Here is a 72,089-nt window from a genome sequence, read left to right on the forward strand (position 1 = left end):
AAACACATTGAAGTTGATAGACATTTTGTTAAGGAAAAACTAGACAATGGTCTCATTTGCACTCCCCTTATGTGCCTTCAGAGTCCCAACTAGCAGATGTGTTCAAAAAGGGAATTGGCAACCGTAAGTTTCAGACACTAATTTCCAAGTTGGAAATGGATAATATTCATTTACCAGTTTGAGAGGGAGTGTTGGAAAATAGGCTGATAGATTTATTCAAGTATCTTTGGAAAGTTGAAAGCTGTGAATTAAGAAGATTAGAGAGTTTCCTAATGTATAGATAGATGTACAGATTTAACAGTTTTATTCATTAATTTAGGGATTCTCTCCATTATAGGAATTCCTTAATTTAGGTTTTCCTTTTGTAGATTAGCCAACTTACTGTAAATATATTGAACTGTACAAGATCAATGAAATCAATCAATTTTCTTTTCTCTCCAATTTTGACAGATTGGAAGTTGGAGAACCCTATGGACAGAGTTCACAGAAAATTGGATGGCCTATCAAGGAAGTTTGATGAATTTTTGATAATGTTTTCTAAGAAGTATAAGGTCAATATACCATCCACTGCAGAATTGATTCCAGTTGCTGCTGAAATCCTCCCTAAGACCTTCAATTCGCAAGAAGTTACTGAATTACCTACCCTGGATTAGGAAGTTTCAATTGAAAAATTAGTCATTTGTGAGAAAATTGGTGCTGGAGTACAAGAAACTTTGGAACAATTTGAATTGGAAAAAACATGAGGAAAAGTAATTGTGACACCAATGGAGGAGACATTTGTTAAAGAAGAATTGTTGGTGTACGTTAGCAAGCAAGAGCCAACATATGCATTTAAAGCACTATTGGATTCTAGAAATGTTGAATCCAGTTGGACCTGGGAGTAGGAAAAGGCTTAGGAGGAATTGAGGACACAATTGAAGCAAGATGAACAGAAGAAACGCAATGCGTCTCTGAAGAGGGTGGAAGAGTTTTTTGTTGTTTTGTTTGTTCATATTCTAGTTGGTGAGTTGCAGTATCAAATCACATCTTGGCTTGCAGAAGAGTTTTGAGTTCCTTCTTGTTACTGGAAATGAGATAACGGGAGATATATTGGCAGTTGACCTGGTCTTAGCAGAGATTAAAGAAATTACTGAATCTTACAGCTTTGACATGGAGATCATCGAGATCTACATGTTATATTTACAAGAAAAACAAAAGAAAAGGAACATAAGAGAATAGAGGAAAAAGCTGAAGATGAGAAGGAAAGAAAGGAAAAAGAGAAGAAGGATCAATTAGATAGTGAAAGCAGAGATTGGATGAAGAATTGGACCAGTTGCTGAAGTTTTTGGGGACAAGAACCCTCTCAAGGAGGGGGGAAATTGTCCAGACCTCAAGAATCCCAAGGATATAATCGTAATTATATATTATATGTATTAGTTTGTTGTAGTTCAGTGACTATACCTTTCAGTTGTATTGATAGAATAGCTTATAAATAGGTTAAAGGAGGTAGAGAATGTTCGTAGTTGAATGATAATTGAATTTCAGTCTTCTCTCTCATCAATTCTCTTTGTCTTTCCTCTCTCTCGATTCTTTCTCCCTAATCTCTCTGTACTCTGTTTGAATTCTCCCTCATTTCTTTTGGTTTTTCCCTCACTTTTTGTTCCATCTCCCTCAGTTTCTTTTAGATTTCCTCCTAAAACCCTAGGTAAACTCTAGGTTCCTAACAACTGTGTTTTCCAATTTTCCATTTGAAATTTTTTTATATTTGAACAAGTTTTCTAGTTTTCCATTTTATGTGGAGTAATTCCCCAAAAAATTGGGGCAGTTCTCCACTACTAAACAACCCCCTAAAGTTCTGAATAGTTAGATTTTCACTCCTTGTGATTCTCCATTTGAATTAATTCTTTGGCAGTGGTTTGAATTAGTTTGGGCTCTATTTTGATGTATTTGACTACGTTTGGAATGATACACACCTATTAATTATAATTTTTAGTTGGGAAAATTGAATGCATGAACTTAGTCCATACACTACAGGTTTCTAAAGGCTAAACCCATATTTGTCCCTCTGTACTTCCACGTTTTTTTATGTGGTTATTCAAACTTTTCGTTATTTCGATTACACCCTTGAACCATACATTTTTTAGTCAATTGCACACCTCACCAATGCATGCAATACGCAAGCGCCGAAATGCCCAAATTTTCCCTCACGTGCATGCAAAAAATAGCTGGCGACAAGGTAGGGGAGGTGGTTGGTGACAAGTACAAAGGAATGGAGGAGAAAGTCTGTTCAACATCGTTGATCGTCGTCAGCCCCTCGTAGTCATCGTTGATTGCATCAATCACTGTTTTCAATAATCGCGATTGTTCCTATGCCTTCTCCAATCATTGCAATTGATTGTCGATCTTCTCCTGTTGACTAGACCTCTTGATTTGTCTTCTCCAATCATGGTCTTCCCAGTCGGTGGTGCCTCTAACCATTAGTCTTCTTCTTTAGTTGTAGCAACCGACTGTCTATTCAATTAGTTCGTCTTCCCCAATTGACGACTCCTTCGCCTTTTCACCTTTCACCACCGTTGAGACGACCTCTACACCTTCCACCATAGCCTTCGGCTTGCACCTTCTCCTCCATCCTTTGTACTCGTCGTCGGTCACCTCCCCTGCCTCGTTGTTGACTACTTCTTGTCCTCCCACACTACCCACCCAACCTCGTTGGGCCACTATATGTACCAATCCCTCACCCTCTACAAACCCCCTTCGTCCCAATGCATTTTCTTCTCCATCCCTTGCATTCCAATTGTTGTCGGCCACTAAAGGAAGAAGCCATGGCAGAGATGGTGGTCGACAATGAGAGTAATTTGGGCAATTCAGCGAGCGTGTGTTGTATGCTCTTGGTGAGGTGTCTAATTGACTTGAAAATTTATGGTTCAGGGATGTAATTGAAACAACAAAATCACCAAAAAAAAATGTGAAAGTACAGGGGCAAAAATATGAGTTTAGCCGGTTTCTAAATATTTGAATGTTGTAATAACATACCTGTTGGTTGACTTGGAGTATTTGAAGCTATTTCTGTGTGTTACTTTGGGACTCTGTGTTTGGGTTATTTGTAGATTTGTCTGTTATGTTTTCACTTCTATCGTGTACAAATCTTTAGGTTTGCCTGTGTTTCTTGTTCTGCCGCGCAATTATTTCACCTTTTAGTCAAATTTCAAATCTGAAATGTAAGCTAATATGATTGCCAAAATTTATTAACCATCGCCTTACATGCAGATTGTTAAATTGTTTACTCAAGAAGAAAACCCCTCTGGATATGGAGGAAATGTGCAAGGAGGATTCAGAATCTTTACCGATTGGGGTTTACGAGTTAGCTGGGGAACCTGCTGTAATTATCAATGGGGTACCTCCGCGGCCTCCAATTAATGAAACTCTAGTTCCATGTGGTGTTAGTGATTTTGAATCACATAGGACTACGAGATATGGTGAATGGTTGATGGGAAGAGAGGTTCGGAAGTTGTTTGGGGAGCAGTTTTATAGTGGGAGAGTTACTGAGTTTGACAAAGAAACTGGTTGGTATAGGGTTGTGTATGAAGATGGCGACTTTGAAGACCTTGAATGGAATGAGTTGGAAGGTATACTCCAGCCCCTGGACATCACTATACCTTTGAAAGTGTTAGCATTGAGGATCATCAGGAAGAGACAGAAAACGACTCATAGATCTCGAAAGACCGTGACCAGATCTAGAAGTTACAGACCCCAAAATGTGGGAGATATGGCAAAGACCATGGAGGTGCTTGAAGAAGTTCCCAAAATGAAAGTGAACGATCCATATAGAAAGGGAAATGAGGATGCACCACAGCTGGCTGATGGAATCCTTGATCAGCAAAATGGAGTTGGGAATTGAACTGCTGTTTGCAAGTTCAACTGTCCTTTTGAATTTGACTGGCTCTCACTCTCAACTCATCAACTCTCTAAACCCTTGTTCGCAATTCAATCTGCATATATAGATATAGTGGGATAAAGCCTTGAACAAGAACCTATTTTTATCAAATGCAAAGGTTTCAAACCAACATAGAAAGTTTGTAGCATTCGAACCAGGCAAAATCTGATAATGGTGAAAGAACATTGAAGTTGATAATGGAGGCAAACATGCCCAGCTGCAGCTGTTGACCATAAAGGTTGAAACAGCTACGGATTCTACAATGAAACAAGCAGAAACAGTGATGAAAACTCAAAAATTCATAATGTCATATCTCTTATTTTAGTCGAAAGGTTAATAGACAAATCTTGAAATCAATTGTATGATTGCTTCATTGATTGTCATTGAAGGTCAAGCATTAAAATTGTAAAAATAATTTATTTTCTAAACAAAAATAATACTTCTTATACCCAAACCCTAAATTAGATGCTTGAACGGATCAAGTTTATTTTAGCAAGAAGAAGAGACACCAACTGATAAGCAAATCTCCACAGCTCAAACTGCAAACAATCTGTTCTTTGGAGATTGATGGAGGAGTCTGCCCAAGAATGAATTCTGTATTTTATAATAAACGTATCAGAAACAACAGATTCCGGGTCGTCGATGTTCCCTTTTGCTCTGGTCTGCAATCGCCGTCGAACTCGAAGCCTTCCTCTTCTCCGAAGCCATTAGGCCCACCTAAAGTCAACAGGCTGCATAAGGGATTCAGAGTTCTCGACCTCGTAACTTCGAAAGCAAATGTCGTTAATGGCGGTCGCCAAACCCATCTTCGGCTCATTCAAGATATCTTGCCGACAAATTCAGATCAACTTAGCGCACAACAGGCTCGAAGCGAAGATAATGACTCAAAAGATGATCCTGTTTCGACTCTCCCCAGTGATTTGTCCCGGCTTTTGAGTTACTGCGGAACTTGGAGGACTGTTGATGTTGGAATTCAAGTTCATTGCTTGGCGATTAAAACTGGGTTGTTCGCCAATGTATACGTTGGGAGTTCTTTGATTAGTTTTTACAGCAAATGTGGTGGGTTAGACAGTGCCTACCGCGTGTTCGAAGAAATGCCTGTTAGAAATGTGGTCTCCTGGACGGCGATGATTACTGGGTTTGCGCAAGAGTGGCAGGTTGATGTGTGCTTGGAGCTCTACGGCCGGATGAGGAACTCAGCTGCAAAGCCCAATGATTTTACATTGACTAGCCTTTTGAGTGCTTGCACAGGCAGTGGATCTCTTGGACAGGGGAAGAGTACTCATTGTCAAGCAATTCAAATGGGTTTCAATTCGTATCTACACGTTTCCAATGCTCTCATTTCCATGTACTGCAAATGTGGAGATGTAAACGAAGCATTATACGTATTTGAAACCATGGATGGGAAAGATATTGTGTCATGGAACTCCATGATTGCTGGGTATGCCCAGCATGGGCTGGCATTGCTGGCAATTGATCTCTTTGAAGAGATGAAGCAGCAGAGACTGAAACCTGATGCCATCACTTTCCTTGGTGTGCTCTCTTCATGCCGCCATGCTGGTTTGGTTGATCAGGGCTGGTTTTACTTGAACTCAATGGTGGAGTTTGGGGTGGAGCCGGAACTAGACCATTATTCTTGCATTGTGGATCTTCTTGGCCGAGCTGGGGATGTAGAAGGTGCTCGAGATTTCATCAAGAAGATGCCTGCCAGCCCCAATGCCGTTATATGGGGCTCTCTTCTTTCTTCATGCAGGCTGCACGGGAATGTTTGGATTGGAATTGAGGCTGCAGAGAGCAGGCTGCTATTGGAGCCAGGATGTGCAGCTACCCACCTGCAATTGGTTAATTTGTATGCCAGTGTAGGCTACTGGGATCAGGTAGCAAGGGTGAGGAAACTGATGAAGGATAAAGGGCTGAGAACTGATCCTGGTTGCAGTTGGATTGAAGTTAAGAATGTAGTTTATCAATTCAGGGCAGAAGACAGTTTCAACTCCAAGCTATATGAGATCAATGTTGTGCTAGATTGCTTGGTAGATCACATGAGCAACCTAGGCTATATGTCTGAAATCCATCGACTAGAATCTTGCTATGATTTGCAAATTTTGCAATTAAATGGCACCGGGATGAGGTGTATTGAGCACAGTGAATGCTCTGAAGTTGTATGATCAAAATTTGATGTATAATTAATGCATATAATTATTGTATACTTTTAAATCCATTACCCTTTTTTCAGTTCTTGAGGGCAAGGCTTGGTAGAAATGGTAAAATTTTTCCTCTATAACTGGAAGTTCACAAGTTCAATTTGTGAAAACAACCTGTTTGTATAAAGTAAGAGGAAGGTTGCATAAGACCCTCAAAGCGGAAAGCCTCATGTAATTAAAAATTTTTGTTCTTCATTTCATCTTTGCTCATTAAATTAAGGGTTAGATCATCCACGCTTATGTTTTCATGGTATGTGTCTCAATCTTCCTGTTTGGTTCATGAGAAAAAAGAGAACTGAAAAATTTGTCACCCCAAATGGGTCAGTCCCAAATCAAGGAATTAATGTCAATTGTCTTTTACTTGAACCTGTTTTCGTCAGGAGTTATGCATCTGTTGCGTCTGTTTGTGTGATTCTTTCTTCTTTGACTGTGTCGATGGAGCTAGGAAGTAGGAATTGATTTACTATATCTCTCTGTGATTGACTGTTTTGCTCTACAGATCATGTAGTGTTGAAAATATAATATGTAAACATATAAATAGAGTAACATTGAGCATTTATGAGTTTCTCCTGCAGAAGTAATATGGATTTTCAAGCGGTTTGATTTATTAGTCAGAAACGAAATCATACTCTCAAAAAATCATTTATGAGTCATAGCCTAAAAACTAATATAGAGAAAGACTAAAGAGGATTTCTGTATTTCGTTTTGAGATAGTCATCTCATTCCTTTCGCCTACATCTATATATTTATTAAATATATATAGAAATAACCTCCAATCTCTGCACTTCTCCACTTATAGAAAGTGAATGTTGAGGATAGTTTCTACAACTCACGAGCCTTTATTGGCGGGTCTGTGGATTGCAGGGTGTGATCCAGATCTGTGATCTGGATCCGGGTCCATGTTACTAACATGTAGAAAGCTTTTTATTGGCAAATGTCTTGGTGGTAAACCCTAAAGAGAAAAGAGATTTAGTTTCATGGCTGCCCTCACTCACACAATCAATTGTGACTTGGGTTTTTGAAGCCAAACACTTGGACCATCTATAAAGTTCTTAGAAAGAGAGATTCCTGCATAATGAATAATTGACCAAGAAAGTTCATTTAAATAAACAGTTTGTTTAATTTGTCGCTTGCTGCTCTAGTACTGTAACATTTCTTATTCTGTTCTAATTCCTACTTGGTAAGAAGATCTTTGTATCCTAGCATTCCTCATTTCACTCGAAGTCTTATGTGAGAAGTAACAACTAATCGCGGGATTCTTTCCATTAATTCATTATGTTATGGGTGGTTTGTGAAAGAAAAAACACATTGATAATTCTGAATCAAGACTGCAGTTTGAGCAGAACAAAATACTAACGACAAACTAGAGTTGTTGTTTTACTATTGAGCTAAAACTATCATCCTTAAGGCACCTTATATCATTAATAATCCATATTGGGAGCAAGCATATGTTCCTGTCAGTTGATCTTTAACAGCACCAATTGCCTGCTATTGAACTGACCACTCTGCTTCTTCATCATCATAATCATTACTGGATGATGGTTAACTTGGTAGGTGCCTTCTACTTCTACATTAGCTGATGATAGTCATGGCTGCTTATTGGTTCTTCTGGGCCATGTTTGGAACTGCGCTTTATGAAAAGGACAAGAAGGAACGGCAAGGAATGGGGAAATTAATGATTTTATGCACATGTAAAAATGCATGTACGCACGTTATCAATAAGAAAGAATGAATGATGGTTAAGAAATATATAAGTTAAAAAAAGTGAGATATTAAAAGTATTTTAAATGAAAATATTTTTATTATATTTATTAAATTTATTTGATAATTCTTTAAAAAAAATCACGTGACTTTTTAAATAAATTTATTTATCATATTTTTTAATTTATCTTATACTTTATAAATAAGAAAAAATAAATTCTGCCTTGTTCAATACATTCTAAAAAAATTAATAAATATTTTAATAAAAATTTTAAAATATTTTTCAATCTGATGTTGATTATTCTATATCTTAATTTTAAAATATTTCAATCTTATTTTCACACAAGCCTATCGTACTTATTTCAACGACCGCTAGCTATGAGAGTAATGCTTAGACAACACGAAGACATGCTATATTATCATTATAGTTGCACATCTTCTCTCAAGGAACAAGCTCAGTACGAATGCTTTTCTGTTTCTTGTTTGAAGCGGGCAACGATTCCGAGACTGTTTGAGTCAGTAGCAGTGATGGCTGCTCGGTAACTACTGGTGATGGCGGCGGTTGCTTCTTTGCAACTGTTTGAGTCAACGGCGGTGATGGCAACTTTGTAACTACTGGTACTGGAGGAGGTTTTCCAGCTATGGACGTTGTCGGCGGTTTCTTCTTTACAATTGTTTGCAGTGGTGATGGCCTCTCTGTAACTACTAGTGCTGGAGGCGGTTTTCCTTTTACGGTTGCTGGCGGCGGTTGCTTATTTGTAATTGTTTGAGTTGGCGGCGGTGATGGCGGCGGTTGCTTATTTGTATCAGTTTGAGTCAGCGGCGATGGATGCTCGGTAACTGCTGGCGCTGGCGGCGTTTGCTTAGTTATAATTGTTTGAGTCGGCGGCGATTTTTTAGTTATGGGAGCTGGCGGCGGTTTTCTAATTACGGACGGCGGCAACTGCGGCTGCGGCTGAAAGGGGTTCTCGTCGGCGTAATTTCCCGGCGGATCGTAGGAGCAAACCACGAGCAAACCCAACTCATTGTTGCAGGTGGCGTTGGCGCATCCAAGCCTCTTAGTATTGCTCCATACCACCTTTAATCAACATATATAACACGAATCAAATTATTCTCCAAATTTTTAGGCTACTATTGTCAACGTTAACAACCTATTCATTTATAATAACAATTTAATTAAATCCATAAATTCTAATTAGACCTGCGTGTAATGCCCGCACATACACTTGCTCGTCTCCGGCTGGCAACCGCAGCGGAGCCGTTTGTGGTCGTAATTCTTCTCCTCGACGGTCCACCGCTCGGTGACCATCGACGGCGTGTACTCGTCGTACTTCACCCAGAGGATGTTCTCGCCGTAGGGGCCGCCGGAGTGGAGGCGGTGGTTGCAATCGTCCCGGCGCTGCGTGGCCCACTGGAGGGCGAACTTGGCGAGCTTCTCGTCCCAATGCAGAGGCGAGAGGCCCTTGCTCAGGCGGGCATCGTTGTGGGCGGCGAGGTACTCCCGTGCGTCGGCGGGCAAGCTTTTTACGCCGGAGAGGTGGGCTTGGGCGGAGAGAATGAGGAGGGAGATGAAGATGGAGATGATGGGGGCTCTGATTATTGTAGGCGTGGAGGTGGAGATCTCCATGGCTTCTTGCGTCTTCCCTGGGTGGGTTTTGTCTTTCATGAATATTGAATTGTTTGGGGCCTTTTGATCTCTATGCTTTGGCCACCACTAATTCCTTCCTCCGAGAGATTGACGGGGGCACGCTCGAGTTTAATTGCTTCTGTTTTAGGATATAATAATAATAATAATAATAATAACAATAATGATATGTCTGTTTGACCCCCTTGTAACTTATATTTACAGTTTTCTCATCCCCCCAGTAATGCAATAATATAAAATGAAAAGTTGAATTTACTCTCAATACTTTTATAAGATTTGATAAAAAAAGGTAAGAGTTATTCTTGACATTTGATAAATGATAGTGACTGTTTTTTATTTTACAACTCTAGTTAACACTACCATTCATTCATTCTCTTCTCTTGTTGTTAAAATGGTTAAGATAATCAAACCTTCGTATTTTCTTTTCCTATCTCTTTATTCTCCACCTTTGTCGACAAATTGGTTAGAATATGAAAGTTTGTTAATCTCTTTTTCCTACTCTCTATTTCAACAATGGCTAACTAAACTATTCCCAAACTAAAAACAGAGAGAAACTGACAAATAGTTGGATTCCGACACAGGAGAAAAAATAAAAGGACAAAGAGGCTTCTTGGATATTCTGATTTAATAGAAGTAAGTTCATAATGGAAGCTTGGTGAAATTTCATATGATGGTGGTTCTCTTTATGTTTATTATTTCAGAAAGAGAGATCATATAGGAATTGCGGGATTAAGTTGGTCAATTTTGCTCTTTTGAAAGAGAGAGAGATTTGTTGCTTATTTCTTGTGAAGATGAGGAGATAGGAAAAGGAGAATGCTAATGTTGCATGAGAATGAAAGCAATGTGAGAATGTTTTCTTTCCTTGTTTTCGGGATTTTTTCCTCTTCTTCCCGACTTTTGTTTGCGTATAGTTTGATGACAACATAGGGCTTAAATCCAAGTGAAGTCCTCGCTGGGGTCTATTCTGCCACTTCAATGGCATTCTTTGTCTAGATGATATTATGTTGGTTCTTATTAGCCAACTTTTGTGAAAAGTCTTAAGGAGTATGGACCGTGAAATTAGAAGTCTGTTGCCCTTCTTCATAACTGCTTTAGCTTTTGCCTTTGTAACATCAACTTCTCTTTTGAGGAGTGGTTGTAATCAGGATCAAATGACTGAATTAATTCTATTATTACATGTCTAATTGGTAGACCTTATTTGTATTTTTTAATATCTTCTTGATACTTCACCAATGATCGATATAACACGATCACTTTCCAACTGCTTAATCCCTATATTTGTGAGTTTTAACATGATTTTCCACTCAGAGTCGATCCATTTAGTTAATCCATCTATAACTGTCTGCTGAGTGATTGACTAGTGTTGGGTTCTGATAGATAATTGTATGATCTGTTATGGTCTACTTATGGTTGGATTGTTCTATGTTCGATTATGTTTACATGTTCTAAGGCTTTGACAGAACAAAAATGGGGCATCCCCAGTGTAAGAAATGCAAATTCTACAAAGAAGACATTTTGAAATAGATGTTTTTGATGGGTGAAAGTTTTTCCATTATGAGTTTGCTGACTTTGATGGAAGGTAATATACATGTCAAGGACAAGCAATTGATTACTAGATTTTATGTTGAGGGTGCTTGTCTTTTCGAAACCTATGAACAGAGCACTGTCCTTTATATGCAATTATGCATATTGATCATCCAGATGATAGACTTGTAATGAAGTGGTTTATATGTTGGCAAGAAGACTGGTACCCTTGCATCTGGTTGTTGGAACTTGGAACTCAGATCCTAGTTGATAGCTAAATCGGTAACTACTATCTCTAGTTGAACTTAGATCCTAGTTGATGGTTTTGATTGAGACATTTACGTTTAGCTCACTAGTATGGAGAAGTTTTGTCCTGTGCAATCTATCACGGCATACGGAGAGAGAAAGAGCACTGAGCATCAATCACAGATTCTGTTGGCTCAGTTTGAGGTAAATAAACATCTTCCCTGGGCTCAAAGTGAAGATAATTATTCTTCCATGTGTTATAACATGTTTCTAATGTATAAGACTATTTGCATATTCATATAGCCAACCCCATATAGTTGGATCAAGGCTTGGTATGTTGTATATAGTAATTGTGTTTTTGTATGTCTGCGGTCTCTTCCAAATCTGATCATGGCCCTGGTTCACATAATGCTGTTAGAATTTTAGAGACATTAACTGGTAGTTATGAAGTTAACGAACAAAAGCTGTAGAAAGAAAAAACATGAATGTGAAAGTTGTAACTTCATTTTTTATTCACATCATCATGCTTTTAAATAGGCAATACATATCAACTGAATAACAAGAAAATAGGAATTACTGCTGGACTTAAATTTAAAAATAACGTAATTATCTCAACCCGACTTAAATTTAAAAATAACGTAATTATCTCAACCCACTAAATCAGTAAATAGAATCAAAGACCCAATCATAACTGACAATTTTGACTCGGCAACTTTGAATCAATATTCAACATTCCTCCTTGATTCAAAGTTGCGAAACTTCAACCTTTTATGGAGCACTTCTCTCCAAATTTCTTTCAAATTGTGAAGCACTTTTCTTCACTTCTTGATGCACTTCTCATCACAATCAATACTTCCTTCAAATGTTGAAAAAAAAAAACTCAATTCAGTTTCATGGAGCACTTCTCTCCAAAAAATTCTTCTTGGTGCACTTCTCACCAACTAGAAGAGCGTTTCCTCTTCAATTGCCCCTTCAACCGCCTTCACTGAATTTGCTTGTTCTTTCATATTAAATCTGCAATCCTTTTTCAAATGCCCAAATCTTTTACACTGGAAGCATTGAGGCTTCCCCTTGTGCCAACAATCTTTCTCTTCATGACCAGGCTTTTTGCAATGGTCACATTATGGAATTTTTTCTTTCTTCTCTGACGATGAACTCTTGGTAAGATAAGCTCCATCCATCGTCTTTTCACTTTCTTCATTTCTCATAATCCTTCTTTGCTCCTGAGCTTGCAAGGCTCTGATTAATTCTGCCAATATAATTTGGCTAATGTCCCTTGAATCTTCAAGGGAGGAGATTTTTGCCTCAAACCTCTTAGGTAGGCTTATCAAGACTTTTTCTACGATCCTGCTGTCAGGTAGCTCTTCTCCCATAAGTCTAATTTTATTTACCACCGTCATTAGTTTTTTAGAGAACTCTTGGATTGTATCCTTTTCATTCATTCTAAGTATCTCAAAATTTCTTTTGAGATTCAACACTTATATTCTCTTTGTTCTAGCATTCCCTTGATATAGCTCTTTCAATACATCCCATGCTTCTTTAGCTGTTTCACAAGGCATGATTCTTGAGAAAATTGATTCGGAGACAGCAACGTGTAATTGAGATAAAGCCTTTAGAGCTTTAGCTTCTGCTTCTTCAAGAGCTCTGATTTGATTGAGTGTAGGATTGTTTCCAAGCGGAGGTATCTCTCTTTCACTTTCGACCCACTGCCATAAACTGAGACCTCTCAAATGAGCTTTCATTTTGACAGCCCATACTTGATAATTTTCTCCATCAAAAACTGGTGGTGAAAGAGATGATGTGTTAGTGGAAGCCATAGAAATAAAGAAGGCGTTGATGGGTTCTCTCTCATAGGCCTTTTAAGATCATTGAATGCTCTGATAACACTATTGGAATTTTAGAGACATTGATAGCTACGAAGTTAACGAACAAAAGTTGTAGAAAGAAAAAACATGAATGTGAAGGCTGTAATCTCATTTTTTATTCATATCATTATGCATTTAAATATGCAATATATGTCAACTAAATAACAAGAAAATAGGATTTACTGCTGGACTTAAATTTAAAAACAGCGAAATTATCTCAACCCACTAAATCAGTAAACAGAATCAAAGACCCAATCATAACTGACAATTTTGACTCAGCAACTTTGAATCAATATTTAACATGCAGGGAAGGGAATGCATTTTAGAGTCCTAATCATTGGGGTGGTAACCTAGTAGAAGTACTGGAAGAGGAGAAAAAGGGAACAAAAAAACCCACTTTGTGACACTATTTATGGGGAAGACAAACAAGAGGCATGAAAGAGCAGAATGCTAGATTTCAGGTAGTTTCTGTTAGTTTTAGAATCGAATGGAAAAGAGCACACTTTTCTGTTTTTCTGAATTGAATGCATCTCTTATTGATACTTGTTGATATATATATATATATATAATATTTTTGATCTAACTGAGGAATATCTAGAAAAATCTAACTTCAATACTCCTCCTCATGATTTTTCTTGGAGACTCCCAGTTTGACCCTTAAATCTTCAAACCTTCTAAGTGCAAGTGACTTAGTCATAATGTCTGCAAGTTGGTTTTTTGAGCTGCAATGAATTAGCTGCACTTTACTTTCTTTTTCAGCTTGCCTGATGGCATGAAACCTAACATTTATGTGCTTGATAAGCCATGTTGCACTGGATTTTTAGTCATTGAAATGGCTGATTTATTGTCAAGATTTTGAAACAAATCTACCAAAACCTTCCTTAACCAAATGGCTTGGTTAGCAGCAAGAGCAACCATGTATTCTGCTTCTGCAGTTAACTGAGCAATAACATCCCATTTCCTTAAAACCCATGAAAAAACTTCGGAACCCATAAAAAATACATAACCAATGGTGTTTTTCATGTTATCAAGGCATCCATCCCAATTACTATCACCCTTATAACTTTCCATTTTTTGTTGTTGTATACCAAATTCCAAAATCATAAATACCTTTGACATACCTTAGGACTCTTTTAGCTGCCCCTTAATGAACTTGACTAGGTGATTGCATATACCTGGACAACACACTTGCTGCAAACATGATATCTGGTCTTGAAGTAGCTAAATACAAGAGGCTTCCCACCAAAGTTTTATAATGGCTAGGATTTACATCTTCACCATTTTCTGCCTTTGATAGCTTTCCATTTTGAGCTAGAGGTGTAGCAACAGATTTACATATTTCCACATTAAACTTCTTTAACAAATCAAGTGCATACTTTCTTTGGGAAATGAAGATGCCAACTGATGATTGGCTAATCTCCATCCCTAGGAAGTAGGTCATAAGCCCCAAGTCTAACATTTCGAATACAACTTCCATTTCCTTCTTGAATTCATCAATCAATCTTGAATTACTTTCAGTTACCAACATATCATCAACATAGATAGATAAGATTAACAATTCTCCAACTTCAAACCTTTTAACATAAAGTGTAGCTTTATTTTCACTTCTTGTGAAACCACAATGCAACAGGTGTGAGACTACTTTGTTGTATCAGGCTATACAAAGCCTTTTGTAGCTTGTAAGCCTTGTTATCCATCTCTAAGACCTGAAACCCTTCTAATTGCTCAACAAACAACTCTTCTCGTCTCTCACCATTCAAGATGTTGACTTTACATCCAAATTAATGATACACTTCCCATTTCAATTTAGTAGCCAAAGCTAATAGTAACCTTATAGTTTCATTCCTTGCAATTGGTGCAAAAGTGTCACCATAATCTACACCAGCTTGCTGTGAATATCCCTTGACAACAAGTCTAGCCTTGTGCTTATATAGAGCCATCAGTATTCAACTTTGTCCTAAAACTCTACTTCATCCCTATCACATCTCTTGCTTCAAGTCTGTCCACAACCTGCTAAGTATTATTTTTCTTTATTGTATCAATCTCCTCATGCATTGCCAATTTCCATTCTTCATACTTTATTGCTTCAGTAAAAGAGGAAGGCTCCAAGGCTGTGTAATTGCATTTCCCATATACCTTAGACAATGATTTTGTCTTGAGAATAGGAAAATCAGGTAGGGAATTAACAACCTTGCTAGAATTCATTTTAGAAGTCAAAATAGAAAGTTGTGGCAAACCAGATTTCCCTTCAATTTTTTGCAAGAAAACTTTATCCTTTTCAGCAAGACCTTTGTCCCAATTCCAGTGTAGAGACTCATCAATCACCACATCCCTGCTCACACAAACATTTTGACTTTACACATTATAAATCCTGAAGCCCTTTGACATGGATAAATAGCCCAAGAAAATTCCCACTTCAACCTTCTGATCTAGCTTGCTTCTCTTTGCAGAGGGCACATAGGCATAGCAAATTGAACCAAATGTCTGTTAGATATGAGCCCTAAAGACCAGTTCCAGTGACACAAAGGGACTCGATCTTGTAATTCTTTAAATATTATTTAAATGGCAAGTTTATGTTTTTATTTAAATTGCAATATGGTTTAAATTATAAAACATATATCCATTAGTATAATAAGAAGTGGATACCATTCTTAAGTGTTAAGAATACGAGTTACGGATAATCCACAATTTGTTATACTATAAACATGTTCCTGGCCATAGAATTCCTATCATGGATGATAGCAACTCGTAAAGGCCAGCACATTGTCTTCCTCCTTGTTTCAGTATGAGATACTGAAAGATAAGGTTGGTGAGTCTCGTGCCATTCTGTATGAGCTATAGAAGGAAGATAAGTGGGTGCTCGTTACAAGAACGAGTTCACTGAACGGGACTGTTAACATTAAATCACATGGGTTATTTCTCACGGGTCAATGATTTAATGTTAGCTGCGATTTTACAACTAGTCCTTAGACCTGAGATGACATGGATATCTGTGTATTGGTGGATTAGGATATCAACGATATCATGTGGTTGTTCTAATCAAGGATAATCATACGTATCTATGTGCCTGATTCAGTGATACATGAGGTATGTGTGCATTAGACATGGAATCTATCACCTCGAGATTTATGAGGAGGATATCCTATGCGATCCAGTAATCACTTGACGATAAATCCTTGGCCGAGGTAATATGACGATGGAATTTGTTCCATACGGGTTGTGTCATAATTTGTCAAGATTGATTTTGGATTTGGTCATATGACAAGATTAAGAGATTCGACCTACTGACCATGATCTCATATCTTGTCGGGATATAGGATGATAGAAGGACCGTATTGTATGGTAACGTAGTAAAAGGTTCACAATACCCGCTTCACAATAAATTGGGTAATCATGATATATTGCTAGATGTCACTCATGGTTTACGAGAATTAATTGTTGATTATTCTTGTTGCCAATTTATTTGTGGACCCAGAAAGTCCCACCCAAAAAGAAATTACTTTCAAAGAGAAAATAAATAAATTAGTAATTTTATAATTACTAATTATAGTGCATTTATTTATTGGATAAATAAGAGTAATTAAATAATTATATTATGAATGTAATTATTTAATCATAGATTGGGTTGGGCCTTTTGCTAGTACATTAGGCTTGGCCCAATGTCACTATTGGATTCAAATAAATTCCATTGGATTGGGCTTGGTCCAATTGCATTAAATGGAATGGGCTTGAGAAGCCCAACCCATTTAATGAAGAATAGTTTTTAATTGGAACTATAAATAGCTCCAAACTCTTATTTTCTCTCATAAGTGTCTTCTTGATTCACTTGAATGTAGAGAGAATTTTGGAGAAGTGTTCTTGAATCCAAGAGGTAAGTTAGAAATTTTTGTGAAAAATTTCTTCTACTTATCTTCTCTCTTTGATATTCTTGAATAGAAGTGATTTCGGGTGGACCGACTCGGCATCCTACACTTGGAGGATTATACGGCGGGAAATCTAACGGTGAAATAAGATTTCATCAAAGAGGTATTTTTCGTTTATGCCTTCGTTTTATTAAACCATAATTTCTGAAAAACGGGATACCTCCAAATTAAATTTTAATTTCCGCTGCGCATATGATAAGATCTATGTAACTCAACAGTGGTATCAGAGCCATCGTTTTTCAGTTTTATGGTTTTATTCATGTGATTATTGGACATTGAATTGGTATTTTGAAAAATAAAACAATTTTGGATGAGATCCGAAGAAGAGTTGCATGCCGGCAGCGTTTTAAAACTGATTTAACACTGTTAGACAGTGCTGGAATCAGTTTTGGCGTAGCTGGAAGTATCGAAATTTGTTTCGGGACGGACGGGCAGTACCGGGTGCATCCCGGGGGGCAACCAGCACGCTGGGTGCGTGCTGGGCGCGCCCCAGCGCGCCCAGACGCGAGCGTTGGGCGCGCTGGGCGCGCATGGGCGCGCCCAGATGCGCGCAAGGCGCGGGGCTAGCCCGCGCCGCGCGGGCAGGGGCGCGGGCAGGGCCCGCGCACCAGCGCCGCGCGCTGGTGGGTGCGCGGGCCCCGCCCGCGCACCACCGCGCGGAATGCGCGCGCAGTGCGCGCACTATGCGCGCGCACTGTGCGCGCAGTGGGGGCTGGCCCCCCCCCCTCTGTCTGCCATTGGCAGATTTATTTATTTATTATTATTTTTAATTGTTTTAAATAAAAATAATAATAATAAAATAAATAATAATAATTGTTATTATTATTTGTTTTATTTATTTGTTTTATTATTTAAAAATAAAAATAGAATAAATAATAATAATTGTTATTATTATTTGTTTTATTTATTTGTTTTATTTAAAATAATAATGATAATGAATAAAATAAATAATAATAATTGTTATTATTATTTGTTTTATTTATTTGTTTTATTTAAAATAATAATAATAATGAATAAAATAAATAATAATAATTGTTATTATTATTTTATTTATTTATTTTATTATTTAAAAAAAATACCAATGTATAATTAGTTATACAATTGTCCAATAATCATATGATTGCTTATAATATGCTTTTAATTGTTAATAGCATGTTGTGGATGCCTTGTTGCATATCGGTAATGGTCATGGACTTAGGACACTACATGGATGATGTATGTGTGATGTGGATGTATGGATTATTTTATTTAACGGCCTGCGTGCCGAAGGTAGCCGTCTTTTTCATGACGGTTGTAAAATAATTATTTATTGTTTTAATTTTATTGTAAAAGTAGTTTATAGTAAATTGTAAAAGCAATGGATTCACATCAATCGAGGCACGGCTTGGAGTGAAGTCATTGATGGCAAAATAATCAAGGAAATGAAGACCCTATGTGAAAGGGTTATGTTTGTAATAGTTATAGGCGTTTCCTTATTTATTCACCCACGAATGCACCGCACAATTCCAATGGCTGGAATTGCGCTTAGAATGCATGATTGAGTCCATGACCATATCGACTAATTTTATGCAATGTTTATTTACATAGTTGATGTATGTTAAAACGTTGCATGTGAAAAGTGAGACCAATTAATTAAAAAATCTCCCATATTTATAAAATTAAATTGTAACCGGTTGGACCTTAAGAGTTAAGACAATCTAATCGGGGCTCTCCATCACGGTAGAAATTGGGGCTTTTTAATTTGTGTGTTGATCGGCTATGGATACATAGGGGTTGCACATTGATTAAAATACTTTAATTTCTATTTAAAACATTTGATGAGATGGGGATGCACAAATATCGTGACCCAAGAATCTATTATGTGAGGCAATCGATATTCAACTGTGTAGACTTGTCAGCGTGATGGTATGATTTAACTATGTTCAATTGCCAAGAAACTATTATGTGAGGTATATTGGACTGGGAGCCGAAACAAAATATTTGGGTCGTACATAAGATGTACTGGACAAGCGTTGTCCACTTATTGAATTTATTATTCCAAGAATCTATTATGTGAGGAGTAATAAAATTAATAAGAATCCAAATACCCACTAGAATTCATGCCAATGTGAATTTGCTTGTTCCTTTAAATGGGAGTAAGGAATTTGAAAAACTCAGTGGGAGGTACTGTTTGATTTAAAGACCAAAATCAGATAGTTAAGAAAACAAGATATCTAATAATCTACTTATTTTCTGCAGATATATCAAATGGCTTCACTAAATGCACTTTCTAAATTTGTTGACGCAAACCGGCTAACTGGACCAAATTTCAACGACTGGCTTCTAAATTTGAAATTGATTACAAACTTGGAAAAAATCACATATATCTTGGAAACGCCTATCCCTGAGCCAACTGTTGAACATATTACTCAGGAGGAACAAGATACACTCAATAAGTGGCAAGATGATGATCTTGTTGCTAAGAGTTACATCTTGCTTACTATGAGTCAAGAGTTACAGCGGCAGCATAATAAGATGCCAAATGCGTATTCGATTATTGCTCGTTTACAAGAGTTGTATGGTGAGCGAAGTCGAAGTGCTAGATATGAGATATCTAAATCAATCTTTCGAGCAAAGATGTCTGCTGGAGGATCAGTTGGAGACCATGTTCTCAAAATGATCTCCTGGATGGATAAACTGAATGAATTAGATGCTCCAATGCATCAATATCTTCAAATAGATGCAATTCTTCAGTCTTTGCCAGATTCGTATGGGGGTTTTATTTCAAACTTCTATATGAACAAGATTGAGTGTACCCCGGCGGAACTTATGAATATGCTAATAACGGCCCAGAGTACCATGAAAACAGGCACTGTGATGGCTGTGTCCTCTACTAGTAAGACTAGAAAGGGGAAAGGTAAAAAGAAGGCCACCCAAGCAACTAAAGTGATTGAAAAGAAGAAGGGAAAAACTGTTGCCAAAGGAAAATGTTTCCATTGTGGCAAAGAGGGACATTGGAAAAGGAACTGTAAAGATTACCTTAGTTCCTTGAAGAAGGAAGCGACAGGTATGATGATAGTTCATGAGTATTTTTCCATTGCTTACTCTTCTACTTTATGGATTCTAGATTCTGGAGCGACAACTCATGTTTGTGCATCTATACAGGATCTGGAACAAAGTAGAAGGCTTGCAGATAATGAGATTGTGCTAAAGGTAGCAAATGGGGCAAGAGTTGCAGCCACAGCTATCGGCACTGTATCTTTAATTTTATCACATGAACATAGTTTAATTTTAAACAATTGTTTATGTGTACCTGGAGCTTTTAAGAACATTATTTCTATTCCTGTATTGGTGAAAGAAAATTATGAATTTTCTTTTAAGAATAATGTTTGTGAAATTTATTTTAGAAATAAATTGATTGCTACTGGTAATTTTGTCAATAGTCTTTACATTTTGAATGTGACTGTTGATAATAGTGAGCATCTGCATGTATCAAATAATAATAAGAGACCACGTGATAACCCAAATTCTAAAATTCTGTGGCATTACAGATTGGGTCATATAGGGGATGACAGAATCACTAAGTTGGAGAAAGATGGGCTTTTGGGTCCATTAGGTTCTGAACCATATCCAACTTGTGAATCTTGTATCCTTGGAAAGATGACCAAATTGCCTTTTACTGGGCAAGGTATAAGGGTCACAGAATTGTTAGGACTTATACATTCGGATGTGTGTGGGCCTATTAATGTAATAGCCCGAGGAGGTTATCAATACTTTATAACTTTTACAGATGATATGTCTAGATATGGATATGTTTATCTCATGAGACATAAATCTGAATCTTTTGAAATGTTCAAAGATTTTAAAGCTGAAGTAGAAAATCAAACTGGTAAAAAGATAAAGGCCTTACGATCAGATCGTGGAGGTGAGTATCTTAGTAACGAGTTTGAAGATTTTCTTAAAGTCTCAGGTATTATTTCACAACGGACCCCACCAGGAACGCCTCAACTGAATGGAGTTTCAGAAAGAAGGAATCGGACTTTATTAGATATGGTTCGAAGTATGTTAAGTTGTACAGACTTACCTTTGTTTCTATGGGGACACGCCCTTCTTACTGCAATATATATCTTAAACAGAGTTTCTTCCAAGTCAGTTCCTACAACACCACATGAGATATGGTTTGATAGGAAGCCCAGTCTTAAACATGTTAAGATTTGGGGATGTACAGCTTTTGTGAAAAAGCTTAAATCAGAGAAACTTGAGACACGATCTTTAAAGGGTAGTTTCGTGGGTTATCCTAAAGATACCTTAGGATATGAGTTCTATATTCCTGAACTGCAACAAGTAGTTGTAAGCAGGAATGCCATTTTTCTTGAAAAAGAGTTTATTCAAGAAAGAGGCAATGAAAGGAAAATAGAACTTGGTGAAGGGTTCACCGAGCCTGAAACTATGCCACGAGATGTCCAAGTACCAATTGAGGAGCCAGGGTCGAGTGTTGCACGTCCCATTAGAAGAAGTGAGAGGATACCCCATCAACCCGAGAGATATGGTTTTCTAAATGAACAAGAGTTGTTCCTTGTAGGAGACAATGATCACTCAGATGATCCTACCACTTACCAAGAGGCGATATCAGATATCGACTCGAAAAGATGGCTAGAAGCCATGAAATCTGAAATGGATTCCATGTATGAGAACCAAGTCTGGACTCTTGTAGATCCACCAGAAGGTATAGTACCTATTGGTTGTAAATGGGTCTTCAAGAAGAAGATAGGTTCAGATGGAAAGGTAGAGACCTATAAAGCAAGACTTGTGGCAAAAGGTTATCGACAAAGACAAGGGATTGACTATGAAGAAACCTTTTCTCCAGTCGTCATGCTTAAATCCATCAGAATTTTACTAGCCATTGCTGCTCATTATGACTATGAGATTTGGCAAATGGATGTGAAAACAGCTTTCTTAAATGGTTATATAGATCAGGAAATCTATATGGAACAACCTGAAGGCTTCACACCTAAAGTTAACGCAGGGAAGGTATGCAAGCTTAAGAGATCCATTTATGGTCTTAAGCAAGCATCCAGAAGTTGGAACATTCGTTTTGATGATGAAGTCAAATCGTTTGGTTTCATACAAAACGTTGATGAACCCTGTGTTTATAAAAAGGCTAGTGGGAGTGCAATAGCATTTTTGGTCTTATATGTAGATGATATCTTACTCATTGGGAATGATGTAGGGTTGTTGTCAAAAATAAAGGTCTGGTTGTCAAGTAAGTTCTCCATGAAAGATTTGGGAGAAGCAGCCTATATTCTCGGTATACGGATCTATAGAGATAGAACCAAGAGATTGATAGGACTCTCCCAAAATAAGTACATAGAAAGAGTGTTGAAGAGGTTCAACATGGAAGATTCCAAAAGAGGACTGTTGCCCTTTAGACATGGAATCCACCTCTCTCGTGATATGTGCCCCAAGACACAAGAAGAGAGAGAACGCATGTCTAGGATTCCTTATGCTTCAGCAATAGGAAGCCTAATGTATGCAATGCTATGTACTAGGCCTGATATTGCTCATGCTGTAAGTGTTACAAGCAGATATCAGTCTAATCCAGGTGAGCAACACTGGATTGCCGTTAAGAATATCCTTAAATATTTGAAAAGAACTAAGGATTTGATCCTTACTTATGGTGAAGGAGAATTGAAAGTGGAGGGTTACACAGATTCTGATTTTCAATCAGATGTTGATGATAGAAAGTCTATCTCTGGATATGTGTTTACCTGCAACGGAGGAGTATTCAGTTGGAAGAGTTCCAAACAGGATACGACTGCCGATTCTACAACAGAAGCCGAGTATATTGCAGCATCGGATGCTGCAAAGGAAGCAGTCTGGGTCAAAAAGTTTGTGACAGAACTTGGAGTGGTTCCTTCTATAAAGTCTGCCGTCCCCTTGTTTTGCGACAACAATGGAGCCATAGCGCAAGCTAAGGAACCGAGGTCTCACCAGAAGTCCAAACATATTGAAAGACGCTTCCATCTCATTAGAGAGATCATTGGTAGAGGAGATGTCAATGTGCAGAGAATAGATACATCACAGAATGCAGCAGATCCACTGACTAAGGCCATGAACCAGAAGCAACTAGATTTTCATCTAGATAGGTGGGGTATGAGATACCACACTGAATGGTCTTAGTGCTAGTGGGAGATTGTTAGATATGAGCCCTAAAGACCAGTTCCAGTGACACAAAGGGACTCGATCTTGTAATTCTTTAAATATTATTTAAATGGCAAGTTTATGTTTTTATTTAAATTGCAATATGGTTTAAATTATAAAACATATATCCATTAGTATAATAAGAAGTGGATACCATTCTTAAGTGTTAAGAATACGAGTTACGGATAATCCACAATTTGTTATACTATAAACATGTTCCTGGCCATAGAATTCCTATCATGGATGATAGCAACTCGTAAAGGCCAGCACATTGTCTTCCTCCTTGTTTCAGTATGAGATACTGAAAGATAAGGTTGGTGAGTCTCGTGCCATTCTGTATGAGCTATAGAAGGAAGATAAGTGGGTGCTCGTTACAAGAACGAGTTCACTGAACGGGACTGTTAACATTAAATCACATGGGTTATTTCTCACGGGTCAATGATTTAATGTTAGCTGCGATTTTACAACTAGTCCTTAGACCTGAGATGACATGGATATCTGTGTATTGGTGGATTAGGATATCAACGATATCATGTGGTTGTTCTAATCAAGGATAATCATACGTATCTATGTGCCTGATTCAGTGATACATGAGGTATGTGTGCATTAGACATGGAATCTATCACCTCGAGATTTATGAGGAGGATATCCTATGCGATCCAGTAATCACTTGACGATAAATCCTTGGCCGAGGTAATATGACGATGGAATTTGTTCCATACGGGTTGTGTCATAATTTGTCAAGATTGATTTTGGATTTGGTCATATGACAAGATTAAGAGATTCGACCTACTGACCATGATCTCATATCTTGTCGGGATATAGGATGATAGAAGGACCGTATTGTATGGTAACGTAGTAAAAGGTTCACAATACCCGCTTCACAATAAATTGGGTAATCATGATATATTGCTAGATGTCACTCATGGTTTACGAGAATTAATTGTTGATTATTCTTGTTGCCAATTTATTTGTGGACCCAGAAAGTCCCACCCAAAAAGAAATTACTTTCAAAGAGAAAATAAATAAATTAGTAATTTTATAATTACTAATTATAGTGCATTTATTTATTGGATAAATAAGAGTAATTAAATAATTATATTATGAATGTAATTATTTAATCATAGATTGGGTTGGGCCTTTTGCTAGTACATTAGGCTTGGCCCAATGTCACTATTGGATTCAAATAAATTCCATTGGATTGGGCTTGGTCCAATTGCATTAAATGGAATGGGCTTGAGAAGCCCAACCCATTTAATGAAGAATAGTTTTTAATTGGAACTATAAATAGCTCCAAACTCTTATTTTCTCTCATAAGTGTCTTCTTGATTCACTTGAATGTAGAGAGAATTTTGGAGAAGTGTTCTTGAATCCAAGAGGTAAGTTAGAAATTTTTGTGAAAAATTTCTTCTACTTATCTTCTCTCTTTGATATTCTTGAATAGAAGTGATTTCGGGTGGACCGACTCGGCATCCTACACTTGGAGGATTATACGGCGGGAAATCTAACGGTGAAATAAGATTTCATCAAAGAGGTATTTTTCGTTTATGCCTTCGTTTTATTAAACCATAATTTCTGAAAAACGGGATACCTCCAAATTAAATTTTAATTTCCGCTGCGCATATGATAAGATCTATGTAACTCAACAATGTCCTCAAGTGTTTGGCTGTTGGTTTTAACCCTAACCAAGCTTCCACTAGAGTCTTTCCATCCACTAACCTGGCAGACAGTCTATTGAGTAAATACATTGTTGTATGAACAGCCTCTGCTCAGAAACTCAAAGGCAAATTCTTTTCCGCCATTATACACCTTGCCATTTCCACAATAGTTATGTTCTTCCTCTTTGAAACTCCATTCTGTTATGGTGAGTAGCTTACTGTTAGCTGATGACCAACACCCAAATTTGCACAAAACCTCTCAAAATCGTGAGAAGTATACTCTTTTCCATTATTAGACCTCAAAGCCTTCAACTTGCATCCACTTTGAGTCTCAACCATAGTCTTGAACTTCTTAAACACAAAAAAGACATCCCTTTTGCTTCTCAAGAAATACACCTAGATCATTCTAGTGAAATCATCAATAAAGAGCACAAAATACTAGTTTTGACTTAATGATTCTGTGTTTATTGGTCCACAAACATCAGTGTGCACCAACTCTAATTTCTCCTTAGCTCTCCATGTTGCACTAGTAGGAAATACTTGTCTATGCATTTTTCCAAATTGACAAGAACCACACACATCACTAGTCATTTGGATTTCAGGTAAGTCCCTAGTTAAATCATTTGTTTGCATGTATTTCAACACAGCCAAATTAAAGTGCCCATACTTTCTGTGCCATACCATGGATTCATCCATCTTTGCAAAATTAACACTATCACCAACAACATTCCAGTTTAAAGGAAAGGCCTTATCAACCATAACCACTTTAGCAATCAAGCAATCATGAGGATCATAAATATAGTAGAATTGCCCTTTAAATGATAATGAGTACCCATTTGCAAGCATTTGAGCTACGCTTAATTAATTATGAGCTAAACAAGGTATAAATAGCACATCATGAATGTATTTAGTATCTTACTTAGTGTTTACTGCCACTGAACCCTTTCCTTCTGCTTGAACCACCTGTCCATTTTTAAGCTTTACTCTTGTCTTCACAAACCTGTCTAAATTGAAAAAAAATCTGCTCATCTTTGGACATGTGACTGGTGCAACCATTATCAATAAACTAGGTCTACTTATAGGAGTTTTGTGTTTCTTGGAAAGCCATGAATAGACTAGCAGATTCATTTTCTTGCTCATCTATAAAATTTGCTTGCTGTGTGGACTGACCCTGAGATTGACTTTGCTTGGCCCTACAATTCTTTTCTATGTGACCAGGCTTTTTTGCAAAACCTACATTCCATATGAGGTTTTCCTTTGTACCAATAATCCTTCTCTAGATGATTGGTCATTTGACAAGTGTTGCATGGTGGAAACTTATCCTTTTTTTCCAAATTCCTTGGACCTTATAGTACCTTTTCCTTTACCTCCCTTGTCTAATGCATGCTTTTTTGAGTCTTTAGCAGGCTGCTTCTCTTTATGCTTGGATTGAAATACCCATTCAAGTACTTTTTCCTCCCTTATACTTGTTTTCTGCTCTTATGCTTGCAGTTTACTAATCAGCTCAGCAATGATTAAAGTCTTGAGATCACAAGATTCCTCAATGGCTGAAATCTTATACTCAAATCTTATTGGCAGACTGATTATAATTTTTTCCACCACCTTACTATCTTCATAAATCTCTCCAAATAGCCTTATCTTATTTACAAGCTCCATGAGTTGTTGAGAATTGGAAGAATGCAGAAATTAAATGAGCAGTGGACAAAGAATAAATAATTTTTGTAGGCAGAACAATTTATTTATTAAAGCATGAAAGAGGCTTTTAAATAGGTCTACAAAGTAACAGAAAGACTTAATAATAGCAGACTAACTAGGATATCATTTAATAACTGAAAATAGAAAATCAAGGAACTAAAAATCTACTGCAAGACTTGATCAAAGTCAGTTTGCCAGATGTGGACTGAGACCAAGCATTAAGGATAACAAATTTGAATCAATCTCCAACACTCCCCCTTGATTCAAAATTGTAAAAAAATTATGGAGCACATCTCTCCATAGATCTCAGATTTGTAAAGCACTTCTTTTTACCATATGAGAGCACATCTCTCCATAGATCTCAGATTTGTAAAGCACTTCTCTTTACCATATGATGCACTTCTCATCATAATCAATATAATAATTTTTTTAAATTTGTGAAGCACTTCTCTTCACTTTTCTTTACTTGATGACGTACTTCCCATCATCCTTCAAAACAAGGTTTCTTCTTTAATTATCTCCACCATATTTGCTTGTTCCTTTTTAATTCTGCAATCCTTTTGTAAATGCCCAAATTTTTTGCATTTGTAACATTGAGGCTTTCCCTTATGCCAACAATCTTCTTCTTCATGGCCAGATTTCTTGCAATTGCTACACTGAGGAATTTTTCCTTTTCCCTTTGAAGTTTTGGCTAAATAGGCTCCTTCAACCATCTTTTTAGTTTCTTCTTGTCTCATAGCCCTTCTTTTTTCCTGAGCCTGCAAAGCATTAATTAATTCTGATAACGATATTTCATTGATATCTTCTGAATCTTCAAGAGATGAAAGTTTTGCCTCAAATCTTTCAGGCAAACTTATAAACATCTTCTCAACAATCCTGCTATCAGATAGTTCTTCTCCCAGCAGTCGAATTTTGTTCACCACTGCCATCAGCCTATCAGCATAACCTTGTATAGTCTCCTTTTCTTTCATACTTAGTGTCTCAAAATCTCTTTTGAGATTTAACACTTGCATCTTCCTCGTTCTTTCATTACCTTCGTATGATTGCTTCAGCAGATCCCAAGCTTCCTTGGCTGTTTCACAAGTCATAATCTTTGTGAAAGTTGTTTCTGAGACAGCAGCAAAAATTATAGATAAAGCTCTTGGAGCTTTTGCTTCTTCTTCTGCATGAGCCCTTATTTGGTTGAGCGTTGGATTATTTCCTAGATGTGGTAATACCCTTTCAGCTTCAACCCAATGCCACAAGCCAAGACCTCTTAAATGAGCTTTCATCTTGACAGCCCAAACTTGGTAATTTTCACCATTGAAAATTGGAGGTGAAAATGTTGATGAATTGCTAGCAGCCATGGATTTTGTTCACTCAACCTCACAAACCCTCAAGGATCTAAGGCTCTGATACCATGTTGAGAATTGGAAGAATGCAGAAATTAAATGAGCAGTGGACAAAGAATAAATATTTTTTGTAAGCAGAACAATTTATTTATTAAAGCATGAAAGAGCCTTTTAAATAGGTCTACAAAGTAACAGAAAGACTTAATAATAGCAGACTAACTAGGATATCATTTAATAACTGAAAATAGAAAATCAAGGAACTAAAAATCTGCTACAAGACTTGGTCAAAGTCAGTTTGCCAGACGTGGATTGAGACCAAGCATTAAGGATAACAAATTTGAATCAATCTCCAACAAGTTTAGCAGAATAATCTTTCACCGTTTCACCTTCTTTCATCCTTAGCATTTCAAATTCACATTTTAAAGTTAGGAGTTTAACAACCTTTACCCTGTCACTTCCTTTAAATTCTAATCTTAGCTTTTTCCATGCTTCCTTAGGACTTTCGCATGTAATTATTCTGGTGAAGATAACATTTGTCGACAGTGCTGAATGAATGCATGTGAGAGCCATTGGCTGTTTAGCTTTCTGTTCTTCATGATTCTTAATATGAGCCATTGTTAGATTAGGCAGAAAAGGCAGAGGATCTACTCCTACTTCCACTGCATCCCACATATTCAAAGCCTTGAGGTATGCCTTCATCTTTATCACCCATATGTGATAATTTTCTCCTGTAAACATTGGAGCCCATCCCTAGGAAATTGCTGGAAGCCATCTCACTCTCTCAAGTGTTTGATCTCTCACCTCACCAACACTCTCAGAATTTTCCTCATAGATCCCTAAAGAAGACAGCTCTGATACCATTTGTTAGTTTTAGAACCTTAGAATAGAAAGAATGAGCGCATTTTTCTGTTTTTCTAAACTGAATACATCTCTCATTGATACTTGTTTATATATATATATACAAAAGACATAATCTCATGATTTAAGGAGGGGCCATACCTATTACAACTTTCCCTTTAACAACCTTTACAAAAACTTTCCATAAAACAAGGACTTCATTACAAAATATTTTGATCTAACTTAGGAGTATCTAGAAAAATCTGACTTCAACAGTTTCAAACATGATAATAGCCACATTGAAGCTAAAATCAAAATCAAAATCAAAGTAGCAATAGCATTACTGGCAAGTATGGTATCATTAATAGAAAATGGTTAGGATTCAACCATACTGAATTGATCTAACCCCTCTCAAGCAGGTCTCTCTTTGATATAGTTTTCGTGCGCTAGCAAGCAAGGCGGGAGATCAAAGAGACTTTCACAAAGCTCCATTGTCTCATCCCAATTGTAGACTGAAGCTTTCTCCAAACCGTCTGCTTCTTGGATTTCCTTTTCCTCCCTATTCCACAGCTTATAACCATAAGCACCCGGCATGTCACTTTCATTGTAGCTGTAATGATTGCCACTCTGCTTTTCACCTTGTAAGTAGAGGTCTTCCACCTTCCCCACATCATCGTCGTAGGCATCATCAAAAGTAGTAGCAGAATAGCCATGAGGGTATTCATCATTTCCCCATAAACCATGGAAGCATAGGGTACCAGCCAGCCAGTTGCTTCTGCCATTATAAGGTGGCTTCCCCTCCTCCTCTTTCTTATAAAATTGCTCAGTCAAAGCACTCCAGTTGCTTGTAGGGTAAACCTTTCCTCCACTCTTAGGAGTAGGAGAAGAATGAATAGGGTTAGGGTATAATCATTCAACTTGTTCCAAGGCTAGAAGTGGCTTTAAGTAGGTGGTAGGATTATGGTAATTGGCACTATATGAGGTTTGATGGTACTCCATGAATTTTGGCTCAGAGGTATAGAACATTATATGCAAGAGGATGACAGATATATATATATATATATATAGAGAGAGAGAGAGAGAGTCATTATGATTTTATTTAGCTTATGACTAAGAGCTAATTGATATATTTGCCAATTGTAGTTTTAGAAATTTTAGCATCATAATAGCTGAAATATTAATTATTACAGGAGAAAATATTTAAAACTTGATATATTTAATAGAGATCTTCATATCAAGACAATACACTTATTTTATCTAACGAACGATTCTTTTAAAAGAGAATCTCTTTAGAAGGAGAAAAGAAAAAGAGTGGCCCCCCAGGGCATAATCGAGTGGCAAATGGGCAAGCTAAAAGCTTATCTAGGGGCTCCTAGTGTGAGTTCGATTCATGGGAGAAATAGAATGCTTTTTTTTTTGGGAGGGCTTTGGGAGTGGCATTAGTGGTGTCAAAGCCTACCACCCTGATCATTTGGGCACATCTCGCGATTTACCTCCTCAATGTAGTTCTTGGGGTAGGGTGGCTAAGGACGCTAGTGATCAGGCGTAATCTAAAAAAAGAAAGAAAAAAAAAAAGGTGAGCATGTTGGCATAGAAAGTGGCATTGAGTGAGTGTGATTGTGAAAGTGGCACAGAAAGTGCCACATATATAGGGAGGTGTTGTGTTGAAAACTGTTTTACTTATCAATTCTTTTAACAAAAGATGAGAAATGAGGAATGGTGTTTACTGTTTAAATGAGAAATTTTTTCAATACAAATTGAAAAAAGAAAAAGTATTCCCTTTTAATTTTTGAAACTAGAAATATTTTCTGGGACATTGTAGAAAGAGTTTTATCTGTTTTATGTTTTCAGACCAACTAAAATTAAAATTAATTATATTTTGTTAATATCAATATGAAATATAAAAATATGAACTTTTTGGAATTGACTAGTAATAATAAATAATATTATAATATTAACAAATAAAAAAAATTACTATGATTTTTGTTTGAAAAATTTTAAAAGTCAAAATTTATAATTATTATTTCTAGTGATAATCGTTAATAACATGGAGATATATATGTATTGAGTCTTATTAACGTTTAACATATTTAATAGTAATTTTTTTATTAAAACCATAATATTACCAGAGTACCATAAATGTTATAATATAAATATCATAATATGAATTGAACGGTTTTGTTTTATTTATATTGCAAACAATTTCTAAATTTTGTACAAAAGGAATTGGAGAAGTGAAACAGTAAATATAGGAAGGAAGAAAAGTTAAGGTGGTGTTGTCTTTGTGTTTCAATTTTTAGTTTTGGGTTTTGAAGTTATATTTAATTTTACAGTGTATTTTAAGATTTTTAAAAACACATTCTTTTTATTATTTTTAAAAATTGTTTCTTAAAATAGAAAACTAGAAAACTTGTTTGTTTTGAAATTTAAAAATATATATATATTATATAATATTTTATTCAATAAATTTGATTATTAAATAATAAAATTAACTTTTTTTAATATAATATTTTATTTAAATATTATTATACATAATATATGTAATACACTTAATAATATACTATATGTTATCCTATACTTTTAATTATAATATAGATATACTATATTTTTGAAATTTTAAATAAATATATAATTTTCTTTTCAAAATTTAAGAATAATTTTTTCTTTTTTTTTATTTTTCTTTTTCTATTCTTTTCAACACATGCATCTTCTCCATCGCTGCCGATCACAGCTGATCGAAGATTGACCCGATCAAAACCTACCATTAGAAACTCCAAGGCAATGAGGTTAACATACACAAAAATATACCAAATTTAACAACTAATATTTCATATATCTAATTTTTAATTTTCGACCAAAACTAAAAAATCCATTATCAATCGCCACTGACCATCATGGCCGATGATTTCTAGTGATCAATGACCTCTTTCACTCATTGGTAAAAGGATCAGGGTCATTGCCATGGTCAATGATACGTCGTCGACAATCGAAGGTTCCATGACCATGAATGTTGCCTTCTACCATTATCGATTGTCAATTTTCTCCTCCAACCTTGACCTCTCGAGCACCTCCACCAAGTTCGACCGACCATGGCCTTATACATGTTCAACCGTCAGTCTTTATTGCTCTACAATGGCAGTCGTTTCTTGCCTTCGTCGTGGCAATGGATGTTGCTTGACCATCGGCATCATCAAGACATCATCATTGACTTCAATGGAGGATGAAAGTGAAAAGAGAAATCATCGGTGGTGGTGGCAAGCGCGATTGTCGGCAACTTGAGAAGGAATGGAAAAAAAGAGAAAAAAGAAGAGAGAGAGATAGATCTGTCAAGATTTGAGAGTAGGGAGAGGTGTTTTTTGTGTTTTAGTGTTTTAATCGTATTTTGACTGAAAAATACATAGAATAATAAAATATTATTTTAAGTTTTTTTTATAATTTTTTTATTTTTAAAAATAACAAAATAAATACGTTTCTTATATTTTAAAAAATTAAAAACTCAAAAAGGACTATAAACAATAAAGAGAAAGACAACTAAGTGTTTTATTAACCAAACAACCGGATTCACTTAGCTGGTGGACCGTACAAAGTAGAATCAAAGAAAACTATGCCTTCAGTTGGTGATACATTCATTATACATGCATGCATGCCAGCCATTTCTTTCCCCTCGCAGCAGCAGCCGGCGGACGGAGCAAGAAGATGATGACTTGAAGGGTTCAGATTTTGAAATTCTTGATAAAACTGTAAATACAAAATTCTAAAATTTCAACACCTTTGTCATTATTTATCAATTTTTAGCGGCAAATCCAGCACCACCACCATTTCTAGTCAACAAACAACCACCATACCAAACTCCGAAGATATCGATTCTTCCCAAGTGGAAAAGGCCTTAACTATTTTAATTGTTTTTGCCAACATTATTAATAACCCCCTTAACATTTTAATAATAAGGCAAACATATAAATTGAATAAAAATCATTCCACATCTAACATATTAGTATATGGGTAAGTAAACTCAATTTAAAATCGCTACTCTACTCTCTTACCGAAGTCTAATAGTTTCCCTTCTTCAAACTCAACCAAATCCATCACCATCATCATGCAAAACCATCCAAATTAGTAACCACCCCCAACACACACACACTTCTTCCTCTTAAGGCGACTCACTCCCCCTAGGGGGACGTTGGTGGTTGTCATCCTCCTCGAGTGGGACTCTATCATCCGGAGGACTAGGGCTGCGGCTGTGACCATTAGCATCAGAAGGGCTCCTATATCTCCCAGGACTAGGGCTACTATCCCTCTTGGGGCTTCTACTAGTTGCTCGCGGACTCTCACTGTACTCGGACCTGTTCTGCTCAGTTGCCACCCTCTCTCTCTCAGGGGAGGGGCTATCCCTCCCTCTGATGTCCTCTTCTTCATCAGGTGTTGGGCTGCGCTTCCTTGCTTTCGAGGGGAGAGGACTCCCCCTATTTGGCTCAGGGCTCTCACTGTAGCTCCTTGATCGCTTCTCTTCCCGCTCAACAACCCTGTCCCTTCTCGGAGGAGACCTTGATCGGCTGACAACATAAGATAGTTAAAAAGAGTTAAATAATTGAGCTTGCGAGATGACTAAAAAACTCAAAGGCCAATGAGGCCATACACAAAAACAGAAGGAACTGAGCATGTATGTGATGTGTGAAGGAATCAAATGCCTGAACAGCATTCCAATCAAAATTTCCCTTTTCCTCATGAATTTTAACTCCCACTTAGGCCAATTAACCCAATAGGTTAAGGGTTCTAGGGCACAGCAATTCGTATCTATAGATTTGTACTGCTACTGAACTCACTAAAACACCAATGGTCTCCTTCTGTTTTAGGAAGAACATTATCAATTATCTAGCAGCCTTGTTTAAGCACAAAGCGTAAGTATAGCAGAGCTCATTCCCACTACGGAACTATAGCTATAATAACTATAATTATGATGCAAAAGCGGTAAAACAAACCTGTAACTACGGCTACGGCTTGGACTATAACTTCGGCTACGGCTTCGGCCACGGCGAGGAGATCTTGATCTCACTGGTGAACGCGAGTAACTCCGCCCACGCCTGGATTACAACAAAACAACTTCAATAAACAGAATGAGGTAGACAAGGTACTAACCCATCATGCCAAAGCAAAGCATAAAACTAGAAATAAAACTTGGAAATCAAAAACCTGAGTTTCTTGGGACTATTCTGGCAATTTCTCTCTATATGACCTCTTTCGCCACATCGATAACACTTATTCTTCCAATCACCAGCTTTGCAATCACGAGCCCAATGCCCATCAATGCCACAATTGAAGCACCTTCCTGATCCAGGAGGAGGACCTCTACCTAGATATTCTCTTGAACCACGAGGTGTCTGCAAGCAGAGAATCATTGGAAGACAAAATTTAAGGCCATGCATGAATTTTCAAAGGTGAAACACCAACATAAACGTAACTCAGAAAAATGCATCTCTGTCAAAGACCATAACAGAATTCTCATAAAACCATGATAGTTCTTCAATTGGTAAAATCATTCAAACTAAAATGGGGGCACCGTTCAACCATTCATGTCAGTCTCAAAACGCAACAGTCCAAGACAAAGAATACATCTACTGCTGCCAAAAGGCAACAAAAACCACACAATTTTAGTTCAATGTGAATAATAATAATCCATCAGCATTGCAGAAATATTTCTCAAATAAACCAACTTATATGTCTCAATGATCATGCATGCTCATCAAGATTCCATGGATTGAAACAATATAATTAGCAATGCAGTGATTGCAGGCACGGAAAACAAAGATAACAACTTGCACTTGTAGCTCCTTGTACACATCAGCTTATTCAAGAATTCACAATGAACCTCTGCAATGACACAAGTTTCCTCCTGTAGATATGAGCAAACAAGCTACTTCAATAGCAAAAAGGAAAAATATAGTCTAAGTACTTACTCCCTTTGCAAATTCAACAATGATTCTACTCCCACCAACTTCTCTTCCATTTAAGCCATATCTTGCATCATCAGCATCTCGGGGGTCACTAAATTCCTGTGACCAGAAGTTAAGAGGCAAAAACAAAAGGAAGAAATACCCAGAATCCATAATCCGTTCTAACATCCACCTCTATAAACAAATGTCATAGTAAATAGCTAAGCATATTCATAACCATGAAACTTGAACAAGCTGAGAGTAGTTACATACAACGAAGGCATAGTCGTACTTCATATCCACATCTCGTACTCTGCGGAAATGGTTGAGTAAAGCCATCATTACTTAAGTACTGTGTGTGATACTTCGCCCCTCAAGACGAACTAAACACCAGTTTGAGTGTGTTGCCAATTCCATAAAAACACGCAATAACAATACAGAAAGAATCGCCAAAGTCTCCTAGGCACTCGGCAACAAATTCCACCAAGGCCACCACCACACCATTGACCTCCAGGTTAGGCAAAAGCCCAGAAACCTTCAACAAGATCATTCAAGTTAAAATAGCAGACACCTGGGGGTGCAGTTCTCCCTCAGAGATAACATGATGAATGGTTTAACATAAATCCAAGCACAACAACTGGTCTGGCTTGGGGAATGACTAATGTCTCCTCCATATTAGGAGGGAAACCTCACACTATATTTGTAGAAAACTAAATCCAGAGACTGTGCCGCAGTTTTAGATTGAAAAGGGAAATATATATACACACCATTAGCTACATAATGGCAAGGCTTACAATATCATATTCCACCTAGTGATCCTTTACTTAAGGATTTCAAATTATGTTCATCCTACCAACAGAAGAATTGGTCACATTTGCTTGTGTGTATTCATATTTACAAAAAAGATGTTTCCCTTTACACTATTTTAGCCAAAAGTTTGTCTGTAAAGGGACTGTATGAGGCACATGTCTTTTCTCATCTTACTTCAGATTACTTCTAAATTTAAGGACATTTTCACATTATTTTACAAGAAATATTTTGGATTGAAAATAAAGGTGGCAAAACAGGAATAAATTCTTTCCAAACTCAAATTCCCCTGATATTTTAAGTAAAGACCAAATCTTACCTCTATATGAAGTAACAATTAATAAGCTAAGTGTTTTCTTCTAGACATCTTTTGGGTGGGAAAAAAGAGGAATAAGTAAGTATCACAAAAGTTTTTTTCTTTTTTATTGACTGTTTCAGATGGGAAAAGACACAATTTTTGTAAAAAATTATAAGTTTTAATAGAATAAGTAAACAAGTGACGTGGAAAAGCAATAGAGGCTAAATTGATTTGCTTACCTCCCATATCTGCTGAAGAGGCTCTCCAGGTCGCGTGACCGCGTCCTTGAAGACAAGCGACCAACATAAAGACGAGTATTACTGTATCGGTCATCATAACGAGGCATTTTCAAACTGCAATAACATAATATTAGTAAGTCCAATAAAACCAATGATTAACACACTGACGAAAAATTAGTTTCACCAGACAACCAGTAACGACTTTGCTAAGAAAAAAGTCGGCAACCTAAAAATTACAATAACAAAGGAAAGAATATGGGGCAATATGTTGTAACTGTTCATGAGAACTGTCATAATCCAAAAACTAATAGATCAACACATGCCACCCCAAACTATAAGACAACTCAAGTCAAACTCTTCAAAGTAACTTGTGAATCTTATAGGTTTCAAAAATCTTCTAATCAACAAATCAGTCTTACACTATTGCAACTTATACAAGAAAATAAAGTTTATTAACCAATACCCAGAATGTAGCTGCAATACTTTGCTTGTTAGCCCTTGCAAGTAATTAATCAGTATCTTTGTGCCTCATGTAGAAAACCGAACTTAAAAGATCATTGTGCTTGCATATTGCAATAACTGCCTTTGCAGAATGTACATAGTTATCAAAGGCATGCCTGAGGTGTGCAGCATCCTTCAAAAAGTGCTGCCTAGGCACTTGCCAGGAGCAAGGCATGCCTCATGTGCTGAAATCATCAAAAGTCGTTTAGTTTTTTTTTTTTTTTCCTTTTCCTGGGCTTCCAAACTCTTTTTGCCCAATTTGTCATTCTAAAATTAGTTTCTTGATGACATGAGTGCATATATGAGTAGATCAGCAAGGGGCAAGGCTACCAAAGGTCACAGGATGGCCACCAGAGCTCTCACACACCAGCAGTCGTACACACACAAGTCTCATGCACCAACTTTCAGGTGGCATAATGGGTGTGTGAGACTGTGCAGGCCACATGCTTTCTTTCTTAGGGTCACAGAGGTAGGCGAACATCCTCTGACAACCTATTTTGTAATTCCGGTTGTTTTGTGTGGTTTTACTTTAACTTTTCTGTTTGGTACTATGCAGCAGTGCCGGTACTCCTTTTTGTTTTTGTTTTGCTTAGGATTTCTTCCTGTTCCTGTATATTTTCAACCAGTTTATATTATTTTCAATGTTATATCCCTTGTAAGGTGAAACTACTTATTTTTTAAACTAAATTATATTATTTTCAGTGCGATTTCTTTTTTTTATGGTGTTTTCCATTTCAGAAGTTTGATTTTTATGTTGTTTTTAGATTTTCCTGTTGAGTTATTTACTTCTTGTGTTACTTACTTTTTGTTGCAACTTATAAACAACTTATTTATTTTGTTTTATAACATTTAAGTTTGAATTAATTGGCTAGATTTCTAGCACTCAGTGTCTAAGAATTGGACCAAACTGATCAGTTGAAGAAGCTGAACTGAGAACCAGTCAGAAAACCAGTCTGTTAATAGAAAAAAAAAACAGTCGGCAAAAAATTGACCAGTTTTTTGCAAAAATCACAAGCAAACCAGTGAATGGCCAAGTTTTTTTTTTTTTTTTTTTTGCTTTTTATTCTATTTGTAAATGTTAGAAAATAAATATTAAGTTGAGGCATTTTAAATGAATTGGTGTCCATAATCTGAATACCAAATTTTGTTAATATTTGGCTAAGCTTTTTCATTTCTGATTTATAATTTGAATACTTGATCTTGAGTTTTATCTTATTTTCATCATAAATTTGTGTTAATATTGGTGCTTAATTTTTTCAAATTGTATGACAATGTTACTTAATACACTTTAAATCTATTAAGTATTATGTGATAAATATTATTTTTAAAAATTCTATATCATAGCTTTCATTAATATTTATCTATTTCATAAAAATACATCCCATTTCGACTATAGTTCGACCCCGGTCAAAACATTGTGTCATGTACCTAGGGTTTAGAATGGAATTGGGAGAATCGAGGAAGATAGAACAGCAAGACAGGGACAATTAGAGCAAAAGAGAGAGATAAGAAACAGATTTAAGAGGTAACAAAGGTGATCAAGAGAGACAACAAAGAATTGAGAGGGAAGAACAGAGAAATCAGAGAGGAAATTGAGAGAGAATTGATGAGAGGAAAAGTCTGAAATTCAACAACATCCATTCTCTAACTACACAAGCCTATTTATGGGCTTAACAAATGAAGGTAAGCCTATTAATAGGCTTAACAAATGAAGGTACTAATAGCTACAGCATAAGAGTACACCAAAAGATAAATACATATAATACCTATTGAGAAATTTATATTTTGATTTATGGAGAAAATAATTTTTGAAAAATATATTTTAAGTACATTTGATTTATTAATGATTTTCAAAACATTTTATAAATTCTTTTAAATTGGAGAACTTCATGCTTATATATATCTCTTTAAAAATAGCCGAGTATGGTTTTGCATTAGTCGAGTATGTTGAAAATCTTCATGAAAAATCGACTAAGTATAGCTTTTGATCTAATCGAGTATTTGCTCAATATGTTTTCAAAATAATCAAGTATTGAAATGATTCAATCGACTATTATAAGTTCCTACTCAAGTATATTTTTGTAAAGTTACGTTACTTAAATGAGTATGATACTTTTATAATTGCGTATATGCTCATATTAGTTGAGTGTTTTGTAAAGCTTGGTTTCAAAATCAATCGAGTAAAGCTTTTGAAAATAGTTTCAAACAACGATGCTTTAAATCCAATCGAGTAAAGCTTAGTGTATCTTTCAAATTAATCGATTACATGTTTTAGCAAAATCATCTTTCAATCAACTATTAAAATCCATATACTCGAGGGCTTAGTGCATCCCTCTGTTATCTCAAATTTAATCAAGTAAGGAGTTCTTTTTAATCGAGTATTTGTATCTTGTACTTGAGTAAATCCTTCTGAAAATCTAGTATCTTTTATATCAAAAGTTCTAAGCATATTTTCAATCGAGTAAAGCTTATTTTTAATCGACTAATGTCTTTGGTGAATTGAGTTAATATATGTGTTAGTCGAGTGAAGGAAGATTGGTTTCTAGCTAAGTATCTAATTCTAAAAGCAATCGAGTAGCCAATGTTGGTACTTGAGTAATTTTTATGTTAGTCAAGTATTCTTAGCCTAGTAATCGAGTGAGTAATGCAATGTCTCTGTGGCTTTTGAGTTAGTCGAGTAATGACTTGGTCACACTCGAGTAAGCCCTATATATAATCGATTACTTAAAAAGTCTAATCGAGTAAGCGCTATATTAATCGAGTAACCTCATAAGTTAGTCGAGTATCCTTTATCAGATTTTGAAAAATATAGTTGTTACTCAGAAAAGGAAAAGAGAACAGTTTTGACCGTTAGAGCTTTATCTCTTTATTTTATGAAGTCTAGCTACGTTCTCTTATAAGAAAATGATAATTATGTTTATGCATAGTATGCAAAATGTTTTATCTTTATAATATGCATATCTTTCTTAACAAATTTGACTATGCATATCTTTCTTAACAAATTTGACTATTATCAATCAAATCAAAAGAAGTTGTAAGTATGTGCAGGTATCAAGGCAAATCCCAAGTCTCAAGCTTTTATAAAAGGCCAAGTGCTGCAAAAGATCATTGTTGGCAAATAAAGTTGTCAAGTGGCTGATGTCCGAACAATGTAAAGCCAATCCAAATTTAGACACAGCAAAAGCCAAACTCTTTCTGGCCAATATGCATCGCTTGAGTGATAAGTCCTTCATGTTCATCCTTCTTTCACTTCAAGCCATTATCTGGTAAAGTTTTCATGCAGATATTCTTAAACCAGATATTAGATATAAGAGAGTTAAGTGCTTTATTCATTCATATTCTTATAACTCTCTTTTGTTCAAGAGAACGTTTGAAATCATTATATTATCTTATATTTTTTCTCTTGAGAAATCCTTCACAAATTTTGTGAAACTTGTAAAAAATTACACCTAATCCTTTAAAAGGTTGTCTTGGTTGTAGCTAAGCCTAGTATGAAAAAGCCACATGTAAAGGTTACAACTGCTCCTGTAAAAGCTAGAATCCCTATTTAGCCCGTTAAAAGTGGAGGTTTTAGTTGAGCATGTAAAAACTATATATGGGTTATAGTTGATCCCTAAAAGCTAAAATCCCTTAGTGAATGTTTTTAAAATCCTTAGTGAGGAGTTAAGGTAATAGACTAAACTTGTTGGTCGAACCACTCAAAAATGTTTGTGTTCATGTGATTTCATTTATATGTCTTTAATAGTATTGTTTTTCTCCTGCCATAAAACGATTTTTCATTTAATGTAACTTCATTATCATCATGCAAGATTGCTCCACTTTTCATTGCATATATAAATGTCTCTAAATCTTTCCAGTTTCAGTTTCCATTGCAAGCATAAAAAATTTCTAATATTTCTACTTGCATGTAAACTTTTCAAATGCGTATGTTTTCTATGAGAATTGAAGGTTAAATGTAGAAAATCAAACAAAATCTTTTTGCTACCAGCATAACAGTTTTCTCATTCTTATCCTCAGATGGGTTGTTTTCCACTCATATATATTTATTCTATATCTGAAGTATGTTTGAATTAACCTGTATGAAAAATGTTTTAATACATATAAATTTATATTGAAGTGCTGCAACATTTTTTTGTTTTGAAAAGTATCTTCCAAATCAGCTTTAATACATAATATTTTTAATATCACACAAAATATTCAAAACATCCAATTCACCCCCCCCCCCCGGGGATGATCTTTCAATACCTATTACTAATCTATCCCTGGGCATCCTTGGGATCGTGACAATTCCCCCCTCTTTGAAAGAGTTCCTGTCCCCAAGAACTTATAGCAATTGGCCGTTGCTCTTCATCCAACCCCAACTTTCTCATCTGTTTTATTCTTCTTTCTTTCTGTCTTTCTCCTTCTATGCTTATTTCTCTTCTCTTTTATGTTCCTTTTCTTTTGCTTTTCCTGTACATATAGAATGTAGCCTTCCAAAATATCTATGATCAAGTACTCTTCTCCAGTTGATATGTAAGTGCCAGTGATTCCCTTGTTCTTACCACAGTCATTACGCCTTTCCTCAATGACTGAAACATGATCTCCATATCCAGATTTAAACTTCGAAGCCCAAAGGTCCAAAAGTCCTAGCCTTAGGATCTCATCAGCCTTATGAGCAGTTTCCTTAGAGCCAATATAAGACTGTTCCGATCTGAATTACTTGATCAAAACTTCTTTGACTGCATGTGGGGCGTAGAAGACTTGATTTAACCTAGAATCGATATCACAAGCATCACTACTCTCAGCTCCGACCTACTTCATAACCGGCATATCTAATGAATCGATGTTTTGTTCCAAATTTGATTGTTCCTTAGTTTCCGATAAGTCCGAAATCTAAGGAAGAACTCCAGCACAATACCCGCACAGATGGATGGTCCCTCAGCCATCTCCACTATGTTCTCCCCAACCACTTCCAGTTCTACCTCAAATTTAGAGAATCCAGCAGCTCGGTGGATCATCCCCTTTCCCAGTAGGATTGAATTCGGTCTCTCCCTAGGAGGAAAACCAGGGGAAATCCTTACCAAATTTTGCCAACATCATCATAAATCTCTGCATCTGTTCATGAATCTGATTGACGACTTCTTCTCGAATACCTCCTACTTCCGCACGAATTTGGCTGCCAATTTCTGTGCGCATCTATCACTTCTGCATGCATCTGATTGATAACGTTATCAAGCTTCTTCTCCATCATCTCTTCCATCGTTCCTACTCAATTCGGCAATTCCAACACAGAAGCGGTCACCTGCAGCAGCTGCAACTCCATCTGCTTCAATCTTGTTCCATCAGCCACGGCGAAGTTGAGATCGTAGATGTGACCTAAGAAATATTCTGGTGTAGTCGCCTTAGTATCTGACCGATTCACACCTAGACCACAAGCATTCTTCATGCATTAGTGCACAGATGTGACCTAAGAAATATTCTGTTGCAGTCGCCTTAGTATCTGACCGATTCATGCCTAGACTCCAAGTACTCTTTGTGCATTAGTGCACCTTGCGCCTTTGACAACTATGAGATCATATCTGAACTCTGGTCAATCATACATCTAATTCACTAATAGGATTAATTCGGATCTTTATGCTCAAGGTTTAATCATAATTTAAATTCCTATTATAAATTTATTATATAGTTAATTAGTTTTGACATCTCTTTTTATTTCCAGAAAATTACTTCCATTTTCTAAATCCCCACAAATGTTTTGGTTGCTCAGTAATTGTTCATTGCCCCTCAATGAACAAAAGTTGCATAGTCAAAAGGGAAATAGGAAAAAAAATGGGTGCTCAAAGTCAAGGCATTTATAATATATAAGGCTATTGGGATGGCAAGTGAAATGAGAGAGCGACCTAAATACTACCTCCCACTCACACCCTTCTCCCAGATAACTTCATATCCAAAATCTTCTCCCAAAAATGGAAAGAACATTAGAGTCAGAACTGGAATCCACAGGTAAAGACAGATAAGTCAAAATGGTTGGGTCTTTCGCTTGACTCAGGGGAAGAAGATTTTTTGTGGAGGCAGCAAGGAGAATTGTCATATAAATTTGAGCTCAAGCTATGACACGCTTCCAGGCAAAAGCACAACAAGACATTTCTATTTCGAAAAACAAATTATGCCCCAAATAGCTAAAAATTCACAATCTTTTTTTTATAATATCGCAAAAAGAAAAGGAAAAAAAAAAAACAGCTTCCTGCTCAATCTAACAAGAGCATCAATTAGGTTTCGAAAAGGATTATGGAAGCCTCAAGTAGAAATGGCCAAGATTCGTCACCGAGAAGAGAATCACAAGACGCCGCACCGTACTCACTTTTCTCTCCGGAAAACATGATAAGAACGAAAAATAATCGACGAGCAGTAAAAAACCAAAAAAGATCAGGATCACGAGTCTAAGAACAACACGAGGGAAGCGAATTGACATTTCTAGAAAGATAGATACAGGCACACAACCATGGGCATACAGAAAGAGAAATTGAGCACGAAAGTGGCGAAATTAAGATGCAAATAAACCTGAGAAAACCCTAATCTAAGCAATTGAACGCAAAGTAAGAAGGAGCCGTACCTTACACCAGTGATGGCCTTATCGCCAGGCGGTTTGTCGAACCCTAGCTTAGCTTCCTGCGGAGGGGCGAAATAGGCGTTCGCTACTCTATTTATAGTTACTAACGTACAAGTTTCGACGGTCCGGATGAACTCAAGTTGTATCGGAGGGTTGGTAGAGAGTTCAGGAGGGTCATGGGCCTATTGCCCCAAATTCCAATCTCGTTAGCTTGTGCTTAATTTTAAATAATTTTAATTCTATTGTCATCAAATCTTATTTTATATTTTATTTAGATATAAAATTATGAGTAATGCTATTTACACATTAAGATTACACCAATCTTAACACCTCATTAATCAATTATAGTACATCCCTCATTCAATACTACTTGCACATTCAAGCAAGAAATGCTACTTTGCCCAGGAGACTGATCGAGAGGCTCTAAAATGATGAAAATGCCCCCTGCAATTGCTTCACCTTATCTTCTATTGCTACTGCCTTTCTCATCTCTCTCCCATTTCCAATGGTCATTGTCGTCTTGCCTCCTCACCATCGTCGTCGCCACCTCTCACCTCGCACTACCTCACTTCTTGCTCGTTGATTGCCATTGCATCCATCGTGACAGATGCAACTATGGTCAGCAAGTAAGAGGTGAGATAGCACGAGGCGAAAGTGACGAGGAGGCAATGCTACAACAACCATGGGAAGGAAGAGAGATGAGAGAGGCGGCAACCATGGAAGAGAATGGGAAGCAATTGCAGAAGACATGAATATGATGGGCATTTTTGTCATTTTGGCATGCTTCTATAAACCAATGGGTTAGCTTTCAGGCAAAGTAGCATTTCTCCATTCAAGTTGATACTTCATTAATCAATTATTAATACACCTCTCATCTAATGTTACTTGCATACACTTCTTATTAATGAAGTGTCAATATGAGTGTCAACTTGAATGTACAATGACCCCTCACTTAAAACTCTAATTTACAATCTATAATGCTTTAATAATAAAGAATATATTGGTAATTGTGAGGGATATATTGATAAGAACAATGCTCCTTATACACTGAGGGTTACACCTAGTCGCATAAATAACCAAAATGTCCTCACAAAAATTACAAATTTGCTTCCTCTGCCCTTGGTTACCTTCCTTATCTTCCCACGGTCGTTTGCTGCAATAGTCAGTCGTCACCTTTCTCTCGCCATCTTCGCCTCGCCTTACGCCAACCGTTGAGTCTTGGTTCCTCGTGTCAACCACCACCTCACCTTTCCTCGTATAGACTGTCGCAAATCCTCCCTTTCCGTGCTAGTTGGCACGAGGTGAGGTGACAATCGATGCTAGGTGAGGCAACACAACGGTCGACGCGAAGCGAGGCGGCGACCGACGATTACAGTAGGCAATTGTGGGAAAAAGAGAAGAGGTAGCCAAGGGCAAGGGAAGTAAATTTGCAATTTATATGAGGGCATTTTGATCATTTGTACACTTGGCCGTAGCCCAAGATGTAGACCTCAATATATAAATAATATAGTTCTATTGATAAATGATTAATGAGGTATAAACAAAAATGTCAATAAGAATATCCGGGGTAGCATTTTTCTTAACCAATTATCATATTGTGTAGAAATGATGTGATGACTGATGACGTGGAACTCCACCATTTTATTATAATAATAATAATAATAATAACTAACAAATAATAATAATAATAATAATTCATCACGAGTTGTGTTTTAAAACCATCTTTACGTGACACTTCTTTTTAATCAAAAATTCTGATAAGAAAATTAAAAAAACAGAGCCATTCCCGCCAATATCTGTTATTTCTAATGCTTTCTGCTTAATTCCTCATCTTCTCTTGTTCTTGCTCCCAAGCAACAAAGAGAAGTAGAACAGGATCCTGAAGAAGAACCCGAAAGCCACCGTGATCCAGAAGCAGCTCCACTTGCTGAAATCAGTGATCCCCTGCGTCTTCAGTATGTCCATGCCAGTCGTCAAGCAAGTCGAGCTCGTGATGTTCACTCCCAGCGAACTGCTTATTGTCTTCAACAGCTTCACCTTCACAGAGCTCGGCATCGCCCCCAACGGCGAGTTGTCAAAGATCTGAACACCCCTCACAAAGCACTTACTCGGATCGTCAAACTCGTTCTGCAACACTCCCTCGTACGGGTACTTCACCAGCGACAAGTAATGGAACCAGAGCCAGTACGGCGGGATCCGGTCTCTGGTTATGAAGAAGCCGCTGAAGAGCAGAAAGTAGGCTAAAATGGCGACGACAACCGTGTATCCCAGCATCACGTGGGAAACCACGCCGGAGAGGAAGGTCACGAAGGAGCTTCCGGCCCAGAACGCCGCCACCATTATTAGAAGAAAGAAGAGGAAACCGGAAAACCCGCCGGCGAGCCCCACCGCCCAGAACGTGGCCGCCGAGAAAGTCAGTGACAGAATCAGAATCGACGGGATTGAGGTTAAACAGTGGGAGAGAACGTAGGAAGACCTGCGATAGGCATTGTAGGCCGTTTCTCTCATGAAGATGTAGCGTTCCATTAGAAAGACGGGAATCGCTTCGGCGCAGGTGTAGAAAGTGGTTGACATGGCGAAGGCGAAGAAGCCGAGTCTTTCTTGGACGCCTTTTGGGGAGTCGTCGAGCCGCCAGAACATGGTAGCGAGGATGATTCCGGTTACGAGAACGGCGCCGAGCCGGATCCCGAAGAGCTCGGGCGAGCGGCGGGAGTTTGTGAGTGATCGTTTGGCGATCACCAGGACCTCGATCCAGAACGGATTTGCGAAAGTCGGCATTGAAGATTCGGTGGCAACGCCGGTGGCACCGCCTCCGGAGACTAGCTTTCCCCGAGAAACGCTGGCGCTAATAGCGTCTTTCAGCGACTGTTTCGGCCGGTATTTGGTGCTTCCCCGAATCGTTCTTTTCATTCGCCATGATTTGTTGAAATCTACTAGGGTCTTGGTTCCGCTAGGAGAGCCTTCAAGCTCTCGGATCAAATCCAGAGCGAATTCAGTTCGGTTCTCGTTCTCCGGGATCGGGTGCCCGAACTCTGCGAAGAACTGGGGCAGGCTGCCCGGAGACCCGTTGAAAACGGTTTGCCCACGGGAAAGGAAGATCAACCGATCGAGAAGGTTCACAATCCGGTAACTGGGTTGATGAATCGACATGATCACGATGCTTCCGCTCTGAGCAATTCGCTGCAAGACCTTCACGACCATGAAGGCGCTGGTGGAGTCGAGCCCCGAAGTCGGTTCGTCGAGGAAGAGGATGATCGGGTCGTGGATTATGTCGGTCCCGATTGAGACCCGTCTGCGTTCCCCTCCAGACACGCCTCGGTGGCCCTCGTCGCCGATCACTGTCTTGGCGGCGCTCCTGAGCCCGAGCTGGTCGATCAGAGCCTGGACTCTCGCTTTCTTCTTCGACGCCGATAAGGTTCGAGGCAGCCGGAATTCCGCAGAGAACATGAGAGTTTCTTCCACCGTTAACATGGGAAACAACAAATCGTCCTGCATCACATAGGCAGAGATCACTTTCAGAAGCTTAGATTGCAAAACTTCGCCGTTCAGAGTTACGGTGCCTTTCAGGCTTTCTTTGGCGATGCGGTCGGCGAGCGCGTCGATAAGGGTGGATTTCCCGGAGCCACTGGCGCCGAGAACGGCCATGATCTCGCCTTCCCTGGCCTCGCCGGAGATGTCGTTCAGCAAAACCTTCGTGTTCCCATTGACCATATTTTCCGGCAACTCGAGCTCGGCCCTCCTCCTAAACCACCCCGGCAACTCCATTTTCTGGCGCACCTGTTGATGATCATTCCAATCATTACCTCTCAGAGAAGAAGAGCATTTACATTCGTGTCTTTTCATTTTTTTTTTTTTGAGTTTTATATCTATCTCATTGTAACCAGCTTATTAATTACAAGTACTTTACCTTCACACAATACGTTAAATTACTGAACGAGAGAACGAACGGCAACGACGAGGGCTCGGAGAAGTCGAGTACGCGGTGTGCCGGCGGGGAGCTCTCGTCTGCGGAAAACTCGTTGTGGGAGTCTCCGACACGCTGCAAAAGCTCACCAAGCGTGAAGGACAGGGTGTGTTGGGGTCTCCGGCTGAAGTCTTGAAGCTCCATCCTTTGCCTTGGACCCAAGAAGGGCGTATTACTGGCAGAAGACAAGTAATCGGCTCCTAAAAGGGACATCTTTGGTTTAGCTGATGAGCGTGGAAGGCCATGCGTACACACACACACACACACACATACATATATATAGATAGATAGATAGAGGTAGGTAATAGTTTTGAAGGGTTTTGGTGGGTGCAGAGAAGAGGAAGAGGAAGAGGAAGAGTAAAGAGTAGGAGGTTCTGACTAATTAGGGAGGGAGATGAGAGTGGTGAGGGGTCAGTAGGTGGGGATTGTTGGGTCTGCTTTCTACTGGTTCCAACCAAGTGATCCACAGGAAGTATGTATTTCTGATGCGGTATGCGTAGGGATATGCAAGGTTTTAGGTTTTACCAAGTCTACCATTTAGGGTTTACTTCTTGTGGCAAGCTTCACCATGTTATGGTTGCACATGGGATTTATTACAATTTAACATTTTGGGCTTTCCTTCATTCCCTTATTGGCTAAATTATATTGTTTCTTTTTAAACTTGCACTTCTTAGTAAATTGGATTTCCTATTTTAATAGGTTTAACTTTAATTTTTTTGGGGGTCAAATTTAGTAAACGAAAGTTGATATAATATTAATTAATATAAATCCAAAATTATTTGATTATATATGGAATTTAAGTTAATTTTAGAATTTATATTACTGTATACCACCTTAGTTCTCATGATTAGCAGAATTTGATTAAAAAAAAAAAGACTGAATTTTAACATAAACTAAAATTTAATGCTTATGATGATAAAAATTATTTTCTTAATAGTGTAAAGTTCAAATATTAACCTTATAAGTTATCCTTACATAATTATTATGGGGGTGAATTGTAAAGAAGACGGCTAAGGTTTGGTGAAATTGTAAGAAATCTCCTCACATTTGAAAAATAGCAATAACCACTCACATTGTTAAATAAAATTGTAAAATGACAAATTTACCCTTCATTTTCTCTCTTCTCTCCTCTAATTGAAAAAATAAAATAAATGAAAAATAAACCCATGTCAACACCAATGATAAACCTAGTAAGTTCTATACTGGTGTATAATAAACCCATTTGGTTTCATTAAAGCAAATTGCGATAAACCCAAATAAGTTCATCACTAGTGTAATCAATCCAAACAATACACCTACAATTGGGTTCATCATTTAACTTCTCTTAAACCCAAATCTAAGCTAGAATGGGTTTGAGATTAACGAAAAAAAAACCTAAGATCTCTAGGTTAAATCGAACCCAGATCTTGGTTCGAAGAAGAGAGGGAATGAGGATCGAGTTTTGGTACAGTTTTGCCAAAAACATTATCTCGCTGATAGGGTTTTTGGGAACCCCACTGAAAATCGAATTGAACCCATATGTATATTCATTTAAACCACATCTAGGTTCATTCACACCTAGATTGAAGGTCCGAATCAACCTACATCTAACTTTGATGAAAACTATATGAATTTGGATTCCATTGAACTTATAATAAAATGAGATAGAAATAAATAGGTGTCGACGTTTAGAATCAGCCGACCATGATTCGTAGACCCGCAATAAATAAATAAGCCCAAATGCAAGGAGGATGAACATAATAGAACGTACGCATGAGATTTTTACGTGGTTTGGCCAGAATGATGCCTACTCCACGACTGTTTTCTGGATATTCTGGCAGAATAATAGTATGTTATTATGGTTTCTCTCTTTTACAATGGTATTCTTAACCCCTATTTATAGTAAGTGTGTGTTTACAATTGCATAAAATACAAAAGTGTAGAGATGATATCATGGGAGACAAAATGTCCTTTTCATCTCCATAAAATCGGGAGTGTGGTCCATATTACTAGGGATCCAGTTTGCATCATATAAAGGAGGTGGGTCCCTACCTCTAGTTATTCAGCAGCAATGTTGTTATGCGAGATGAATAATTTGACCGGCGAGCTGATCGGTTAGGCCAGTGAGCTTGAAGCGTTACTAGGATCTCGTTGAACATATCGCTGAGAGCTTGCTATAAGCCTTATTGGGAGCTCGCTTGATTCCGTAATCTGAGCTCAGATTTCAACGATATATGAGCTTGTCTAACGAGCTCGATTGAGCCTACTAGGCTTTAGGCCATTGGGCCGGCCTATTGGACTAAGTCTACCCCATAAAAAGTGGTGCGAGAAATATGTATAACAATAGGGAAAGAGAGAAAAGATCAAGTTTCTAGTAAGGTTTTCCTGGAAACCGAATTGAACCTAGATCTCCAACGTTGTTTCCTATTCTGTTCCCTATTATATTATAAACAATTCACTCTTTTTTTTTTTTGCCTCGAAAACTGTGTTTGCTCCAACTACATTATCTATTATCTTCTTTATTTGACTCCCTATTTTGTATATTTAATAATTAAATATACAAAATAATCAGATACACATACACAAAATATATAATATCACTCATCCAATACATAAATAAATAAAAAATTCAAAAAAGAATCACAACCGCCAGCAACATCGCGCAAGCACTTGTCACTATTTCTTCTGCTCGTCGCTGCCGACAACGTTTCCGCTGGTCACCGCAACCTCCACTAGTTGCCGCAACCACAGGATCTAGTGGTTGTTGCCCCAATTTTGTTTTTCGTCACGCCTGCAACTTGTCTTCCCAATTGTCTTCTCCAAATCTATTCTCGTTACATCAACAACTTTTATTCTCTGGTCGATTTCGTCTTCGCCACTTTTGATCGGGCCTTTTCTGGCATTGATGGCCATTGTGAGGGAGAGATTGCGAGAATAGCTTGGCAAATTTCGATTGCCACATGTGGCGATGGTTTTGAGTTTTGCCAAATTTTTTGCCATAATGAGCATGGTTGGAGGCATCAATTTGTGTTTAGTTCGCTATATTTGGCTCGATAAGCAATAATGACAATCTTGTTGGAGATAGCCTTAAAAACCAAAATGACCCAAGATCTAGGTTTATTTAAACTCAAATTAATGATTCATACAAACTTAGATCAGAGTCCAATCTAAGTTTCATCAAACTTAGAACACAATAAAAAAGATAGAGATTGACTATATCATCATCATCAATGTGATCTGAAACAATCCTTCTAGATTTGGAATGACAAGATCTAGAACTATTGATGCATTCATTACTACTGTTATTTTTATTGTTGTCGCTGCCAATCAAGAGAAAGAAACACAGAAGAGAGACTTGAGAAGAGTGAGAGAAATTACAATAAAAATGAGATAAAAAAAAAATCTTTGAATATAAGGGTATTTTGATCAATTTTAAATGTTTAACAAGGGTTAACAATCAGTAGGGAAAAAATTTCAACATAACATTAAATTTTAAAGGTACTTATTATATTTTTTGAAATATCAAGGGTAGTTCTTACAATTACATTAACCTTAGAGATACTTCATGAAATTTTTCCTTATTATTCTAAAGGTCTAAAGCAAATGAATTTTGAAGATAAAATTGTTTTTTTAATATAAAAAATAGAGTCCCTAAATGATGGGTGACCAATTATCTTAACTAAGGGTTTTGTAGTTTTACTATGCAAAGCTAGAAATTTAGTGAATTATCCTATCACAAAGTATTGATGGCATAAGGATTGAAGCCAAACCATGCTTTCTTTTTTTTTTCTTTCTTTTTTGTGTGTGTTATATTTTCTCTTGATTTGTGTGTGTGTGTGTGTTGTATATGATTTACTCCTTAACAAATTTTATATAAAAGCTAATAAAATTACCTTTACTAAGTGGAATGGTGGCCCCATTGAACTAGAGGAAGTATTCAGTTAAAGGCTAAATGCCTATAAAAAAAAAAAAAAAGTTTTCTAAGTACAATTTATTATAGCCCCCAAAGTAGTAGCCTAGTGAAAGTTAAGCTCAAATAAAGATTAGAAGTCTTAAATTCAAGTGTCATATTTCTCATAAGGCTTGACTGACTTCGTGATTTTTAAGTAGAATTTAAAAAGCTTGTTGGTAATTGATAACATTATCATTAATATTAGGGGTTATTGATAGTAATCTAAACGACTCTTCATGTAGCATGAGTATCGTATTGTAAAATTGGATATCTTAGGAATTATTGTAACATTGTCATTGATTAGTATCAGGGGTTATTGATAGCAATCTAAATGACTTTTCATGTAATATGAGCATCGTATTGTAAAATTAGATGTCCTTAAAGATTATTGTAACATTGTCATTGATTAATATTAGGGGTTTTTGATAGCAATCTAAACGATTCTTCATGTATTGTCAGACTAGATGCCCTATAAAATCAAGACTTATTTGACACATAACAATTCATTTAATAATGATTTAACCCATACCAAGCCCAAAAAGAAAAAAAAAATACTCATATTGTGATAAATTTTATTTCTTAATAACTAAATATGAAATATACACATATAGATTTATTTGAAATTTTTGTATAAAAACTCGATTTCTATTAGCATTAATTACCCAAACTGAAACTAGCAATTACACCTAACCATAATGTTATTGCAAAAAATACAATAATTAAAATTTGTGAAGTGGGGTCCACTCAATCTCGGTGTCGGGTGAAGTTAGGTTGCCGTAAGAGAAGTTGCCTCAAGGGAATTCGCCACTAGGATGCCCGCCGTAAAGATTTCGTCACAAGCTCTTTTGCCACAAGGATTTCGCTACAAGTCTTCGCTAGTAGCTCTTTCGCCACAAGCCTTCACTACTAGCTCTTTTTGCCACGAGCCTTCGCCGTTAACTCTTGCGCCACAAGGCTTTGCCATTAACTCTTTTGCCATAAACTTTCGTCACTAGCTCTTTCACCACAAGCCTTCTCCACTAACTCTTTCGCCACTAACTCTTTCACCACAAGCCTTCGTCGCTAGCTTTTTCGCCACAAGCTTTCGCCGCTAGCTCTTTTGCCACAAGCCTTCACCGTTAGCTTTTTCGCCACAAGGCTTCGCCACTAGTTCTTTTGCCACAAGCCTTTGCCGTTAGCTTTTTCGCCACAAGGCTTCGCCACTAGCTCTTTTGCCACAAGACTTCGCTAGTAGCTCTTTCGCCACAAGGATTTACCTTCATTACTAGGTCTCACTGGAAGGATTTGGTCCTGCCGCAAAGATTTGGTCTCGCCGCAAGGATTTGGCCTTTTTGATGTTCAGAAAATGGGTTAAAAGGCTTGTGAGAATCTTCTCCTGTGAAGACCCTCCGATGCCAAAGTTAGTCATCGGATCCCAATGACTATTCATGAAAACAGTAAAGATGCATTCAAAGTGTCTAAATTTTACCGAAATTAGAAGTCCTCTTCAATATCGTGTAGCTGGGTATTTATAGGGTACAATTCTCAAGGATGGCTGGCGCTGACACGTGTCGATCATTGAATGGGGTCAAATCCAACCAAAAAAATGGAGATTGCCACAAAGCCACCACGAGGCTGGCCCTCGCGGTAGGCTGCCACAGGCTGGCCCTTGCAACCAGCACTGTCCTGAGACAGGCTGCCACGAGTTGGCTGCAAGGCTGGCCCTAGCGGCAGACTGTCACGAGGCTTGCCCTCGCTACTAAATTTTGCTATTATTTTGAAAAAAGTCTCACTTTTTTCTCCCATTTTTTCCTGACACAACACATAAAAAAAATAAATAAATAACAATTACAAGAGAGATATCCACATTAGTGGTTAATTTAATGCAAACTTATTATAATCATGTAGTTTGAGCTTTCTCTTACTCATCAAGAGTAACACTTAAATTACCATAAAAGCATATATATAGAGATACCCAAAGCTTCCTGAGTATAATCCAAGGTAGAATTTGTTAAAAAGAGTATGATAAAATTATATCAACATAAGATTGAAATATTTTTCGGATCAAAATATGGAATGATCAAGATAAAATTGAGAAATATTTTAAAATTTGTATCAAATTATTTATTAATTTTTTTAGAATTATACATAAGAACACATGCGTCATTTTTTTTTATCTGTAAAGACCAAAATAAATTTATTTAGAAGAGTAAGAGATAAATTTATCTGAAAAAACTCCAATAAGAAGTCATGTGACTTATTTTTTAAGGATTATCAAATAAATATAATAAAAAATATTTTATTTTTTATTTATATCTTAATTTAAAATAATATAAGAAAAAAGGACGAGGGATGTGGGTATTATTAAAAGAGATGGGTGTCGTGTGCACTGCACAAAAGGGCTGGATTGGTTTAATATTTGATGAATGGATTATTCAAACCAACGCCTCCTAATCTCTTTTGTCCACACGCCTCCACGTTTTCCCTTTCACGAAACCCAAATTGAACATTTTCTATGTATTATTATTGGTGAAGGAATTTGGAATGCATGTGCCCCCTACAACTCTATAAATAAATGGCTTTGCTTCTTCAAGAGCTTGGATAGTATTAATGAGTAGGTGTGGATGTTGATCTACTGTGGACTCTACCTTTAATTTGGTATAACTGTACAAAGGCTTTGTTAATGCGTGTGCGTTCTATCTGTAGTATATACATTTTTCCAATGATATATTTATGCACCTACGTACCAAGATATATAAACATTAAGATTTTGTGTCTGTCTTTTAATGTTAAATTGATGTGATTTGATCGGATATTGGAGATAATAACAAGAAAAATGCTATTTACATAAACAACTGGGTTATCAAAAAAATAATCGAAGACGTTAAATGACAAAAATGTCCTCATCCAATTTATCGCTATCGTCTTTGGATAAACCTTGATTGGGCTTCATCTGTGCCCAATCAGCTTTCATGAAACCTGAGTTTCTCCCGTCCATAACGTCTTAATGATCGATGATGAAATCCGATCATCATCAAATGAAATCTAATTCAATTGTTGGATTTGTCATTCCATCGATACATGTAATATGGTGCTAATAACAAATGATCTTTGCTCTTAAGTTTAATTTTAATATGGTGAGCCAACACTTTTTAAGTATTGAAGAAGGTAAACAATGTCATTGAAACTTAGAATGAAAAGTGAAATTAATTTATGGGACAAACCTAAAAAGAGAATAAAAAGTGAGTTTGGAAGTAAACTTGAGTTGGGCTCAAATCTGGAAGGGTTGCAAATGCACCACAAACATGGCTTTGTATTGCATAATAATTGAGCGTGTGAAAATAAGGTTAAACAAAAGCTAAGCAAAAAAATAAAATAAGATTATTATATGTGATTATGGGGGCATCCCAACTCAAAGAAGAAATACCCAAAATAACCCTTGACTAAAAAAGACACTAGTCTAGCGTTAAAGATTCGAGAGACCTATATAGATCAAGATTTGAGAAATTAGGTTAACCGCTCTAATATATCTAAGATCCAGTATAAAATCCTTTAAAGGTAGATAGGGGTATTTTGATTATTTTTAAATTTTTAATTGAAATTAAGTAAAGTTAATACAATAAGTTTTATAAAGTTAAAGAATAACATAGTTATTTTCAAAGCCTTAATTAGTATACCATCTACTTTTAGTGTTCCCTGATCCAAAACCTAATTAAGGCCCAAATGCCGCCATGAGCCTTGAGCTTGGGAAAGGCTACCAAGGCAAATGGACACCCTGGACAAGGCCACAGCCGGCAAGCCAACCCCAATCCCCCAACTGGGTACTCCCTGCATTAGCATAGAAGATGAATGAAAATGGCTTTTAGTTTCAGCAGTTGATGATCACATGGTCACAGTATATATATATAGCTTCCATATTGATGCAAATTATGCAGCTTTTCTGCCATTTGCAGGCCCCTTGGACTATGAAGCCCAAGCTGCAGCTGCTGAGCATGCAGCCTCTGCCTTCTTGCCATCAAAGGAATCTGCAATTTAACCCAACACATGGAGGATTATTATGAAATAATGCAGAATGAAGGTCTGCATTTATGCACCACACTCCTAATGCACATGAAACTAACTAATAAAATAAATTGCTCTACCGACGTTTACCATGAAGAACCTATGAGGGTAAAGAAAGAGGTTACTTTGGGCCCAAAATGATGAGAAAGTAGCCATCCCATTGGGGGGGTCATCCAGGCCAGATCCATTAACCAGAGTGGGCCAGGCCCAACCAAAATAGAGAATGAATAGAGCACTTGCAGTTCGTTTGGATAGACAAGATCCCATTTGCATTTGTGTGTACATTTCTTGTGGAACTGAACTTTACTTACTAAGCTAACTTAGTATTTAAAATTCACCGACCATGTCCACGTGTCAGCCAGGTGGAGGATGAGAGCAATCAGTGAGGAAGAAGCCGCGTGATTTTCCCATACTACCCTTTACCTGCAAGGACCAACAAGTTAAAATGGCTTCTTTTTTTGGGGTTTTTTTTTTTAAGGACATTCAACATGCCCAAAAAAGGAAATGAGAGTTATTGTTACATCATTCGGCACACATAAGTCAAAGATGGAATGATATGGATTTTAAAATTAAAAAAATATATATTCATGAAAAATGTTTGAAACCAAGATTGAGAGATGGGCAAATGTGTAATTAACTTACTTTTGAAGACACTATGATATGATGAGTTACTCTACTCATATGAGTATAATTAAGATCCATATTGTAAACAAAATAGGAGTAGATTAATGGTCGCAATTTTGGTGACAGCTAGGCATATTGGTGAATTTTTTATGTTTCAAAATTAAATTTTATAAGTTGAATTACTTTTCTATTAAATCTTAAATAATGTATTTTGAAAGTGTTTAATTTCATTAATTTTAAATAAAATTACTATTTTACATAATACATGATACCTAACCACCTCATAAAATAAGCTAGGTTGCCCCGCATGGCGCAATGGTAAATCAGGCAAATTTTTCATAGAATATTGGGAGATTGATTTTTAGAGTCTCCATATCACTGAAAATGGTCAACTAAATGTACAACTTAAATATGTATAAGTTGTGTCTCATTTGAATTTATTTAGGGGTGCATTAGGAGGTGTCAACGTTCAGAATTAGTCGATCATGATTCGTCGGCCTACACTGATCAAATAAACACGAATACAAAGAAAAGAAACAAATAGCACCAATAACAAATGGTACGAAAGAAAGTTTTTACGTGGTTCGGCTAAAATAATGCTTAATCCAAGACTGTTCTCTGATAATTTGACAGAGTAACAATATATATTTTTTTCCTCTTTATCTAACAATTTTTGACCCCTTTTTATAGAGTGGGGTGTTTATAATTTTAATAATTTCTAAATGTAGAAGGATAATATTACAGGGATAATATGTTCTTATCAACTCCATAAAATTGGGAATGAGTTCCGCATTATTAGGGACTTAGTTTACTACAGATAAAGCAAGTGGACATTGCCCCCGATTATCCTGCAATTTGGTTCGCTTCGTGAACTAATCGATTCAACCAGCAAGCTAAAGGTATTGATGGGAACTTGCTTACTTTCGCTGTTTGAGCTCGAGTTTCAACAATATGCGACCTTGTTGTGATGATCTTGGCTAGGGTTGGCAATGGTTCGGTTTGATTTCGATTTTTGTCAAGACCATAATCAAACCAAACTTAAACTCATAAAACCAAAACCAAACCATTACCCATTTGATTTTAAAAATTTAAAACCATAACCAAACCATTCGGTTTCGGTTCGATTTCGGTTTAACCATGGTTTTTTTAGTTTAATCCATACCAACAAACAAAGACAAATAGCATTCATAATTTTTTTTGATAATTTCACAACAAACAAAAATAAATTCTAATAAAGTTACCTTATTCTTGCATAAAGTTACAAAATTTCTTGGATATAAAATTACATCTCCAAACCTACAATTGTTAAGAAGTAAAAACAAGTATAAAAGAAAAATTACCTAAAATCAAGCATAAACAAGTAAAAAAAATATGGCCAAAAAATAGAAAAACTACCTAAGTTCAGCTGTCAATCGAGAGAATCAAATAACTAAAAAAGATAAACCATACCAAGTAAAAATACCTAAAACAGAGGCAGCAAGCAAAGGCGGGCGAGGCCGATTGGCCAAGCCCTCAAGCAAGCGTGGGGGAGAGGGCAAAAGTCGAGAGGCAGAGGGAGAGCGAGGACGAGAACAAAGAGACAGAGGGTAAGCGAGAGTGAGAGGGGTCGAGCGAGAGGCTGGAAGGCAAGTGAGGGTGAGCGAAAGAAAGAAAGGCAGAGAACTAGGGCGAGCGAGAGCAAGAGAGGGCCAGCGAGGGAGAGCAAGAGCAAGAGAGGGGTAGAGAGCGATGGCAAGCGAGGGTAAGAGGGGCCGAGAGCAAGAGAGGGCCAGCAATGGCGAACGAGAGAAATAGAGAGGCAGAGAACGAGGGCGAGCACTAGCAAACGAGAAAGAGAGATGAGGCAGAGAGCGAGGGCTAGCGCGTGCGGACGAGCAAGAGAAAGGAGGCAACGAGGGTAAGAGAGATTGAGGGCGAGCGAGAGCAAGAGGGGCCGAGCCGAGCCCAGTGAGAGCAAGAGAGATCCAGCGAAGGCAAGCAAGAGCAAGGGAGATACAGAGAGTGAGGGCGAGGGCGCGCGGATGACCAAGAGAAATGAGGCAGAGAGCGAGAGGCAGCGAGGGTGAGAGAGAGCAAGAGCCAGATCGAGAAAGAAAAGAGAAGAGAAAGGGAGAAGATAAGGGGAGAAGGGTTTCCAGGCAAGGCAAGTGGGCTGGGTTGCATTTGTATATAATATATATATTATATGTACATATTATATAATATATTCGGTTTGGTTCGGTTAGCCACCATTCGATTCGGTTTCAGTTCGGGTTTTGGTTTGATTTTAATGAAAACCATAACCAAACCATACCTATTGAAATAGTGTTTGGTTTTTCTCCAAACCAAACCATTATCCAGTCAAACGATTTTTAACCGCGTTGATCGGTTCGATTTCGGTTCGATTCCCCACAGTTTCAGTTACAATTACTATCCCTAATCTTGGCCTTAAGCCCATTTGATTTCGGAAGATTGGGTGAGCCTACTCGGTCAAGTCCAGTTCATTAGGAGTGATTCATAAAATACTAACATGAGAAAAAATCACCCATCCTTGAGAATTAATTAAACGAAACTCGAATCCCTGATGATAATAAAAAATTAAAAAAAAAAAAACTAGGCCCTCCATTGAATTGAATCTATTTAATTAAACTCCAAATATCAACTTTTATCTTTTTATTCAGATAAAAATAAATAAGAATAAGATCTCTCCGCACTCTCTCTCTCCCCGGTTCTAGACCAACCTCCAACCCCTCTCTCTCTCTCTCTCTCTCTCTCTCTCCACCAATATATTCATATAATTTCTTTTCTTACGATCTAAGCCTTTTCCACTCCCCATATATACTAGTCTTCACATTAATGATCTGACCCACCTCGCCGGAAAATCATGACCTCCGTCTGCGTATCAAAATGCGTCCATGACGCCCGAGTACCCGTCAGAGCCACCTACGCCAACCTCTACAAATGGCCGGAATCCGACGCCGAGTTCGTTATGATGAGAGCGGTGGGGAGAGGCTGCGCCGCCGAAGGCAACGGAGCAGGGTGGCATCCGCCGCCGAGGGTGGTGGACAGCATCTCCTGCCGGCAGCTGTACCTCAGGAGCTACACCTTCTCTAGGAAGGAAACGGTGCCGGAGAGGACCAAGCAGTGCTTGGACCGAGTCAGAGAGCGGATGGCAGCAGGAAGGCTGCTGAAGAAGAAAAAGAAGAAGAAGAAGAAGGCTCCGCCGGGTAGGGCGCTGAGAGTGAAGGAGCTATCTTGTGCCATCTTCCAAAGGCTGCTATCTTGCACCGCTAGCGTAGATGTTGTGGAGGGTTAAAGACCAGTGAGTTTGTTTGTGCTCTGGAATATGGATGGACTTTGCGGTTTATTGATCTTTTTTCTTTTTCTTTTTTTTTGCATGTTAAATTTGGGCAGTTTCAGTTTGTTGATCTTTTGTACATCGATTTCTGAGCCTGAGCCCTGTGTTTCGTTTTCTCTCTAAATTCATAGAGTGTTCTATCTTTATTTTCCTTTAAATAATTTGCATCTCGTTTTTTGAACCTTAAATCTTAATAACTAAGAGAGATTCAGATTGCTATACCTTCTGGTCAAATAAACCAACCTAAAGTTTTGCGTAATAAAGTTATTTGATGCCCAAAACAAATGCTGGTCAGATTGACATGGTGGAAGGGGAAGAGAGAAGGTGAAAATGAGTGGTTATAAGGAGTGGGCGCAATTGAAGGAGAAAGCAAAGGCACATCATCATCATCATATGGTGAGATATATTCCTATTGTCTCTTGGGTCTTGACCCCCTAAAAGAGAAAAGTGGCTCGCTCCACCAATTCGAACAACATCATTTCCTCCTCCTCCTATATTGGTTGGACCAAGCATTTTCTTCTTCTTCCTCTTCTTCTTATTTTTTCTTAATCTTGTTGAATATCTCCATTTCATTTACTTGCCTTTCTATCAATTTCATTCTTACATGTTTAATCCAAATGGTGTCACCATTATGATAAAGGAAGTTGAGGCATTTGCATATAATAAGGCCACATTAAACAGCAACAGCTATGTGAGAAACAGGGTCCGGTCAAGCCTACACTCGAAGCATTTCAGTTTCTACCAGAATGGCGTAAGAAGCTTTAGTACACTTACTGGGATTACCCGCGCACAGATCACCATAACCATGAGAGCATTTTATATCATACAGTCTAACAGAAAGGAACACACAACACAGCCTCAATGGGTTTTCTCTCGATTATTATGCATTGCAATGAATCATGTGAAGAGAGTTCGGTAGCTAAGTGACACCGTGCGTCTTTACCTTCAGTACCACCTAACTCTAAAAGGTAAAAACTAAAAATAGATTCATCAACACAGCACAATGATGATGCAGAATGGAAGATAGCAAGGAAATAATGATGACTTCAACAACACCACATCGATAACCCCCTACCCACACAGTATTGTTTGATGATGGCGATAAGAATGACTTATCTGTAGAATTAAAGTTTTTAAGACATAGAAGGTGTCGCTGCATTATTACCGAGACTTCAACAATTAAATAATAAAATTCTGGACAGAGCTTTAGAAAATATCCACACAAAAAAAAAAAAAAAAACAAAAGCCGATGATAATCATTGCATCAGTAATGAGGGATAAGCCATGCTCCTCTGATGGCACCTGTTAAGGCAACTGCATATTTTGGCAACCAAAACTAACCCACACAGAACGCCAGAACAGGTCAAATATTTTCTTTTCTTCTTTTCCAATGAGAGAAACCCAACAGGCCTAGCTACACTCTGATATGAGAATTACCCTACCAAGTACTGCAACTATGTCCTCTACAACTAGGGTTCAAATTTCTTGAGACCAAGTCATAAAGATTTTTGTATGTTTACCTGGTGCACATGGTTCTTAGGTAATTGCACTCACCCACGGCACAATTGGAGTAGTGGCTGCAGGTTCTCGTCTATAGCAGAAAATTAAAAATAAAACAAGAACTGCACCTATTTGCGTGGTCCTCAGACCTCGGGCAGTGCAAGCAACTCAAGAGCTTAGATAGTGTTCTCTTCTGATGGTAAGAAATGAACTCTGAATCCTCAATCACTTCGTACTGGCATCTCAAGTTTTCACAGCCCCAAGAAGCTATAATTGCTGTTATTAGTAACTACCAATTTGTCGATGGAATATCCGTCACTCTGCCAGTGGACCAAACACTAGCTGGTCACGTTTCTGATGACTTAACTAACTTACCTAAGGGATTCAAATGTTCAAGTTTCTCCAATATTTGGCACCTTGGACATAGGAAATATATACTCAGGCAAAGCTCTGCCATACAGATGAAGAAACAGAAGAAACCATCATCCTATCATGCTGAATCCTCCAGTCGCATCAGCTTCCCATCTAATACTTGCCGACTCCACCTAAGATGGCCTGATAACCAAATCGATCAATTTCACGTCAAATGCAAAGAACTTAAGAGACTTAGAGCAAATTAAAATGGAGGACTATCATTCTGTACTCGAAAAACAAGATATAAAGAAGACAACAGACACACTGATAACAACATACATCTCCACCCATTTCATGTTATTGTTATTTGGTTGTAACAAAGTGGGTTAGAAGGGGAACAAATAATCACATATATAAAAAAACATGTTTCTTCCTTACTCTTACTAATAGACTTGGAATCTTGGATGCCTACCTACCATAGATTGTCAAGTTATCCATAACCAAGTAAAACAAAACCCTACCCTGTCACCTACCTCTGGTAATCCTGCTTCATCTAACTTCAATAAATTTAAAAAAAAAATAAAACAATCATCTACATTTAGCCCCCTTAAACTCGAAGTTCAGTAAGGTATCACCACGTTACCAACAGAAAATGCTCAGTAGGCACCTAATCATGTCAATGTGCGGTTGCCTGGAAATAACCATACCAGCAGCACCGATGATTATTATTATTCTAAATCATGTTCTCATGCACAAAATATAAAAGTGTGTATTCTTCCTTCTGTTCAACTGTCCTTGCGCTTCTTCTATGTAATAGCACATCAAACAAAATTAACTATATTATTTCCAAACAATATCTTTTACCATTTCTCATAGGTAAACAACGTTATTACTGGCTCTCCATGTCCAGTCAGAAAACAGAATGGATCACTGATAGAAGTTGTCTCCAGAGGAACCAAATACAATTGGAAGCATGAAAGGTCACAGGTTTAACAGTGTGGTTACTAGTGAAATGCCATAAATTGAATTCCAGCAAGTAATAAAGAGAAGAACACACGTTCAATCCTTATGATCACAATTTGGAACTGTTCTGGATGAAATTAATGGAAAACAGAGCCCACACTTACACATATATACGAATCCAAGATTGCTAATTAGTAATTACAGATGAAGGAAAGTCTTGACTGCATTGCTTATCCTCCAAATGCAGTCACAAGAAAACATCCTCAACAGCTTGAGGAGGGAGTATGAAATCTATAACTAAAAAATTGAATTCATTTCCATAATTCAGCTATAGTTACCACCATACTCTTAAGTGAAACATATGCTAGCACATATCCCCTTGCATCTCAACAGCATCCTAATCAGTCTTCATTGCATCTCACAAGATCCTCAAATAGACTCAAAGTCACTTTTCAACCAGCAATGACAAATATTCATCACACAACTGCCTCCTTTTGTAATGTGGAACTGCCTCAAACTTTTTCTGTTCTTTTGCTGCAGTTTCAATTTGAGCATTTGGAACATGCTAATTGGTAACACCCCCCAAGAGAAATGTAGGCCGCTTCTTTGGAGCTAGCTGAAAAAAGATACTGATTGGGCCCATAGAAGGAGGCCACTATATGGTCAAGTTCATCTATTGATATCAGTAGTACAATTTGTTAGGATTTTGGATCGAAAACAAACCATAATCAAATCATCAAATACACAAACGAACACAAAATTTTAACATAGAAAACCCAAATCAGAAAAAACCACAGGTATAAAAAATAAAATATCACTATAATGATATTACTACTATAATAGTGATATAACTGCAATAATTTCAGAATATTAAGTAGCTATTTATAGATCTTCCACTCATCTATAGATGTATACAAAAAAGAATTTAAACAAATACATCTTCTAATCAGAAGATGAGCCATGAAGAAGATAAATTTTGATGACTCTCGAAAAAGATAAATATTCAAATGTAGATGTATCACAATCATAGTCAAATGTGACGTCCTAATCACAGTCAAATTTGAAGTCCCAATCATAGCCAAATTTGAATTTTAGGTCACAATTATCATAAACTCTACCTAGACACGAAATTCAAATATGGAATTATTCAAACTTTTTTTCCTAGCAAAATCACAGAGAATTAATCTCTCTGGTGAATATCAACCAAAACCACATAACGCTCACTACAGTCGAGGCAATAAGATCTGCCTTAGCATATTGTAAATGACCTTAATGACTCCACCTTCACCAATGTACTTATACGGTTATACCCATTTAAATCAAGAGAACTTACATCATCTAAATCCATCTGTGCCAAAATTGCTCTCATCTCGACCTGAAAATCTAATATTCAGTCTAACAATGGAATATCATATTTCAAAGTTGCCATTGCCAATATCAAACAACCCCAAATAGTGTTAAAAATATCAATAAAGAAAGCCCCAATAGAAAACAGACCAAGATAGCAGATCTAGACCACAAGTCTTGGCAATACAGATCTAGATTTGTCATATTTGGGCTGAATAGACTGGTGGGTTAGATCTGGTTTGAATGGATCAGATATGGGCAGGCAAAGCTCGAAAGGCCAATGGCTATGGCACACTCGTCGTCGATGATGGTACGTGACTATTGGAGAAGATGAAGGCAAACCCACTATCAGTCGTGTCAATCAAAAAAACTAGATGGTTAGTCGATGGAGAAGGCGAAATGATGAAGTCATCAACAATAATGGCAGAAGGCAAATAGAGAAGGCATAGGAATAGTCGCAATGATTGAAAACGACGATTGATGCAATCGACAGCAACTGCAAGGGCGCTTACAGTAATAGAAGGGACTGAAGCACAAGCGGCTGACGGCGGTGGCGGCAAGAAACCCTAGGTGATGAAGAAGATGAAGGGTTTCATATTTGATGGCTGAGATATGCCAAAATGCTAATGGTTTGATCCAACGGCTCCGATACCAATATGTTAGGATTTTAGATCGAAAATAAATCACAATCAAATCATCAAATACACAAACGAATACAAAATTTTAACGTGGAAAACTCAAATCGGAAAAATCCACGGCAAAAAAAACATAATATCACTGTGATGATATTGCTACAATAATAGTGATATAGCTGCAATAATTTCGAGATATTGAATATCTATTTATAGATCTATCACTTATCCATGAATGTATACAAGAAAAGGATTTAAACAAATCCATTTTATAATCAAAAGATGAGCCATGAAGAAGATAAATCTTGATGAGTCTCGAAGAAGATAAATCTTCAAATATAGATGTATCACAATCGCAGTCAAATTTAACGTCCTAATCACAGTCAAATTTGAAGTCCCAATTATAGTCAAATTTGAATTTCGAGTCACAATTATCACATAATTAATACAAAATAAGTCCCCCAATTAAAGCTATGTTTATTACTTCAAGGTTGCAAGAGAAAGTTGAGCAAAGAATGTAGATAAATTGTTTTTTTCTTTTATAAATCAATATATATGAAAAATTGCATCAATGAGGTAAACCCTATACAAGAACAAACCTAAATAACTAAGATCAAGATATCATCTAAAAACTTTATAAAAGCCTCAAAAGAGAATGACAAATCTCTTATGAGAGTGTGAGAGAACAATTCTCCTAACAGAACAAGGATAACAACAAGAATCCCAAGCCTTTATCTCACTAAGTAGAGTTAACTATATGAGTTCTAGACCTCCAACCATCTCCCCCTCCCCCCCCCCCCCCCCCCCAAAAAAAAAGACTTAGAAAATGCTCAGAAGCGCTCTCATTCATTCTTCATCCCTATGCTACATTACACAAAATAGAGTTAAATTCCAAGTCTTCAAGTTCCAACATGGACAAGCGCAACCCCAGAATGCAAAAAAGTTCAACATAGAAATTGGTATCAGCAGTGTTATTAAAGGCGCGCCTAAGCGCAAGGTGCACCTTGGGCACCCGGAATGCTTCCAAGCGAGCGCACACCAACAAGGCGCACTTGCACTTTTTTAATTGCTTTTTAGGGTTTTTATTTTATTGTTTATTACTTTATTTAATTGTTTATTATTTGGGGTTTATATTTATTGCTTCAACTATAAATTTGATAACGAATAAAAATGCTACTACTTCAAATGCTCCAATTGAATTTGAACTTGGTGAAGATGGAGAGGGAGATGATGTGGAAGAAGAGGATATTAGAGATGATGCTTCCAATGATGAAAATATAGAAATGCTTGATCTAGATGATGAGGACTGTTACAATTGTGACCCGAAAATCAAATTTGACTGAGATTGAGACTCCTAATTTGATCATGATTATCACTTCGAATTTGACTGTAATTATGATGTTGCCAAATTCGATTTTGAGTGAAATTTATCTTGTTTGGAGGAATATCTTCATGAATCATCTTCTAATCAGGATATGGTTTCTTGTATACATCTATAAATGATTTTAGGTCTATAAATAAGTGTCCAATGCTCTGGAATTAATTGCAACTATATCACTTTTGTTGTAGCAATACTTGCTTAGTGATATTTTGAGTGTGACAATATCACTTTTGTATTAGCAATTATTTGCTGTGATATTTTTGTTCTTTCTGCCTGTGGTTTTCCCGATTTGGGTTTTCCACATAAAATTCTGTGTTCGTGCATGGTTGATTGGTTTAATTATAGTTTGTTGTTGATCCAATTTTGTAGCAAGGATGATTTTTAGATTATTTAAAATACATAATTAGTTAATCTTAATTAAGATTTAAGATCTATAAATTGTTTAAGATTTAATTTAATTTGACTTAAAGACTTTTAAATTGCATCTTTTAGCATTTTTTTATTGTTCTTTTCATTTCTATATATTGAATTTTTAGTTTTCTTGATAACATGCTTGTGAGTATGTTATTAAGAATTATAACCTATTTTATACCTTATTCTTTAACTAAGATATATATTTTTCATTTTTTTTAGTTAGCATGCACTTAGTTCCATTAGGCCACGGCTCGGCTTGCGTCTTGCACCTTAGGCTCTAATACCCTTTTATGCCTTAGTGCACGTTGGGTCTTTAATAACATTAGGTATCACTAAGCACCTTGGAAATGCCTTTAAACCTCCATAAGATTTCCAACGGAAATTTAACCTACCTATGCAATGAGAACCTCATAAAACATATGAAATAAGAAGATTCCCTATTTGAAAGGCTCCAATCCCATTTGCCCCCTCTTCTCCTCTTGGAATGAGTGTGCGGATAAACAAAGGAAACTAGTGATTCCCAATCATAAAGGTTAAACTTGAAAAGTGAGACCAACGATGATGTGTCAAACAGGCCGGACTGCACATCAACGGTTGGTTGTGCCCATGGTGAATAGTACCAGCCCATGGCTAGCACAATCCACAACCCCAAGCAATAAATTAATTGTAACTCTTCATTTGCAATAATTTTGAAAGAAGCATTGTTTTAATGTATTATCTATAATTTTGCACATTATAATTTGTAAAGTATAAGTTTGTGTGTACTTTGTAACTCTTCATTTGTCATAATTGAGACAATAATAATAATTTTAGGTATTATTTAGTACATGGCATTATCTCCAAATATTATGTTAAAGTTTTTACATCAAAATTGCACGTTTATATTTTCTTATTTGGTATTTTATAATAAAAATGGCTGCCTAGTGAGTCAGGCCATGCAGCATGGACCATTTGACATGCCAAGCATAGCAACATTGCTAGAGAAAAAGCAGTTGCTCACCGAGCCACCAGCTAATGATGTCGAAGATCTAGAACTATAGCATCAATCCATCTAGCTCAGAAGAAATAAATTTAGAGAAATCATCCAAACCTTCATAATGCCTGTCATTAACTTCATTAACCAAACCCCAAAAGGGTCCATGACCCTCCCCCTCCCTACCAGCTAATGATATCAAAGTTTCAGCACTATAGCATCAATCCATCTAGCTCAAAAGAAATAAATTTAAAGAAATCATCCAAACCTTCATAATGCCTGTCATCAACCTCATTGAACAAATTCCCCAGAAGGGTCCATGACCCTCCCTCTCTCTAAAGTTGCTTTACTGAAAGGGCTTTATTAATGACCTTCAGATTCCTAAACAATAAACCACCTCCCTAACTAGGCACACAAACCTTATCCCAACTAACCAAATACTACTTGAATTCCTTACTTAATTGCTCCCCTCCCACAAGAATCCCTTTGATCTCTGATTTAAAAGCAACAAAGTCCAAATCGGGAATAAAGACAAATAAACAGGGATACAATGAAGGTTGCCCTTAATTAGATCCATCATCTAGCCCTTAGACAAAAAATTACCCCTCTCCATTTGTCAAACTAAACCCACACCTTGTGTACCAAAAATGTTTTGGCTTAAAAAGCCAAGCAAAAAGGTACATCTATATACATGGTCAACAAAGATCCCACATTATAATCTAAAAAATTAGCTAACCTATGAATGAGATTAATCTAACCCAAAGAGCTATCTCAATCATGGAAAGATTAATTTTGAGACCAAATACAAACTCAAAGAACAAAAGAATACTACTCAGCACTTAAAACAATCTCACTAGGCTGATAAAACATAATTGTATCATCTGCCAAAAGACTAAACCTCCTCTATGACCTACCTCTAACCATTAATGCAACCTACACTCAGCTTGGAAAACTAATTGGCTAAAAGCCTTCATAACCATTATGAAGAGAGAAGGGGACGAAGAATCTCCTTGACTCAAACATTTGTTGTTATCAAAGCTTCCTTAGGCACTCTATTGAATAGAGTAAACAATCTAACAGATGATACCGGAACTTGATACTCTATTGAATAGAGTAAACAATCTAACAGATGATACTGGAACTTGATTCAAGAACACCAATTGGACACAAATCCTATTCTATTCATGACAAATTATGAAAAGTCCCAACAAACATCAATTTGATAACCCCATGTAAAAGTTCTCTGTGAAAAAAAAAAATTAGATTAGGAAATCATTGATCACAACCTCCTAAAAGGATTTCTGCATAATTTTGTATATGCAAAAAATAGCAGGCCTAAAATCTTTAAGCTCCTCTGACCATCTCTTCTTAAGGCTAACAGCAAAAAGGTAGCTGTCACAACTCAAGGTTTAACCTAGGGTTTGCAAGGGAATTTGAAAGAAATCGGGGGAGAGAGAATAGGAAGGGAGGGAGAAATCAGAAGAATGGTGAGAGAATTCAGAGAGAAGAGAGAGGGAGAGAGAGAATTTGAGAGGGAAGTCATCAGATATCATTCAAGAACTGCATGTTCTCTAACTAATATAACTTATTTATAGGCTGTTCTATCCTTTCAGTTAATGATAAACTGAAAGGCACAATACGAAAGCATCCTAAAGGACAACAAGAAAGAAATACATGTATTGGACAATTACTACTAGATTGTGACAGTAGCATTCAAAAATTTTCAAAAGAACTAATTTTAGACTTATCTAATTACTTCTAAAATCTCTAAAACTAGAATCCCAATGCTGCTGGAGAAACACCCCCCCCCACCCCCCCAAAATAAATAAATAAATAAATAAAATAAAATAAAATAAAAAAATAGATGTCATGATCCTAGGGCTTAACCAAGGATCAGTTTGGGAATCGGAAGAATCCGATTCAGCTACGGCCAAGAACAGAAGGAAACTAAGGAGGAAATTGGAAGAATGAGGGAGATATTAGAAGAAGATTAGGGGAGAATAGAATGAACAGAGGGAGAAGAGAATTGAGTGAGACGAGAGAATGAGAATAGGATAATGTTGTATTCAATTTTTGCATGCCTTCTCCCATGGAATGAGATGAATACATATAGGTGCTGCTTGGGGTGGGTGTGGGTGCAGCAGATTATCCCCCCTCCAGCAGTTACAACAAACTATTTTGTCCTTTTCCTAAGCCCTCACATGTGGCCTTTCTAATTCTAACAGAATTGATAGCTGGAATATAAGTGCAACAATTAAAGTAAAAGAAATACAGCATAGCTATTCTAATTAACTCTTCGGTTGTGACAATTCCCTCTCCTTGAAAAGTTTTTTGTCAAGAAACTTATTACGTTGAGCCGTTCTTATTCATCCAATTCCAGCTTTCTCTATTAGTTTAATGCTTCTTTCCTTCTTTATCCTTCTAGGCTTTTTCCTCTTTCTTTTTTCTCAACCGTAACAACATCATGACTTGCTGCCACATCGTCTTCAACCATCTGTTCATCAGTCAATGCAATAGACCAACATTCGAATTTTCCAACTGGAGGAGGAACCAATACAACAACGGGAATTTTGTTCCCTTATGCAAAACCTACAACTTCTTCAGCTACCTCCCTTAGTTTTTTTCCAGCTACAACCCCTTCGGCAAAACCTACAACTTCTTCAGCTAGCTCCCTTAGTTTCTTTCTAGCTACAACCGGCCTCCAAAATTCCTCACCCCTTTGAATTTGCTGCTGGTGGAGAGAACTACTTTCATGATCATAACTCATAGAAAAATTCCCTTGGCTGAAAGAGAAATCAGCATCTCTTTTTTCAGCAAATGTGTCCTGCCCTCTTGAATGATCATGTGAGCTACCATAGAATATCTGAGAAAGAGCAATAGGGAGATTGTTTGAGGCTAAACGACCACTAGAAAAACTCCTAGCAGGCTGTTGAACTCCTTGAATGGTTCCTACATGATGAAAAATAGGGAATGCAGCACCAGATTGAGCATAGATAACTGATTTTGGCGATAGAACATGACCATTAAATTCTGTAGTTGATCTATGAATTGAGTTTTGACTTCATCTATGATTCCATCCATCTTTCTCTCCAAGCCCCCCAGTGAGGAATCCAACTTCTGATCCATTGCCATGATTGTTGCATGGGTGCGATTGGATCCGATCTCTAGTAATTCCACTCGAGCCTACAGATTAGTGACTGTCGAGTGAAATTGTTGCACCTGGGACTAAAGGTTCTTCATCCGCGTTGTTCCTGCCATTGCTGATCTAGCAAAATTTTCCCGGTTCAGCAACCTTCAAAGCTAGGGCGTCACAACAGTACTCCTTGCTAAAGTAGCTCTAGTAGGGAAGCTCGTTTTTGAGTGTTTTGCTTTGGGAATGGAGGAAGGGTGAAGCAACTAAAGAAGGCCACTCGATTAACTCAAGCAAAATGAGTCAATGGCCAAGGAACTGCTCTCGCTTAGTATTTCCGAAATCTGGTAGCAACTACATTGGGTTCAAGAAGTCGCCCAGATCCGCTTCTTACTGTCTAGGTCGAAATCACTGACCATTCAAAGCGGCAGTACCCCATAGAACTCCGGTCGGAATTCTCGATCAAAATCGCAACACCCAATCGCGCCTACAAGAAGATTATTGGTCTGGGTCGTCCGCTTCACCTCCGACGAGCTTATGCTCTCCTTGGACGGTCGTGACACTCCCAAGTCCAAATCACGACCTCCTGGCCGTTCACGTCACCCTTTCGTCACCCACTCTAGTCGTTCGACCAACCCATGTCACTGTTGTCGCTCCCTAAGCTTGCTTGGATGGCCTAGGTCGGTTCCGTTACTGTCCTTCAAAGTCGCCTCTAAAGCGAGTCTCGTCCTCGTCTTAAGCAACCTAACTCGCCTCCGACACTGCTACTTGACTTCGCCAAACGATGCGCAAACGGCAGGCCACGAGCTTCCGAGAACACATTTGACGGACTCCCTCACCAATCGCGAGCGTTGTCTGTTTGCAAGGCTTCGCCTCACCCAGAATCGCTTCTCACCATCTGGGTTGGGCTTGCTTACTCGTCTGGAAGTTCCAATCAACTGAATCAAATCCACACGCTGCCGAAATCCGCCTTACCGCAATCGCCAAGGAAAACCGCTCACCACAGTAGTCACCTTCAACTGGAATCAAATCCACAGCCAAGGATTGATTATTCTGATACCATTTGTCATGACCCTAGGGCTTAACCAAGGATCAGATTGGGAATCGGAAGAATCCGATTCAGCTACGGCCAAGAACAGAAGGAAACTAAGGAGGAAATTGGAAGAATGAGGGAGATATTAGAAGAAGATTAGATTAGTGGAGAATAGAATGAACAGAGGGAGAAGAGAATTGAGTGAGACGAGAGAGTGAGAATAGGATAATGTTGTATTCAATTTTTGCATGCCTTCTCCCATGGAATGGGATGAATACATATAGGTGCTGCTTGGCGTGGGTGTGGGTGCAGCAGATCATCCCCCCCTCCAGTAGTTACAACAAACTATTTTGTCATTTGCCTAAGGCCTCACATGTGACCTTTCTAATTCTAATAGAATTGATAGCTGGAATATAAGTGCAACAATTAAAGTAAAAGAAATACAGCATAGCTATTCTAAATTAACTCTTGAGTCGTGACAATAGAAGCCAGAGCTTTATCACCACTCATATCTTTTGAAACCTCAACATCCACCTCATCAAAGAACGGCCTTCCCAACCAAACTGGTATCCTTCAAAAGGAGCCTAAAATCTAATGGAGAGCAATTCCCCAACTCTTCTCCTCAAGACAACCATAAAAATCTAGTCTCATAAGTGATTTCATCCTCCTTAATAGTCTCCTCCTCCCTCGTTTAAGCTTAACAATAAAATTAGATCCCCTGCATGTTATTTCTATCACCTTTTAAGAAAATACTTAAATAAACATGCATAGATTCAGCTTCTAGCTCACTTCTTCTACAGATTAGAAACTTCCCCAGTACTTTTTCCTACCAATTTTCCCTCCCTTCCTTAGTATTGTAATGTGTTCAAATATCTTTTTATCCCAGATAACACTAAAGACTTCAAGATTATTTCCGTGCCAAATCCTCAGCCAAAAATCTTATATAATAAATACGAAATTAAGAACATTTATTTTTTTTTCCAAAAATGATAACCTAGCAAAATACAAGATCACCCTTAAGGACCTTGAAAATAAAACTAGGTGGCACCAGTGGTGTGCTCTCATGTTCAGTACCCTGTCAAGTTAATTATCGAACTACAAGGTTCAACCCAAACACAACATTATGAACTAACCATGTCAAGACTCTTAGCTGTAACATGATCCATTCATATGATTCAGATAATACAATCATTTAACCCATTTAATAAAACAGACTGAATCAGTTTACTTCTTAAACTTGTGAACCCATTTAAACACAACCCACTAAAATACTCTTGTTCCATAAACCTCTTCATCTTCTACTGTTCACCAAAGGGATCAATAAAGTCGTATACAAGTCACAGTAATATGTTTTTAAATGAGTTAATTAGACTTAAAGT

The 72,089-nt window shown here is 37.3% G+C and overlaps 5 protein-coding genes across 6 annotated transcripts in view; 2 read left to right on the forward strand and 3 right to left on the reverse strand.

Annotated features, from left to right (window-relative positions):
• Positions 1–6,309, forward strand: part of LOC127788652 (pentatricopeptide repeat-containing protein At2g37320) — a 35,276-nt gene extending 28,967 nt beyond the window's left edge. Inside the window, exon 2 of the mRNA XM_052317208.1 lies at positions 3,247–6,309. Within this exon, the coding sequence (XP_052173168.1) occupies positions 4,501–6,078 (1,578 nt within the window). The 5' untranslated portion in view covers positions 3,247–4,500 and the 3' untranslated portion in view covers positions 6,079–6,309. The remainder of the gene's footprint in view (positions 1–3,246) is intronic.
• A 1,948-nt stretch (positions 6,310–8,257) lies between these two features.
• LOC127788815 (uncharacterized) lies at positions 8,258–9,442 on the reverse strand. Its single transcript, XM_052317445.1, has 2 exons — positions 9,017–9,442; positions 8,258–8,893 (listed from the first exon to the last, which is right to left on the reverse strand). The coding sequence occupies exons 1-2, from the start codon at positions 9,440–9,442 to the stop codon at positions 8,258–8,260; spliced, it is 1,062 nt and encodes a 353-aa protein (XP_052173405.1).
• A 23,141-nt stretch (positions 9,443–32,583) lies between these two features.
• LOC127788706 (serine/arginine-rich splicing factor RS2Z32-like) lies at positions 32,584–43,255 on the reverse strand. 2 transcript variants are annotated; one of them, XM_052317294.1, is made up of 7 exons: positions 43,090–43,255; positions 35,994–36,107; positions 34,923–34,962; positions 34,674–34,769; positions 33,910–34,097; positions 33,699–33,800; positions 32,584–33,272 (listed from the first exon to the last, which is right to left on the reverse strand). In XM_052317294.1, the coding sequence occupies exons 2-7, from the start codon at positions 36,098–36,100 to the stop codon at positions 32,870–32,872; spliced, it is 936 nt and encodes a 311-aa protein (XP_052173254.1). In that variant the 5' UTR covers positions 36,101–36,107; positions 43,090–43,255; the 3' UTR covers positions 32,584–32,869. The 2 variants fall into 2 exon arrangements, with proteins under 2 accessions (XP_052173254.1, XP_052173255.1); XM_052317295.1 differs by having other exon boundaries at positions 34,923–35,184; positions 43,090–43,129.
• A 1,496-nt stretch (positions 43,256–44,751) lies between these two features.
• LOC127787819 (ABC transporter G family member 20-like) lies at positions 44,752–47,409 on the reverse strand. Its single transcript, XM_052315840.1, has 2 exons — positions 46,994–47,409; positions 44,752–46,863 (listed from the first exon to the last, which is right to left on the reverse strand). The coding sequence occupies exons 1-2, from the start codon at positions 47,261–47,263 to the stop codon at positions 44,914–44,916; spliced, it is 2,220 nt and encodes a 739-aa protein (XP_052171800.1). The 5' UTR covers positions 47,264–47,409; the 3' UTR covers positions 44,752–44,913.
• A 10,959-nt stretch (positions 47,410–58,368) lies between these two features.
• On the forward strand, positions 58,369–59,216 carry LOC127789008 (uncharacterized). Its single transcript, XM_052317738.1, has one exon. The coding sequence runs from the start codon at positions 58,510–58,512 to the stop codon at positions 58,939–58,941; it is 432 nt and encodes a 143-aa protein (XP_052173698.1). The 5' UTR covers positions 58,369–58,509; the 3' UTR covers positions 58,942–59,216.
• Positions 59,217–72,089: the final 12,873 nt, after the last annotated feature.

The sequence above is a fragment of the Diospyros lotus genome, chromosome 13 (genome assembly GCF_014633365.1).
Source record: "Diospyros lotus cultivar Yz01 chromosome 13, ASM1463336v1, whole genome shotgun sequence".
Lineage (NCBI taxonomy): Eukaryota > Viridiplantae > Streptophyta > Magnoliopsida > Ericales > Ebenaceae > Diospyros > Diospyros lotus.

Coding starts and splice junctions, on each gene's coding strand:
- LOC127788815 (XM_052317445.1), bottom strand. CDS start 9,442: ATGGAGATCTCCACCTCCACGCCTACAATAATCAGAGCCCCCATCATC. Junction 8,894..9,016: donor TGTGCGGGCATTACACGCAG/GTCTAATTAGAA, acceptor TGTTGATTAAAG/GTGGTATGGAGCAATACTAA.
- LOC127788706 (XM_052317294.1), bottom strand. CDS start 36,100: ATGCCTCGTTATGATGACCGATACAGTAATACTCGTCTTTATGTTGGT. Junction 34,963..35,993: donor CTCTTCAGCAGATATGGGAG/GTAAGCAAATCA, acceptor CCATTTCCGCAG/AGTACGAGATGTGGATATGA. Junction 34,098..34,673: donor TTGTTGAATTTGCAAAGGGA/GTAAGTACTTAG, acceptor CTCTGCTTGCAG/ACACCTCGTGGTTCAAGAGA.
- LOC127787819 (XM_052315840.1), bottom strand. CDS start 47,263: ATGTCCCTTTTAGGAGCCGATTACTTGTCTTCTGCCAGTAATACGCCC. Junction 46,864..46,993: donor ATTTAACGTATTGTGTGAAG/GTAAAGTACTTG, acceptor GATCATCAACAG/GTGCGCCAGAAAATGGAGTT.
- LOC127789008 (XM_052317738.1), top strand. CDS start 58,510: ATGACCTCCGTCTGCGTATCAAAATGCGTCCATGACGCCCGAGTACCC.